Source organism: Pseudochaenichthys georgianus, chromosome 9 (genome assembly GCF_902827115.2).
Source record: "Pseudochaenichthys georgianus chromosome 9, fPseGeo1.2, whole genome shotgun sequence".
In the NCBI taxonomy this organism is placed as follows: domain Eukaryota; kingdom Metazoa; phylum Chordata; class Actinopteri; order Perciformes; family Channichthyidae; genus Pseudochaenichthys; species Pseudochaenichthys georgianus.
Window position 1 is genome coordinate 5,636,234 of NC_047511.1, and position 72,089 is coordinate 5,708,322.

The 72,089-nt window shown below is 43.9% G+C and overlaps 1 protein-coding gene across 1 annotated transcript; it reads right to left on the reverse strand.

Moving 5' to 3' along the window:
- Nucleotides 1-32,352: 32,352 nt before the first annotated feature.
- Nucleotides 32,353-37,769, reverse strand: isl1a (ISL LIM homeobox 1a). Its single transcript, XM_034091971.1, has 6 exons — nt 37,701-37,769; nt 37,139-37,328; nt 35,945-36,204; nt 34,884-35,170; nt 34,100-34,267; nt 32,353-32,505 (listed from the first exon to the last, which is right to left on the reverse strand). The coding sequence occupies exons 1-6, from the start codon at nt 37,726-37,728 to the stop codon at nt 32,389-32,391; spliced, it is 1,050 nt and encodes a 349-aa protein (XP_033947862.1). The 5' UTR covers nt 37,729-37,769; the 3' UTR covers nt 32,353-32,388.
- Between the last annotated feature and the right edge of the window lie 34,320 nt (nt 37,770-72,089).

The following is a 72,089-nucleotide window of genomic DNA, read 5'->3' on the forward strand; positions in this document are numbered from 1 at the left end:
TCGTATCTACATATATATAACACAAAATCCCTGAGATCTACTTGAGCATTCCCCACAAATATATTCCAAGTAGTGAAAAATAAATGCAATATGCCATCGTTGTGTGACTCTGAATTTACCTGTCATTCTTTTAACCTGAAATAGTTGTGGCACCGAACGGATTGTATATTCCTATCTCAAAAAGTCAAATTGCTGGCAATAGGCAAATTAAATAAGGACCTGAACAGGCATGACAGTTATTAACCCAAGAATGAACATAACAGTGAATATGTGACAAAGAAAAAACAATTTCCATAATGAAAAAGGTCATTTTGATGTGTGGATGAAGCCTGTCTGCATAAATCGTGAAAAAAATAAACGTGGGAAGAGATTTGAAATATAAAAAAGGAACTCTGATACGTTCCCCCAGAGAGCGTCACGGGATGTGCTCATTAGCTCGCAGCATTGTGTGTCCTCGCCCAGGTAGACGCTGACAGGCAGGGAACACAGCAGGCTCTGCCACTATCTATCATATCTTATTGTATTCTAACAACACATTGTTAATCAATTCAATACTTGAATAAACCCGAGTTCCTACAGAGAAAAGGTTTTGTGGGGAAAGTATTAAATATCACAAGATTTTATTGCTCTCCTTTCATGCTGATTCACAAGGTTGCCGGGTTGATGTGGCATTTAAGCCTCGACACCGTATTCACAGCCGCGCTCCATTGTGTGTCCTGCAAAGAAAAGAAGCTATGGAACACAATATGTTAACTAGCGTGTAATGTAGACATCACAATCACGCAGTGAAGATGCAAAGGGCTCCAACACCCCGCATTAAAGGGAGGAAGTCCTGGAGAAAGACTTCCCTCAGTTCTTGGCCTTGTTGTTGTGTTTGTCTTCTGATCACCATGTCACCTTCCAAATACATTGATGTACAGTACATTGATGTATATAAGATAAGATAAGATAGTACTTTATTGATCCCAATGTGGGAAATGTTTGTGTTGCAGCAGCATAAAAAGACATGGCATTGTACAATACAAATTAAAAGACAAAAAAAAGACTACTTTGTTTATGTACTACTTTTCTTAATTAGTTTGGCCTGGACAAACCCCTGTATCCTTTGACACTTGATGTCCAAAGCTTAGGCTTTTCCGCATTCAACAATATTAGGGTTAGGGTTCGGACAAGTCTTGCTGAAAGGGGCGTCAGATTGTCTTTACAAACTATGTATTTTGTGCCAGGTTACTTATCCTGCCAAAGTTCACACAAGTCAGCTCCCAAAGCTCCCATGATAAAATAAGCAGAGCAAGAACATTTCCAGTCTTTGAGTGCTCTTGGCTAAATATAGACGTTGTATTGGAACATTACTTGCTCCACTAATAAGTGTAATTGGTCTGCATTAGTACAGACAAGAAAGCAAACTGAGAAATGCCTCTAGAATTATGTTTGAAATTCCACTCATATTGACCTCTGGGGCAGCCAATAATGCTTGAGTAGCTACTCTGGTAAAAAAAAACTAAACTAAAAGTAACGTCTGTGTCTGAAAAAAGTGCTCTGCCAAACAATCAGTGGGCTCAGAGGAGGTCATGTTATCTTTAAAAAGAACAATGAAGAAGACAGACCAACAATAACTCTGTCATGCCTTCTACACCGTGTCTGGTGCGTTGCATTTATCTTTTTCTTCATACTTTTTATCTCTGATGTTAACATAAGCGAAGGCCATGTTTCATTGGTGCACAGACACATAATGCTTTTGTGACTATAACTTGTGTTTTTTTCCAAACGCTGCCATACAATGACTTTTCCCTCCTTTTCACATGGAGATGATTAGTTTAAACTCCCGGTTTAGGCATGGCACCAGCTCCCACAGTCCCTTTTTAAAATTGTTATCAATAACCAGACAGTGCTGAAAGACGCTGCCATTGTGTCTTCTTGTCCAATGATATTTGCATCCCTGCTCGAGTGTCCCATACAGAGGTGGGTATGCTAAGGCAAAAAACGAGATGCAGTTGTCATTCGAGATGTCATCACGGCATTCGCTGTATTTTGTTTAAATGTATGCAAAGGCCTGCAATCTGTTTGCTTTTACAGGGCCTCTGCACAATTAATGCAATGTTCTCGATCTGCAAATAGAGGAGAGCTGTCATCTCTCGCATACATGTCAGCACTGTTTAGCTGCTGAATGGGAGATAGGCCCCTATGATTGCTATGAAAGCTGAGCTCAGCCTTCCTCTTGAAAAGACAAATGCAGAGAAGAAGAGAGGATTTACCCCTGGAGAACAAAGAAAAATACAAAATCACTTCTGTTTTTTAGGGGCTCCGTTTGACGAGCACACCCAGGCCAGATCCTTAAAATAGAAAGTGAACAGCTCATGTCACTCAGCTGCTGACAAGTTGAGGATAAGAGGCCTTGCCATAATCTCTGTGTGTTGTTTCTGAATCCCTAAACAGGCTCCTGAACAGGGACAGCACAAACTACAGTGGCAGGGCATTTATGGAAGAAGGGGGTCCTAGAAGCTACTAAGTGGTTCCTATCTGGTTTGGAGAGCGGGCTCTCAGTGCACTCTGACTCATGCTGACACATGCACTTCAGTGACAAAGCCCAGGAATCTGACTTCAGTTGTTCAAATGAATAAGGTGCAGATTGGGGAGCTGTGATCCCGATCAGCTGTTTAATATGTGCATGTTCACCTGTTTGTGATGGGAACTGTTTGGGTGGTGTGTTAAATTAATCTCTCTCTCAAACGTTGTTTCTAGGTAAATACACATCTGAGTTGACAAATATGATATGTGGGGTACCTCAAGGCTCCATCTTGGGGCCTCTTCTCTTTAACGTCTACATGCTACCACTGGCTCAGATAATGAAAAACAACTAAATAAGTTACCATAGCTATGCGGATGACACACAAATGTACATAACCATTTCACCAGGAGACTTTGCTCCAATTCTAACACTGAGTAAGTGCATTGAACAAATCAATGACTGGATGTGTCAGAACTTTCTCCAATTAAACAAAGATAAAACTGAGGTAATGTTTTTTGGAGCCAAAGCAGAACGTATAAAAGTTAGCGCTGAGCTTCTGTCTGCAATGTTCAAAACAACAGATAAAGCCAGAAATCTAGGTGTAGTCATGGACTCTGACCTGAGTTTCAACAGTCACATTAAAGCAGTTACTAAATCAGCCTACTATCACCTAAAGAACTTATCTAGGATTAAAAGACTAATGTCACAGCAGGATTTGGAAAAACTTGTCCATGCTTTTATCTTCAGTAGACTCGACTACTGCAATGGTGTCTTCACAGGTCTCACTAAAACATCTATTAGAAAGCTGCAGCTGATTCAGAACGCCGCTGCTCGAGTCCTCACTGACACTAAGAAAGTGGATCACATCACTCCTGTTCTGAAGTCTTTACACTGGCTTCCTGTGTGTCAAAGAATAGATTTCAAAATACTGCTGCTGGTTTATAAAGCACTGAATGGTTTAGGCCCAAAATACATTTCTGATCTACTGCTAAATTGTGAACCATCCAGATCTCTCAGGTCTTCAGGGACTGGTCAGCTTTCTGTCCCCAGAGTCAGAACTAAACATGGAGAAGCAGCGTTCAGTTATTATGCTCCAAATATCTGGAACAAACTCCCAGAAACCTGCAGGTCCGCTGCAACTCTGACTACTTTTAAATCCAGACTAAAGACTTTTCTTTTTGCCGCTGCTTTTAATTGAACTATTCACATCTTAGACTGCACTGTAACTTTTATCCATGTATTTTTTCTTTTAATGTTTATTTTATTATCTTTGCTTTTTAATGACTGTTTTTAAATGCCATTTTCTTAATGTCTTTCATTATTGTAAAACATTATGAAGGAATTGCCTTGTGTTGAAAGGTGCTATAAATAAACTTGCCTTGCCTCTCATTTGGCTTGTTTTGTAAAGTACCTCAACATGTTCACACTTTTTGGAGCAGATACAAAAGCAGATGGTTAACAGGGAAAGCTGGGAAAATATGCATTCCTATGTTCTCAAAACAATGGCAAAACAATGCAGAATTACTGTGCTTTAGAGACTGAGAGTTCTGTTTTTGTGTCGGAGCCTCGAAGCCATTAAGGGTTTGGTATGTTGGTGCACAGCCATAGAGAACCGCAGTGACGCGTCCTAAAACCCGGATGTAAACTCCTTCCGGTTCCTTCGTCAAAAACGCAATGCAATTTCTCCATAGGATGTTGGAAAATAGCTCGGAATAAGGTCTGTGGTTGACACACATTTAAGAGACAGATCACGTTTTGTTCAGCCGGATAATCTCCACATGTCTATCCTACTTTTATCATTTTCGAAGCATAAATCTAGTCGCAAGAAGCAAAATGCTAACGTTATGCTATAAAGGAACTACAGCAGGGTCGCTGCTTCAACGTCACGCCAACTTAAGATCCATATTCAAACATACAGATTGTAAATGGTACAAGTTAAGTGTTTGTTTGAACACTTTGCAGGAGGCAGGGACTTGCTTTCAAGCAGAACAGGGCGAACAAACTTAGCGGGAGTGTTTTACGTGTTCGGTGTAATGACGTAAAACGGCCTCGACAATTTCTGTAGTCCTATTCAGCCACTTGGTAAAAACCATCATTTTTCAGACACGTCAACTCTTCAGAGATCACCAGCGGGGTAACTGCTGATGTATTTCATGTCGTAGAACAAAACGTGATCTGTCTCTTCAATTTGTCTCAAACACAGACCTTATTTGGAGCTATTTTCCAAAATCCTATGGAGAAATTGCATAGCTTTTATCGAAGGAACCGGACGTGGTAAAAATGCTAACTTACTTCTGGGTTTTAGGACGCGTCACTGCGGTTCTCTATTGGAAGTAGGAAGTAGTAAAAGGCAAGAAAAAAACTGCACCTGCACAAAGGCTATATCCAAAGCCCAGTGTACACTTGTTCATTATATTCTCAAAGCCTTTTATTCAGGTTTTGTACGTCTTTCCATTTTCCTTTTACAATACTTAATTAGCCAGCGTGCACAGGCACATGTAGTAAAACACACACGCTACGATTACGGCAATATTGCCTGTTGAATAGGCAAGGCAAGGCAAGTTTATTTATATAGCACCTTTCAACACAAGGCATTCCAAGTGCTTTAAAAAAATGAAATACATTAAGAGCATTAAGAAACATATTATAAAATGATATCTAGAAACACTCATTTAAAGATAAAAAGCAAAGATAATAAAAGATAATACAGTGCAGTTTAAGATATGAATATATCAATTAAATCAGTCTGGATTTAAAAGTAGTCAGAGTTGCAGCGGACCTGTTCTGCAGTTACTGCTACAGTTTGTGCATCGGAGGACAGCATTTCAGCTGGGATTTTGTGACAGCGGACATTTCTTTCCCCTCCTCGGAGCGGTTTTTTGTGTGCTCATGGACTCTTAGTGGACGTTAAGAATAGGCGTTTGGTTGATGCCTTAACGTTTTCTTCCCTCGTGTGCACACTTGGCAGCGCAGCGTATGACGGGCTATCGGGCTCGCTGTCGGGGGCAGACACGTTTCTCAGACTGTTGGCCGAGTTTCCAGACCTGTCGCTGCCCACCTTCTCTGCGCTTACCACTAAGCATGGCGTGGAGCACCACGTCACTACCGAGGGGCCTCCTGTCTACGCCAGGGTCCGGCGGTTGAACCCTTCTAAGCTTGCTGTAGCGAGGGCGGAGTTCGCAACCATGGAGCGCCTGGGCATTGTCCGCCACTCCGACAGTCCTTGGGCTTCCCCCCTGCACGTCGTCCCCAAACCGAACGGCGGGTTCCGCCCTTGCGGGGATTACCGCCGACTCAACGACGCCACTAAGCCTGACCGCTATCCGGTGCCGCACATTCAGGACTTTTGGGCGCATCTGGCCGGTACGGGGGTGTTTTCCAAGGTGGACCTGGTGCGTGGATACCACCAGGCACCCCCTGGACATTCCCAATGGACAGCAGTGATAACACCTTTTGGACTTTTTGAGTTCCTGCGGATGCCTTTTGGGCTCAAGAATGCCGCTCAGACGTTCCAGCGCCTGATGGATCCGGTGCTGCGGGACCTGCCGTTTGTGTTTGTCTACCTCGACGACATACTCGTCGCCAGCGCTTCAGTGCAGGAGCACCTGTCCCACCTCCGAGCCCTTTTCACACGACTCAACGAACACGGATTAATCATCAATCCTGCAAAGTGCCAGTTCGGGGTGTCTGACATTGATTTCCTGGGGCACCGCGTCACCAAGGGCGGTGCGACACCTCTGCCAGCGAAGGTGGAGGCTGTTGCGGCTTTTCCTCGCCCGCTCACAGCCCGGTCGCTCCGTGAGTTTCTGGGAATGGTGACCTTCTACCACCGTTTCATCGCCCGCGCCGCACACATCATGCGGCCACTGTATGAAGCGTTGAAAGGCAAGACCCCCGTCCAGGCGATCGACTGGACAGCAGAGGCGGACGTCGCTTTTGCTGAGGTCAAGACCGCGTTGGCTCAGGCGGCTTTGCTAGCACACATCATCTACGGCTCCCATCTCCATCACCACGGACGCGTCGGACTACGCGGTCGGTGCAGTGCACGAGCAGTGGATGGAGGGCACTTGGCAGACGCTCGCCTTTTTCAGCTGCCAGCTGACGCCCAGAGAACGCAGGTACAGCGCCTTTGACCGAGAGCTCCTCTGACTTTATCTGGCCGTGCGGCACTTCCGTTTCATGCTGGAAGGCCGTGAATTTACGGCGTTTTTCGACCACAAGCCGCTCACCTTCGCCATGTCAAAAGTGGTGGAGCCTTGGTCGGCACGTCAGCAGCGGCAGCTTTCCTACATAACAGAGTTCACTACGGACATTAAGCACGTGGCTGGCAAGTCGAACCTGGTCGTCATCGGTGCCGTCGAGTTGGGCCTGGACTATACTCGCATGGCGGCGGACCAGGTCACAGATCCCGGCGTCCAGGCTCTGAAGGTGGAGGGCGCGGGGCTGCGCTTGGAGGACGTGGTGTTCGGCGACGCGGGCGTTACCCTCCTGTGTGACGTCTCCACGGGCCTGGCGCGGCCAGTCGTTCCCGCCAGCTGGAGGCGCTCTGTGTTCGAGGCGGTGCACGGACTGTCACACCCAGGCGTTAAGCCTTCGGTGCGCTTGGTTGCCGCGAAGTTCGTCTGGCATGGGCTGAAAAAGGACGTGAGGACTTGGGCTGGTGAGTGCGTGGCTTGTCAGCGCGCTAAGGTGCACCGCCACACGAAGGCCCCGTTGGAGGAGGTTTGACCACGTTAACATTGACCTGATTGGTCCATTGCCCTCCTCTCAGGGGTTTTCCTACCTCCTCACCATGGTGGACAGGACGGCGGTCCCGCTCGTTTCGACGTCGGCCGCAGACGTTGCCCGGGCCTTCATTGCAACGTGGGTGTGTCGTTTTGGCACCCCGTCGGACATTTCCTCAGACAGGGGCTCTCAGTTCACTTCCGAACTCTGGAACGCCGTGGCAGGCGGTTTGGGGGTTAAGCTGCACAGGACTACCGCTTACCACCCTCAGGCTAACGGCCTCTGTGAGCGCTTACATCGCTCCATGAAGGCCGCCCTCAAGGCCGGACTTACGGACAGTAACTGGGTCGACAAGCTGCCCTGGGTGATACTGGGCCTGAGGACCGCACCTAAGGAGGATCTGCAGTGCTCAACAGCGGAGATGGTTTACGGGCAGCCGCTGAGAGTGCCAGGGGATTTCCTCCCGAATGCATCAGCTCCCGGGTCTGCTACGGCCCAGCGGGTTTTCCTGACAACTTCACGGCGTATACTGCCACCCGAAGTCCAGCAGCTTCTACTGAAGCCTTCCGAGTAAATCGCCAGAACGCCGACACCTCCTCATCTCCACCGCTGCCATTTTTTCTTTGTGTTGCCATAAGTTAGTCTCTCTGCGTTTGTGCGCTGGGCTAATGCTAATAATGCTAATGTGAGGATAATACAATGGCGGCTTCACAAAACCTTTTGGGAGTTTTACGGGCCGTGGTTTACAATCCGCCCAGCCAATCAGAAATAGGAACCTTTTTCTCCCACGAAAGTCCCTGCTCTGTATCAGGGACAGAAAAGGGGGTAAAAAAGGTTCTCATGAACACATTTTAGTTCCGGATTTTTGGTGTGAACGCAAATTTCGGAACTATATCGGAACTAAAATGGGAAAATTACTGCGGTGTGAACGCGCCTATTGGTAAATTGCCGACCTGGCTAACAGTGCAAATCTGAGAAGGAACCAGAGGGAAGGGACCACCCTATTGGTCCTGAGTGTTTTCAGCAGTTGTGGTCGTATCAGCGCAATGCAGTGTGTGGCTGTTAGCTGTAAAGCTGAGTATCATCTGCATAATAACAATAATAAGCGGTCTTGTTGTTGCGTTGTTTGGCAGTCTTTCACACAAGGTTGCATGTGCACACACTGGTGACAACAAAGCCATAATGCCAATGGTTGCACATTAAACCATGGATCCACAAGTAGAGCTGCGTTTGTAAATTAATGGACAGAAAAATCCTCTGGAACTTTTTTTTAAATTGATTTACCATCATTTTAATGCAAAATGTCAATATCTGCCTCTTGATAATGGGAGTTTCCTGCTTTCCATGTTTTATATCATATTAAAGTGATTGTCTTTATCAAAACAAGACAATTAAAGAAATCACCTTTTGGTAAAAAAACATTATAGCTCTATCTGCAAGTTTGGTTCCAACAAAGTCTCTAATCTAAATGCATTCCTCACATATTTTGGTCTCAGTGAGCAACACTTCAACATCAACATTACTTGTGTCCTTTGCAAGAAACTAAACAAACTCTTTGAATTGTACCTTGGTGGATTTGTATCTGTCCCACTTCTATTCTGTTTAACATATATGGGTTAGACACCCAAAACTAAAACTTGCCACCAATCACCTCAAACAAAAAGCACGCAGTGGCAGTGAGAACTCCAGTGAAGCAGCCATGTGCCACTTCATTACTGCACATGATTGAAGTATATTATAATCGTGTAAATATTGTTAGCATATAATAAAACGACATGCTACGTATATTACATTTGTCTACAGGACATCACACTATGTACACCTGCGTAATATAGATCTTAAAACATGTGAGACAGAACAGATGCTGAAACTGCTGCATGGATTGCTCTAATGCAGTCACAAGAGTGGACTTCCAGTTCATCACAAAGATGTTGGATCTGTCCGGGCTCTCTGCAGGACAGTCTAAGGTTGCGGTCGAATAGTCCGTTTAGCTTAGGAACCTTCCTAACGGAGTGAAATGACCCGGAAGTCCCTCAGTGGCAGCCATGATAAGAGCCGTTCCAATTCTCCAAATGAAAGGAAAGGAGGTTTCAAACTTCCTTTATAACCTCCTTTATCTTAGGAACCACTGGACCTCCCTCACCGAAAGGAGAGGAGAAAATGCTGCCCCACAATGCCTTGCAGCCGCAGCATTTGCCGTCACACAACAGTCGGCCGTTCACGGAAACAACCGATTATGACCGAGAAATGATATCATGAAAGTTACGGTGCTTATTAAGCTTTTTAAAACATAGGTGGTAAGTTGCCAAAGTGCTTTGTTTTGAACGTTCATCAGTATAATAATCAAAAAGAGAAATATGAACGTTAGTTTTCACTGAAATTATCAAATAAAGTCAACATTTCAGTCTTCACTGAGCTGTGTGGGGTTTGTTCAACTTTTAAAAGATGTTTGAATGGTGATATACACAGTGATAGATGTTAAGGACTAACGTTTATAATAAATACATTTGTTTTGATTTTAAGATCTTTAGTTCATACAATCATACGTATTGGGATAATTTGTATTAATGTGGACCGGAGGGAGAGGGTGACGAGCATAAGTTTCACTTTCCTTTTTTATTTCAATTCCAACTTTGGTCCTGAAGAATATGTTTCTCTGTTGTCCACGTTCATAAAGCAAAGCAGCAGCATCAGAGCACGGTGCAGAGTCTCTAGATGAGTTTACAGCAGTCCCTCGTTCTTATTAAACATCCATGTTGTAGTCCGCTGTATAGAAAACTGTAGTTTCCATGGTTTCCCCACAGCAGCAGACGCACATTCAGGACGTCCCCTGGCGCATCATAAACCCGTCGGAAAGTGAAAGTGCATTCAGATTCTCTAAAGTACTGCAGTTTCTTCTCCTAAGTCCTTTTGAATTCTCCTATCCACTATCCCTTAACCCCGTGACGTTTCACTCAGAGGTCAAGGAATAGACGATAGGGTTAGAACTTAGGAGCTGATTTTTGGACTATACGACCGCAACCAAGGTCTTTATACTAAAATATAAAAATATAACATTTCTTTACGGAGATGTCTTTTTGCACAGGGGCACACATGGATCCAACTTTTGAAAGCACACTTTTATTCTCCTAGTAATTGTGCGCTGTAGCATAAAGTTTCCCTTATCAAAGAGTAAAAGTATAGTCAATTCAGGTACACATTTATTTTTTAATTACATTTAATTTGACTCCTTGCTGGTCCACATAGAATGACACAAATGGTGGTTGGTAAGCTCCTCTATTGAGGGCTGCCTTTTATCCTCATTCTATTGTGTTCAGGTATTATATCATTGTTCTTGCATCATATTGTGTCATATGTCTCGACCTTCCTTTAGATCTGTCTGGAAATATTCTGTCAATCTGATTGGAGCTTTATCACTGACTGACGTGTGGGGAAGTCTCCAAACCCTCTCGCCAGAAAGATTGATAAGCATATTTATCTGAACGGGTCTATGATACAAAGTCTATCTGGAAACTCAGAGAACCATCTGATGAAAACTACAATTACATGACCACTCCATGGCATTAACAAGGCACACATCATTGACCCGGTTGTTTACAGGGCAGCGTTCACTGTCACGATCAACAATGTACAAGTGCACAGGCGGCCGGTCTGAATGGACTGGATGGGCTCTAGTGAGGCTCTGTTAGCAGTAATCCTTCAGCTCGGATAATGACGTTGTTCACTTTGGTTTTAAAGTAAATCTGATGATTTAAAAAAACCAAACACATCTTAATTTAAAAGCACTCTGATAGTAATTATCAGCACATGTGACGACAACAACTGCTTGCCAAGGTGCATGATGGGTAGTAGCTATTCACTTCTGATCAGTGGTGGACACTAACTATTTAATGAAGTCATGTATTTAAGTTTAATTTATGCTACCCTATACTTTTATCTTATACCAACTCTCATTCATTTTGTAGATGACGTATTTTTAAATGTTGTACTTTTAACTCCACTACATGTATTTTACAGTTTAAGTGACTAGCTATTTTGCAGATTTAGATTATTTAATACATTTAATCCTGTATTATTATAGGTATCCCAAGTGCAGCATCAAAGTGATCCATGAATGCCTCAATATCTACAATCCATTCATTACTGTAGCCAATGGCACACCTACTTTTGCTACCTTCATTATATTTTGATGCAAATTATTTTGTACTTTTACTTACAATTTTGAATGCAGAACTAGTATGTTTACACTGTAGTATCACTACTTTTAGTACTTGTTTCCACCTCTGCGTCTGTATCTAATGCAAACATCAGCTGACTGTGTGGGTTTCTGTTCGAGCTGCTTCACCATGCTTGACTTTATGTTCTGCCTTAGTACAAAATCTAAGCAACAGATTAACCTGAATTATACCACTTTATAAACTCCTTAGACCAAACCCTCCATTTTTCATACAACATATCTCATAACCCGATGAACCTGATGAAATACACATAGTCCGAAAGGTTTCAATATTCAATAGACACCTACGGAACAAAGACAACATTGAACTAGCACTTGTTTGCACTCCGCCCGTTTCCCTTAGATACCTCCTTATGCACAGACTGTTACTGTAATTAAATTAACATTGGAACTCTCATAGGTTGAAGCTATAGCGATTAACAGACTCATATTTTCTCTCCAAGGATCTCTGGTTATGTGCAGTGATCAGTCAAGACAATGACTCTGTATGGTAACGCCAAATGTCAGATGTAATAAGTCTCAGTGTGACTGCAGTACGTGGGCTGTCGGTTTTTAGACCTGTTTCCAGGCAACAGACTATCATTTGAGTCTGCGGATGGTACACCTCCATCTGATGTTGCAGCCAAATCTAAAATAAAACAACTGGATGGCTGCTCTGTATCGTATGTGGTTAGCATGTGGTACCACCAGTGTGGGCTTGTCCTCCTGAAAGCAAACTGGTTAGGTGGCTTCACATATTACGGCTGAATCCCAGGAGCATTCCCTGCACACTTATTTGATTTGTTCTTGCAGCTCAGCCTAGTCCTGGCTAAGTGCTGTTCAGAGGCATATGGCCAGGCTTGTGCGCGCCTAATTACAGGCATTATCTCATTCACTTTTCTAAGGGACTGTTGTGCCATCTTCCATTTATTAAATTAGGCTTTTCACAGAAAGACCCAGTTTGCACTGAACATGTAACATACATAACGTTTGAGAGACGTTGGCGGTGTTGTAGTGTATTAAATATATATTCTGCCTTTTTCTGATGTGGAGCAATTTGTCAAGCAATTAGCCAATGCTAATTAAATGTTGTAGCGCTAATCAAACGAATATGCTAAAACATTCTTTACATTGCCAGTCCACTGTCTGTTCCCATTTAACTTGATGGCTTAAAAGAGCCTCCTACTCCTGGCTTCCACTCCACTTGATCACCTCATTTGCATTTTATATTGGTAAATCAAATTAAGCACCCGTAGCTTTTAACATGATTGACTGCGGCCAGGGCTGCTCAGATGGGACTTTTTCTGCACGGAAAATTAGACCAATTTTAATGTGCAGGGCAGAGAGCCTGGCTCCCCTCACATCCAGCAAATCACATTCACTCAGCTAATTAAAATGATTTCCCCCTTTTTGTCTGTGTTTGCCAAGGGGCTGTGATAAATGTGCTCACCTGCTGTGTTACTGTACATCTCGTTGTCCTGCTCTTTCCCCGGTGGAGGTCTCTGGCTCTCTGAGCTTCCACTATTCCCAGAACGCCGCGCATGATTACTGTAGTGCTATAATGCCACCATCCACATAGCCAATCAATAAGCCTCAGTTTTCCCCATTTAGCGCCCGATAATACTTTTTTTTTTTTAAATGTATTGACAATGTGCCTCATCCTGGTAGTTATGGAGATGAAGACAAATATGTATCACTTGGTTATGGTGTTGTTATGAAACTTATTTTCGATTCACTTCATGGATATTCGGTGGTTAAACAAGGACACACAGCTGAATCAAAGAGTCATCAGGTATTTAACCTGCTGTCGGATGTATTCATCGATGTCTCTCATCTCACTGCATGGAGCGCATACTCTGTCCCTTCAGAGAGACGGGGCAGATCTGCTGTTAAGGGGACTGAGGTTCCAGGATGTTGTTCTTCCTTTTTTTTTACTTAACGAGAAATGCTAAATGTATCAGCGTTGTTGTTGTAAAGCTTTGCCTGATTTGTATTTTTTCCTGAAATTGAGGGAAGGTATTTAAACAGCATTTAGACCTTTATGCTAAAAACTAAAACAACTATTTAAATAAATATGTTCAGAAAACCTAACAAAAGAGAATACCATGTTGTATTGCTTCCCCCATAGATTTAGCAGTGACGCTAACCTAACAGCAGGCAGCGCATTGTAATCCTTACAGAGCTGATAGAAAACATCATTTGGATCTCTGATGATTTTAAATTAAATCCCATTCTAAATCTAAAGTGAATAAAAAAAAACTACTGCATTCACTATCGTCAGAATTCTTTGAAAGATAAATAAAAAGTAATGTGAGCTGTGGAAAAAAGCGAGGAGGAGGGGAAATGCTGTTCTTTAAGGAGTATTCCCACTGGGAATAATAGGTGCAGCACAGCGCCGGCACCAGGCGCTTCCCCGGAACGTAACAGTCAGCATAATTGCGGCTTTTAGGATCATTACTGCTCCCATGTGAATGTCAAAATGGACAAGGCTAGTGGGCTTTTGACAAACAGGCAACCACCACCCACCGCCCTGCAGTGCAGTCACGAGGGCCCGACCATCACAGAGAGAAAAACACAGGCCTGGTTTGTTGCCCTCTCAGAATAGATTTTTTAAAACAAAGCCTTGCTGTCACACGAACATGGACAAAAGACAGTTCTTGGTAAAGCTGAGCTGCTTCGGTGTAATATAAAAGCTGCGTATATACAGTATCTGAATGCACCTCTCCTCTCTCTTTTACACTTCTGACCTATGCAGACTCCAGTTGTCATGGCTGCGAATGGCTCATTACATATCCACTAGTTGAGGAGCCCATTCATCATTCAAGAGCAGAAGCTTGCATCTAACTCAAGAGCTGAAGGGAAGTGGCCCTCCAAGAGCCTTGGCCTCATCCCTACAATCATCCAATGAGCTTCTCCATTCTGCGCCTTTCCTCACACTGTGGAATATAATATAAAGCACTCCTTTTCTAAAAGCTTTGTCAAAAGTCTTCACTTTTCCTAATTCTGTCATTGATGCCTCTCTTCAGTCTCTCCGGCCATGCAGGATCTTCTCTCAGGGTGTTTATAATTCACATGTTGATGAAGCTATACCTTCATTACAATATGTTATCAGTTCTCCTTAGAGATACACTCACTTATTTAGTCAGAGAGAAATTCATTTTGAATTTGTGTGTGTGTGTGTGTGTGTGTGTGTGTGTGTGTGTGTGTGTGTGTGTGTGTGTGTGTGTGTGTGTGTGTGTGTGTGTGTGTGTGTGTGTGTGTGTGTGTGTGTGTTTGCCATTGTTGCCAGGTGTGTTGAAGGTTCTACTTTACTGTTGCAGGGGGTTCCTCCATCCCCATTAACACACACACACACACACACACACACACACACACACAAATTCAAAATGAATTTCTGTCATAATAATAATAATAATGCATTACATTTTTTATTAGAGTGCTTTTTACAGGTGCTCAAAGCGCTTTACAATTACACATATTCGACATGTGCAAGTCATTACTGTGGACATTACCCACAGTAGTGAGTGCACGTGTGGTGTAGTTTGACTTCCTGCTGTGTGAAGGGCACCAAATTGGAACAAATCTGCTGTTAAAAATAGTTGCCTACAAATGCATTATATTTATTCTCTGAATCATTCTTTTTTTAAACGTAAGTGACCAGCTCTTGTGAGCAACTTACTGAGCAATTCATTCTTAAAAACATTATATAATTCGAGGCTGTTTTTCAAAGATGCAGTCGGAACAGTTTTTAATGCATTGTTTCATTCGTGATTTGTTGTTATAGTTGCAAGCATCGTGTAACTGATTACTGATTGGTGCTGTATAACCCAAATTATAATAACAGAAATAACTGAAAGGTTGACTTTAATTAACTGTATTATGTTCAAATGTTTATGTTGACATAATTGTTTTTAGGTTAGTTGAAAGCAATAATATTAAGCTTAACTTGTATTTTTTTATTTAAACTTAATATTATTGCTTTCAACTAACCTGATACAGTTCTGTGAAATGTGTTGATACAATGAATTAAAGTCAACCTGTCACCGTGTTCAGTGCAATCACAGGGTATGGTGTGAACTCTCACGGGTGTTAGTGACAGTTTTTTTCATCGTTTTTTTTACGGCTAAGTTGTGGAACAAAACATTTGTTCTGCTGCCGTTAAACGATAACGGGGAGGTGGGGTCTGGGGGCGCAGAATGCATTTCCTGGTGTGATATGCATACCAGGTAAGAGCCTTTTCAATGATTTTCCAGTCAAGCTTGTTTTGGTTTCCAATGTTGTTGTGCCAATTTCAGCGATGACCCTGAGCACACAAATCCAGCCTATCAAAACAAGGAAGGTCAGAACTCTCAGGTGTTGTGCCCGTCTGAGTGCTTTAAAGCCAAGTGCGTTATCGTTTTCACCCGGAGAGAGGCTATGATAGCAGCAGAGGATGAAGGTTAGCCCACGGCACATCACTTGGAGTGCTTTAAAGCCATACCTAATTTGTTTCGTAGCGCTGCCACTCTGCCTTGTTTTGCACATTCATATGAGGAGAGCGGCGCTGATGCTCCCGCTGAGGCAGATGTAGCTCCGCCATGCTCACGCTCACATGCGACGTTCTCCAGTGGCAGACATGCAAACAGTGCTTTCTGCTGCAGCCTCGTTTCAGAGGGGAGCTGCGAGCCACGCTGACTGTCGGCAGGGAGATACATAATGACATCTGACTGTCAAAATGCTGCTGCAGCACTTTCGCCTGTTTCAACGTGTGGTTTGGATTCAGTTAGCTGAGCACAGGACTGATGTTCATGTCGGATCTGGAGAAGGAAAGTCAAATAGTATTTTGAGAAATCATCTGAATGTTTACTTTTTCAAAATATGTCAGAACATTCTTTACATTTCCCAATCCCTCATCCTCATTCAGTAATTCTGAAGATAAACTCACACATTTGTCTCACTCAAGGAGGTGACAGAACCATTCAGTGAAGTCTGTCTCAGTCCCTGATCAGTACTAGCATTTATTTTCAAATCAGATTTTCTTTGCATGGCCAAATTGAGATCACATTTCCAAACCAGGTTGGACAGGATGTCAGGAGAGCAGTAGAATATGCAACATGCACTGTGTAATATCCAGTAAACAGTGGTTCTGTTCTGACCATGTTTTAGGCTGTGACCTACTCTGATGATACCACGTTTTTTTGAACAAGAATCAACATTTAACTTTATTTATAAATCAATATACTTTTGATTAAAAAAAACATCATACTCAAATAAAAATCGAAATGTTTTTATAATGTGTTAATACCTTTTGTTCATCTGCTCCTTCATGTCTGTGTGAAATCCATTGGCAGACAATTGAAACAAATCCTGTATGCATCCTGACCTATGATCCTGACTGAGTACACGCATTTCCTTTGATTTCAGAAATCCCCATTGTGGACACACTACAGACTCATAGCCTGTTTCGAATGAGTGTGTGTTGTAGAATAGTGACACACACACACACACACACACACACACACACACACACACACACACACACACACACAGCTGCAGTGTGTTCTCTGCCACTGTAGTGTCTGCTGGAGTTTACTTGTGTAGCAGTCCAGTGGTTGGTACATACGTTGTTGTATTCGTCTAGAATCTGATTGGCCAGATAAGGTAAGAGATGAACTGACTCTCTTCTTCTGCCAATAAGAATCACAGATGGTGTGTTTATGTGTAAAGCCCAATAATGCAGTCCATCTGTTCAGCTTTCTTTGTTCATGGTGGTGTGTATTATTAATATTAGTATTAGTATATTAATTACTGCTGAACATGGACACATTGGACAGAGTCTCAGACTTCTAGTATATGCTGATGAGGAGTGAGAAGCGTTAGAAGGCTGGTGGATCCTGATGCTGCGAGCTGGAACTTTAGGAGAGACCTGATCTTCAGACCTGAGCTTCAGACCTGATCTTCAGACCTGAGCTTCAGACCTGATCCGCCTGTGAGAAACTGCCTCCCAAACTGGGTCTTCACTGAGAAAGCAAGTGTGTCATTAAAAATGCGGCATCGCCGGCATTGTATATTAATTTAGTCCTGGGTAAATAGGTGGTAAGGTTAGAAGACTGTCTGTGTTAAAGAAAATCATTAATTGTTTAAAGTTGATGATTGTCTGTTGGGCAGCTTCTGCCATGTGACACTGACTGTCCCTAATCATATCTGGATCTGAAACAGGATCGCACCGAGGATTTCAGTGTGTGTGAGTGTGTGTGTGTGTGTGTGTGTGTGTGTGTGTGTGTGTGTGTGTGTGTGTGTGTGTGTGTGTGTGTGTGTGTGTGTGTGTGTGTGTGTGTGTGTGTGTGTGTGTGTGTGTGTGTGTGTGTGTGTGTGTGTGTGTGTGTGTGTGTGTGTGTGTGTGTTCATTCAAATAGACAAACTGAAGCGTTGACTTTAATTAAGTGTAGTATGCCAACATATCTCACATAACTGTATTAGGTTAGTTAGACTACCGCCCAGTAGCACTCACCTCCATCATAATGAAGTCCTTTGAGCAACGCCATAGCCCTCACCATCCACACTGCCCTCTCACACCTGGACCAGAGGAACACTTATGTGAGAATGCTGTTCATTGATTACAGTTCAGCCTTCAATACCATTGGGCCCTCGAAGCTGGCCATCAAGCTCAGAGACGTCGGGCTCAACAGCGCCCTCTGTGACTGGATCCTGAACTTCCCGACGGGCAGACCCCAGGCAGTGCGGGTGGGAAACATCACATCCTCCACCCTGATCCTCAACACCGGAGCCCCTCAAGGCTGCGTGCTCAGCCCTCTCCTCTACTCCCTGTTCACTCACGACTGCGTGGTCACACACAGCTCCAACACCATCGTGAAGTTTGCTGACAACACGACCGTCATCGGCCAGATAACCGAGACGGCGACGAGACGGCGTACAGAGAGGAGGTTGAAAACCTAATATCTTGGTGCCAGGATAACAACCTCCATCTCAACGTCAGCAAAACCAAGGAGCTGATTGTGGATTACAGGAAGCAGCAGAGAGAGGGACACGCCCCCATCGCATCAATGGGACTACGGTGGAGAGTCAGCAGCTTCAGGTTCCTCTGGGTCCACATCACTGAGAGACCTGACATGGACTCTTCACACAAACATCATCACCAAAACAGCTCGACAGCGGCTCTTCTTCCTCCGCAGGCTGAGGAGGTTCAACATGGACTCCAGGATACTCTGCAACTTCTGCAAGAGGATCCTGACCTTCTACAGGAGCACCATAGAGAGGATCCTGACCTTCTACAGGTGCACCATAGAGAGCATCCTGGCCTTCTACAGGTGCTCCATGGAGAGGATCCTGACTGGCTGCATCACGGCCTGGTACAGCAGCTGCACCTCAATCGTAAGGCTTTACAGAGGGTGGTGAAAACTGCACAGAACATCACCAGGACGGAGCTTCCATCCATGGAGGACCTTTACTCCCAGCGGCTCAGGAAGAAATCCCTCCGGATTATAAAAGACCCCCATCCCCCCAGCCACAAACTGTTCTGTCTGCTGCCGTCTGGCAGGCGGTACCGCAGCATCCGGACAAAAACCACCAGACTCAGGGACAGCTTCATCCCACAGGCAATACAACTGTTAAACTCCTGAACTGCTGAAGCAAAATCTGTTAAACACCTGAACAGATTAAACAACATCCCTAATATTCATCTGGCTGCTACTTAAAAATTATTTTAAAATTATGTATCTATTTCCCAATATATCCTATTTCAATAACTTGCATATAGACTCTTATTGCACTATTTCACTATTTCACTTTTTTAAAACTATTTTTCTTTTGTATTACTATTTACTATTTACTTGCACTATATTTTTCTGTTTATCTGTGTTTTGGGTCAACAAGTCCTCCAACTCATACGACCAAATGGGCCGATTGTTCAGGCCAACACTGAATACGTGACGTGGACCATAAATATATCAGCAATTAAACAACATCTTCCATTTCTTTTCACACAATACGTCTCCTTGCAGTATCAACACTAATTCGGCTGAATTTTATATTTGATCCAATTGGTAGATAGGCTGTATTTACACCATAAAGGTGCACAGCTGATAGAAAGGGACTTTTTTGTAGTTTTTAAAGATATTATTCACTGAATACCTTTCCAACTCCTCATGCAGTTGACTGTTACAGGTCTATACAGGTCAAGCTTCAAATCGAGAGACTGAAACTGTATTTTCCTTTACCGTTCTGTTTTAATTTCACAATAAAGTTAATAGTCATATTATGTTTGATATTATTATGCTTTATTAACTACACCACTGGTTTTTTAACCCGCACCGCCTAGTGGTTAAAGCACGTTATTGAATTTTGTTGTGGGGGGGGGCAAAAGTCTGCCGTGGTTCCATTCCATTTCAAAGAGCTGTTGACGCTCAGCGTAACCTTGTCGAATATGGGATTAGTTTTGTATCATAAAGATAAAGCCACACTTTCTCAGAATAAAGCAAAACTATGAGTTTAAAAGAAAGAAAAGAGTCAAGCAAAATAAAATAAATTTCAAAAATAAAACTATAAGTTGCAAACAAATTATTTGTGTAATCATGTAAACTATAAGTCTTTTTCCTTTGTTTTAACATAGGTTTTTGTTTGAAGTTCTTCTTTCTTCTTTCTCATTGATCAGACTTTTGCTCTCGCTGCAGCTCTTCTCGTTTGCGCTCCCTCATTTTTTGTTTTCGATTTTGACTCAAACGTCCCAGGTGGGCGGGACTTTCAGGGGTGTGTCCCCATTGGCTACTCAGTTTTTGAGTGACAGCCCACTACACCACATATCATACAGTGCAACTCATGCAGCAAACTCCGGAGTCTACTCGGCCACTAGTGTTGGTGTCTCCTGGGGAGTTTCATGAACATATCGGACTTCTCTTATGGATTGCTGTGCATTACACTTGTGATGTGTAGTTCATACTTTATTCCAACTGTAAATATTGTAATACCTGAACACACTGCTGCTGTTTAATAATTTCCCAATTTGGGATTGATAAAGTGTCTATTTATTTATTTTATAGATTAAAAAAACATATCTATTTATTTTCAAGCTAAAGGTGATACACAATATAAACTGTATACTGTTATTTTTTCAAAGACATGTTACATTTCAAAAGCATATATTGCTATGTTTAGGACAAACAATTAAAGACTGCTTTAATTGAACAAATTCTACAATATAAAAGTGGCAGATTTGCTTTGTTAAAGAGAGCATACCTAGGCTGCATACCAACACAATTAGGACCATGCTCACATCTCACTATGTTGGTCTGAAGAGCTGAAGCATTCATACACAATGGATACAAACTGTGTTGTCTCATTATATATCGTGTGAGAAAATGATATACATTTAGCATTAAAAACTCAACACACTATTCCTAGCCTGAGGAAGATCTGAATAATCAACAGATTTGAATGGAATCTCTAACATTTTCAGTCGCACTGCCACTCCAACATCCAATCACAGGGCTTGTAAAGCAAGGCGGATTGTGTAGTCCCAAACGATAGATGGGGATTCTGGGTAGTGTAGTGTCTTTGGAAACTGTACTTAAGTGTCTTCGGAAACTGTACTTAACTCTGAAAAAACTATTTGTTTCTCTGAATCGAAGGTTAAAAACACAAACGCATTGTACACAATGTAAACCAATCAATATTGTGTAATTAACCAGGATAAACTGATGTTTTTTAGTGGATGAGTAATGCAGATATCACTGTGTAATCATTTGATAGTGAAGGGAATACACCCGGTTTTATTATGAAAACTTCGAGACCGGAAAAACTGTTTTCACCCACGCTAACTTTACATGGAAGCTGCATACACGTTATCCTGGCGAGACCTCAAATCATCTTCGTAATATCTATCAAACTATAGATCCTACACATCCACTGGACGTGGATTCTAAGAGTACAATATACACTTCTCGCTAGAAATCTAATCAAAAAGCGTTTTAATGGCCAAACTATTCCACAATTTAGGATTTTCCAGAGAGGGTTATTTGTGAATCAACGTCCCTCCGGAGCGTTTGCAATGAACGGGCCGGGAGCACCCATAGACACTTTAAAACGTGTCTATGGGTCGTAATAAGGGCATGAACAATCGGCCTATATGGTCGTTTGTTGTAGGAGGACAGGCTGTTTTGTGTTGCTCTGTTGGAGAAGCCTTTGACACAATATGTTCATCGCCATAACTACACTGTAGCTATGTTCGTATGACTAAATAAAGAACCTTGAAAGTGATAATATTACGTTGAACCTAATATGCTTCATTTTTTCAGTGCAAATTCACACATCCAGAAAATGCCATGCCGTCGCTGTCCAGAGCTGCTTGTTGGTGTGCTCACTCAGTAGTTAGACCTTTGAAAACAGATTTCACTTGTTTACCTCCATTGGAATATCATTAAAGGACTGCTGTTACCCTAATAACAACAACATGTTTGTCAGTAGACTTCCCTGCCTCTGTAGCTCTGTGTAATACAACTTGTGTTTCATATTTAAAACGCTCTTAGTGACTTCACTATACATATCACTATATATGACAGAATAACACTAATAACACACGTTTTTTAATCAAACTCAAGCTGGAGGAAAAAGTGAATTTTTGGGGGGCTAATGTTAGCAGAGCAGCTCTACCATTTCGTGCAACGTTATTATATATCTATAAAACATGGGTCCGATGCTAAATATCTGTATATGCACATCTTTGTTTTACAAACGTCAATCATTGTGAAATGGTGTGTACAAGACGGAGCCTGATTTCCATGTGTGGGACATTTGTTGTGTATATGCAACACTTTTCATTAATCAGAGTGTGGAATAAAGTGAGTGTAACTGAGTACAGTGTGTGTGTTCATGATAATAAATAATTATGGCTTATTGATGTGTTTTTAACAACAATGGAGTTCTGTTACACAAAGGAAGAAGATAGATTACGCTTCAATGCACACACACTTTTATTAGTATTCATACTTTGCACATGCAGATGGAATTTGATAACAATAAAGAAAATATAGTATATAAGCAGACTATCCTTTAACCATACCTGTTTTGAATTCATCGTAATGGTCAAAAGGGACATTTGGCAATGGTTTCCTCTTTCCACCTTTTCCACTTTAAATCACTTATAATGCACGTTGGATACAATGTCTTGAATAACACAGTTTAACCACTTTCAGAAATATAATTTAAAATTGCTTGTTGGAATTCATTTTACCCCAAATAAGAAACGGAGTCTCTGCTCAGATGGGTATAGGTCTATTATAAAAGAAAAATACATACCCCTAATTTCAACACTGGTTCTTAACTTATTCACAAACAAATGTTCCCTAATTTGTCAATTAAACTATACCTTGTTATCCTTACTCACCCTTATTTCCATCACATACCCAGACTCTGCCTCTGTCAGAACCCACTTCCTGTTCTCTGGGTATGTCTGTGGATCCGTCTGATGGTTTTTGGTGCTCTGCAGTCTCAGCAGGCCGCTTTGGATTTGTGTTGCCTTGGTTTCGGAGATGCTATCTGCAGTACACTGCACATAAACTCCCTCACACAGCATTGGGTTACTGCTGGTAAATATGACTGATTCGCAGTATTATTAGCAGCCTAAGCATGTGGCCCCAGAGAACAAAAACTGAGTTAGTCTCATCCAGGATCAGTTATAATATCCGTCATACTCTACACACTATCTACTATATGTGTTTGTTTGTAATACAGTTTGTTGCATCACAGTTTGTGTTCAATTGTAGCCTCCAAGTGACGAGCTCATTGTAATGTTTCTGATACTACCCCACTGATTGTAGGTCAGTGTGTGATTCAGTCCGTCAAACATTCTAAATATAACTGTTTATACTGGATTGGTTGAGGGTCGGCATGACATGCAGTTGGTACCTGCAATCCATGTTGCCAATTATTCTCCCATCGACACACACAAAAAAACACGCACAAACACACACAAACACACACACACACACACAAACACACAAATCAGAACTTTCGTTTTGTGTCATACGCCAACATTGATTGTAGCCAATATGTTGTTGTTTTTTTACTTTAAAATATATTTGTGTTCTTCTTTTATGCTATTATGAATGTTTGACGGTAAGGGTTACACGTAATGTTATTATATTTGTATAGATAATATATTTTCATTATTAGTGTAGTTTATTTTGTTTATATCAGAAACCACGTAGAAAATACATTTTACAGTACAGTTTATCAAATAAATGATTTTTTTCTCAACACACCATATGTCCTCAGTCATTGTGTATTCTTCGTTTGCCATCACGCTGGTAAAAATAAGTGTTGAAATTACGTAGGAAGTTGGGGTCGAACTTGGTTTGATTCATTTGTGTTAAAAATATTCACTCATTTGAGTTTCCAAGGTATATGAATTACTTTCATTCAGTTACAATGTGTTGCAAAAGCAAGGGTCACAACCAATCCAGAGCATTGGCGCCAACACTGTCTCGGACTTCTTCTAATGTGGAAGGTCAGCCATGTTTTTCATGTTTGTTTTTTTCGAGAAGTTGGCCGTGTTCCCTTTGGAAGTACCAGTTGTGCACTGAAAGCTGAAGTTAGGGCTTCTAGCAGCAGCCGGACTCCTAAGGGTCTTCCTCCATATGCGCTGTTTCCAATTTCCAGAGTTTCATCATCGTCCGTTCCCACTGCATCAAGAACATTAAGGCGAAGAAGGACCAGGGCCCATCTGACTGTTTTATAACATTTCTGACGACTGAGTTGAAGATCAACGTCAAATAAGAAAAGTCTCAGTTATGTGTTTTTATTCTTTATTCTAAGCCAAGTCCTTCAATATTATGCTTTCCCTTAGTGTTTTCGTATGTCTTGTATCAAGCCCTTGAATTCTGACAAGAGGACCTATTTTTCTTATTTTCAGATGTATATCAGTACTTAGTGTCTCTACTGGGACATCTCTCCATGCTGTAATGTTCAAAAGGCTCTTTCTTTTTCTCATACTGCCTGTGCTGCAGCACCTCTTTTCACCCTCTGTCTGAAACCAGAGCCCAGTCTGCTCTGATTGGTTAGCTGGTCGGCTCTGTTGTGATTGGTCAACTGCTGAGAGATGTGTCAGAAATGTCCCACCCGTTAGCCATGACGTACACTGTATTTTGAACACTAGCCAAAAGAAACGCGAGTGTTCCATAGTGATGTCACTATGTTCTGGAAGTATACAAAGGAGTCCAACGGAGGCGTTTCAGGCAGGAGGGAACTTTGGGATTTTACCCTCTGTAGACCATTGACATGCACACAAGCCTACTACACACCAGAGTCCTGCACGGGTCTGATTTTCAAGACCCGCTCCCGCCCCACACCCGCGACGTGCAATACCGAACCCGCCCCGCTACCCGCACATATTGCCAATTAGTTCCGCAACCCGACCCGACCCGTCGGCACAAGATCCGCGACCCGACCCGAACCTGCATAGCCTATATATGAGCAGTGAAAACGTGCAATTATTAACACACGCAGTTGCATATTTGTCTCAAAAAGCGTGGGATGTTGGTTATTTTCTCCATCTAGGAACCAAAAGCCTCCCAGACGCTGGGTTTCGCTCTTGAGGAAGTGTTATTGAAAATGCTGTATTCTCCGCTAGAGAGCTTCAGCTCAGCCATTTCGAATGTGGCGCGCACAGCAGCAGATTGATGCGCTGCAGAGGTTATAATTATGCACGGTCCCGCGGGGGAGAGGTCTGAGGATTTTAAACATTAAACTAAATTATCATTATTTCAATATATTTATTATGCAACACCCGCGACCCGACCCGCATCATCTTTGTTTTACCCAGAACCGAACCCGGAAAAAAGCGTTTGGAAAAATACCACCCGCGAATCACCTTTTTTGCGGGTCACCCGTCGGGTACCCGCGGGTACCCGACCCGATGCAGGACTCTGCTACACACTACTGGAAAGGGGAAACCCCCAAAAAGCATTTTTGATCATTCTTTGATCTGCCGGAACTCGCTGGAAGTGTCCCTGTTGCCTGTGCAGCTAAAGTGAAATGCTGCAGGTGCTATAGATGCCACATAAACAAGGTTCATGTTCTTCCTTGCAGTTACATAACATGTGAGTTGGCTGATCCAATTCCTTTGAAACTGTTCAGTTACTGAAAATGTTAACACTTATTGCTCCTTTAATACAATTATATCAGGTTCACATTTTTCTTCACAATCGGAACATAAGACCTCCATTGAGTGTATTGGCGGTGGCACAAGTTGGTTAATAGAACTGACACTTGCATTCAGTTCTTTACAAAGTCAGACTGGACAGTGTCTCTAACGTGGTGGGCTTCTGGGAGTCAGGCGCCAGATTTCTGGGAGGGTTAGTTCCCTTGCTGGTTTCCCATCCCAATTCAATGAGATCTCATCCAAAGGCCCGCAATTGTTTCCTCCAGCCTGCCCAAGGTACAGTGCTGCTTTTGTTCCATCCCTCCATCGGCTCTGAATACAGTCCCAGAGCCAGACAGACCAGTAGGGTGTGTTATCAGGACTCTTTGTCCTGGTTCCCCTGCACAGCTCCCCATCCACAGAGGCTCCAGGCTCTGTCTCTGAGGCCTCAGCAGCATCTCTTCCACTTCACATGTTATGTTTCAATGTTGCTTAACTCTACAGGATATTCATACACACCAATTCAGACTGTGACCTTGATTGGAGTCATTCTTCTCAAATAAACTTGATGAAATCCTTATCCTGCCCTAAGAGGACCAAATAACTGTGTTCAGCTTTTTCCAGTGTTGCCAAATATTTGTCAATGTAAGTAGCTCGCACTATAGCTCCAAAGAACTTCAAGCTGCCAGAAGACATCATGTTCTCATTTGCATATCGGTGACATCATGATGCATTCATTTGCATAAAACCAAAGAACAACCCCATGCTGTCAGCAGAATCACCGTGAACTTGGATTACTCTGAGCAGGGAATGAACTACAATATAGCATATTCAAATACTATCACAATATTCTTGCTTTTTCGCTCCTGGCCTAAATAAGTGACACTTTGATATGCTGTGTTGCTTAAAAGCTAACGGAGGATGTGTCTGTCTCCCAGCCGCTGCACGCTCTGCTACGGGGAAGCAAGTTGTTGTTGTTTTCTTGTTTGTGCCACTTTGGATTTAATCCAAACAAACTATCACATTTGTTATATAGAGTGGTGCACACTGAAAAAAAAAAAAAAATACAGTAACGTTGACTTTAATTAAATGCATATGTCAGCTAATTTCTTATGTATTAGGGTTAGTAAAAAATAATAATAATAAGTTGTAAGACTTATTTTATATTGTAACTTAATATTATTGCTCTCAACTAACTACAGTTATGTGTAATCTGTTGACATAATACATTTAATTAAACTCCAGGTTCTCGTTGTGCACTGCAGTGATGAGGTGAGCAGGTGCACGCGGGAGTTAGCATTGTGTTCACTGCAGTGATGAGGTTAGCAGGTGCACGCGGGAGTTAGCATTGTGTTCACTGCAGTGATGAGGTTAGCAGGTGCACGCGGGAGTTAGCATTGTGTTCACTGCAGTGATGAGGTTAGCAGGTGCACGCGGGAGTTAGCATTGTGTGCACTGCAGTGATGAGGTTAGCAGGTGCACGCGGGAGTTAGCATTGTGTGCACTGCAGTGATGAGGTTAGCAGGTGCACGCGGGAGTTAGCATTGTGTGCACTGCAGTGATGAGGTTAGCAGGTGCACGCGGGAGTTAGCATTGTGTGCACTGCGACTGTGGCTGTGAGGGACTGCGGTCGTCTTTCCACCAGAAGGGTGTGGGTTCGATCCCAGCCCATGCGGTCAACATGTCGATGTATCCTTGGGCAAGATACTTAACCCTGAGTTGCTCCCGATGGCATGGCCAACGGTGTGTGAATGTGTATGCGTGTTAGTTCCTAGAGTAATATACACTGCTCTGTATGAATGGGTGAACGACATGTAGTATGTAAAGCGCTTTGAGGGGTCTTAAAAGACTGGATAAAGCACTATATAAGTACAGTCCATTTACCATTTTACTGCAGTGATGAGGTTAGCAGGTGCACGCGGGAGTTAGCATTGTGTTCACTGCAGTGATGAGGTTAGCAGGTGCACGCGGTAGTTAGCATTGTGTTCACTGCAGTGATGACGTTAGCAGGTGCACGCGGGAGTTAGCATTGTGTTCACTGCAGTGATGAGGTTAGCAGGTGCACGCGGGAGTTAGCATTGTGTTCACTGCAGTGATGAGGTTAGTAGGTGCACGCGGGAGTTAGCATTGTGTTCACTGCAGTGATGACGTTAGCAGGTGCACGCGGGAGTTAGCATTGTGTGCACTGCAGTGATGACGTTAGCAGGTGCACGCGGGAGTTAGCATTGTGTGCACTGCAGTGATGAGGTTAGCAGGTGCACGCGGGAGTTAGCATTGTGTTCACTGCAGTGATGAGGTTAGCAGGTGCATGCGGGAGTTAGCATTGTGTGCACTGCAGTGATGAGGTTAGCAGGTGCACGCGGGAGTTAGCATTGTGTTCACTGCAGTGATGAGGTTAGCAGGTGCACGCGGGAGTTAGCATTGTGTGCACTGCAGTGATGAGGTTAGCAGGTGCACGCGGGAGTTAGCATTGTGTGCACTGCAGTGATGAGGTTAGCAGGTGCACGCGGGAGTTAGCATTGTGTGCACTGCAGTGATGAGGTTAGCAGGTGCACGCGGGAGTTAGCATTGTGTTCACTGCAGTGATGAGGTGAGCAGGTGCACGCGGGAGTTAGCATTGTGTGCACTGCAGTGATGAGGTTAGCAGGTGCACGCGGGAGTTAGCATTGTGTGCACTGCAGTGATGAGGTGAGCAGGTGCACGCGGGAGTTAGCATTGTGTGCACTGCAGTGATGAGGTTAGCAGGTGCACGCGGGAGTTAGCATTGTGTGCACTGCAGTGATGAGGTGAGCAGGTGCACGCGGGAGTTAGCATTGCACGGCGTCATCGACAAAAAGAAATGGGACTTTTGCATTCGATTGCAGATGAATGCAGAAAATAAGATCTGTGGCAAACACACCTTAATGACACTAACAGGTATTGTTAAGCAGGATCACCTCCACACATTTACACCACATTTATGATTTCTAAAAAGTAAATGCAAACGCCAAAAGTAAAAGGCTTAGGTGAAAAAGACCTATCATAGTTTCACGACAGCGCAGCACCACCGCAAATTCTTCCATGAGGACAGCAGTGTCATTTAGTCACTTGTTCGCTTCCGCCATTTTACTGACACATCGGACCTCCAGACATTCACCAGTGGGTGTTTACTAAAGTATTTGTGAGGGGGGAAAAAAGTGAACAATTCTTAAGCTTGTGTTAATCACAGACCTTATGTCAGGCTTCTAACCCAAACACGTGTTGATCTGTCGATAATGTTCAACAATGATTTAATTGCACATTTAACTCAAGTCTATTTAAATCAAATAGTAAATGGGAAGATAGCTGCCTCAAAGGAGGGACTTACCCTGCATGGCACTTGCAAACCAGAACAAGGAACTTATTTTCAGCCACACCACGATATCTCCCAACCCTGATCAAGTCTTTTTCATGTATAACCCGGACCCATTTGGACGACCTTTAAAAGCCTTTCTCAGTCATCAATACAACTGAATGACTGCAGTGTGGAAGCTGTTGATGATGGCAGCTGCTGCTGATAATCAAACATGCACACACACACACACACACACACACACACACACACACACACACACACACACACACACACACACACACACACACACACACACACACACACACACACACACACACACACACACACACACACACACACTCTGCTTATGGAAATGATTGCTTCAGGTGGAGTAAAGATCCCTCGGAGGTAGATGCTGGTTGGAAAGCGTAGTGAAAGTGGAGCAGACGTGCAAAGCATGTGGCTCAGGTGCACGGTGCAGTGCTGTTGAGCAGAAGACAGAAGGTGCAAAATACAGTGAATCTTGACACCTAAATGACAGTGCTTTGGTTGATCGCTATGACACTCCCCCCACTGCATCTCTTCAAATGGCGAGACGTACAAAAGCCCGGCCGACAGGCGCAGTGAGATGCATCTTCCTGGCTGTAGGGAGAATGCCAGAGGCAGCACGCTCGTACAGAGATAAAGCCCTCTGGCCTCACTCTTCTCAACTCGCTGGAGGCTATCAGTTCAGCATGCTCTCACATCTTATGTTGAAAATGGATTGTACAAATGTTCAGGTCATTCATTGATGATGTTATGCGAAGATTCAGATTCATTGCATTGCTGCCCTAAAGGTGGTTATTTTAAAATCTGCAAAACAGTTGTACAGAGATGCTTAACAGTGGTGATTGAATCTGGCAGGATGCTCATCACATTCTACTCATCGCAGACGAGAGGTGGATGGTGCACACCAGTCTCTGGGTGAGGGACTAAACCATGGAGTGGCCTTATTCAGATGTGTTCGTAACGTAGAGGGAAAATACTGAAGACTGACTCAGAGGGAACTTCCCCCGACGAACAGGACATCTTAATGAATAATACTGCCGTGACTTCGCTAACTTCAGTAGCTCGTGAACTACGAAGTGCATCCTTTCAGGTCACACATTTCAACGTGACACTTCATGATTAACAGTTGGAAACCAATCTTCCGCATAATGCTTTTCTAAGCAGAACTACTCATAATATCCCTCTCGTCAAAACTCTCCCTGTTCCAAATAATGACATCTGTTCTGTGCTATTAAGCCCTTTTACAGATACATTACATCTCCTGCTAACAATGACATGTGCTGTCTTTGATTATTTTGCAAACCGCAATGCATGTATCAGTTATTCCTTCTAAATGTGTGTTTTCAGAGAGACGGTTCCCTTCCTGTGATGCACCACAGTCACGTTCACGGTGATAAAGCAACATGTGTTCAAAGAACGGGCTACTTGACATTACATTAACATGATTGAAATGACTCCTATGGTAGCTGCCCTACAATCGGCTTCTGTTGGGATAACATGACACAAACAGCTGATTTTAAAAAGCTTTCAAAGGCCTCCCCTGCAACAATGTCGTATTTTGGCAATTTGTGTTTTTGTGTGTTTATGGAGAATTTAGTTATAATAGAAACAACATTTGTAACTGTTCACAAATAGTATTTGGTGTAATACGCACGCTTTTAGAAGTGCATTTACCACATGTGTGTTTCTGTTCTTTGTTGCTTTGCAATCAAATCAACTATATAATAAATAAGAGAATTATAAGACTGCTGGTTAATTTCCAGGTGGTCTGAAACAGCTGTTTCAGAAGCTGCAGATATCGATGCTACACAGAACGTGCTCCCGGCTCACTGCAGAATGAGATAAGTAAAGGTAGTCAGAGCAGCCGTGACAACGATGCACTGACAAAAGTATAACATCAACTGGTGTCACTCCTTTGCTTCCATATTTCTGTGTCGACACTGAAGAGAGAATTCTACGGGCTGTCAGTGAGCGCACACACACCAACACTTTCAAACCTGATTTCTTTACATATTGAAAATTACCTGATCCCATCCCCTGAATTAAAAATAATTTAGTTTTGCATTTAGACATGAAGAACATAAGCTCCATGCTTGTACACAACAATCACTTTAAAAAACACAGGATATAAAAAACTAAATAGCACTTTTTTCTAAACCACGATGGTTATAATTAATCAAAGGATGAGTGGAGTCTGCTACATTCAGCAATATCAGTGACTCCCAATTAAGAGCAACACATTGGAATAGAGAGGTCAGACAATTATTACTTAAACTCAGACTATATAATGCCTCCAATATAATATTTATATTATTTGTAATCTGGCTGTCGGACGTCGAAAAGCCACGGGCCAGGAATATCTGAAGTCCTTTCTATTCAGATTGTTCCTAAAACTACAGTTGCTATTGAGCTGTAATATTCTAAAACAATATCTCTGTCCTGTGAGCATGAGGACAGAAGATGGCTGTAAAATCAAGATGTCATATGGCTCTGAACATTTCACTTTACATTGAATTTTGATTTTATAAAAATAAGAGTTTAAGAGTCTTAAGCTTTTTTCAGTTTGCGGTGGAGTTAGTTCTAAAGCAGCCAGGCAGCCAACAGGTAAACTGAGACAGCACGTGCACCAACATGACACCCAATTAACCACGGCATATCCATCAAGCCATCTAATAGAGCTGATGTTCCGCCTCATGTGCGGATGTTCACAAAGAGAAGAAACCCTTTAAAGAGCCCACCTCTCTAATTGTCGTATAAAGATAAACTGCGATAGAAAACCCACAGACCAAACGCCGATCGTTTTTGTTTCTTTTTACTTCAGTTAAGAAAGTTACACAAAAGGTGGCAAATGTCTCGACAATAAATAATAAATAAATGTTGTTGCACGGGAACAAACGAAACATTTTCTTCCAGAACTAACGGTATTTTTGACTTAAATATACACATCTTTGGGAAAGAAAAAAGAATTCTCGGACGGACACTGATTCACACAAATGTCCCACGAAGCTTGTGGCAAAAGAGAGGTATACCTTGTTGCAAATGCTTTCGGGTCATGAAGGAAACCGTGTAATTAAATGAAGAAAAGCAGTGCTGTTCCCCTCCTCGTGGTCTATTACAGGATGAAGTGCGTGGACCGAATATTTAAAAAAGTCACCAGTCAATGTTTCTATTCAAAGTAGCGCACAGCATTTCGCAAGATCTAGATGTCTCTCCTCAGAGGTCCCATTTATGGATGGTTCATGTCTTCTCGTTTTGGCAACTATAACCAGGCGTGTGCGCGTGCAGCACCGGCCATGACGCATCCGCCCGCCTCTTCGGGATGGACATCATATAATGAGGCTGTGGTAAAATCCCATGATTGTCTTCACAGTGTCAAAATACAACCAGGGGGGTTGTTGGTGCAGTCGGGAGGGATGGGATGAGCAGGTGGGTGCTCCCGTCAGTCCTCAGGCCTCGATGGGGCTGGACACCATGCTGTTCGGCGTGTCCGGAAGCTGGGACGACATGGACGCTACCTCGCTGCCCGTCGAGTTGGAGCCCGGCCCACCCTCCGAGAAGCTGACCTGCGGGACAAGAGCAGCGGTCAGACACATGGACACACCGTGAGGGACGGTTGGAGGTGCGCAAAGCAAAAGCGGCTATGGATACATGTTCTGGTGCATTTACATCCGACTGTCGTTTACATTATTATCCAGTTTTCCCACAGCTTCCTCAGTTGTTAATTTCTCATCATGTGTAATAAGTTATAACTACTATATTTAATATATAGCCTATTGTTTACTGGCTGACGCTGTCATTTCAATGCCGACTGTAAGCCCACTGTGGAGAGATAACTCTGTTCTATTCACTTTTTACACATGTAATGCTTCCTACCCCCTTTGTGTATATTCACTTCATGTATAATGATAGGCTACATGCTTACTTTAGTTTTTAAATGGATTTGTACTTATTGGATTTTCTTTTATTAACGTGTGCTTGCCTCTTTATTAATTACCTCAACTATATGCCTGTTTTCTGCACTGTCCCTTTGCACACGTCACTGTGGGACGAATAAATGATTTCTCTGGTCTCATCTACATATGAAAATGAACTTGCAAAACATTTTAAAAAGCACGCTGGAGGCTCGCTATGATGAACTCTTTCTTAGCGTCAATTGGAGCATATTAAGAAACGGGGAAACCAGCGGCTGCGTGGAAAACCCACTCAGACCAAGTAGGCCTAGGTTCAAAGGGATATGTTTCTTTATATTAAAGTAAAAACATACAGTATAGTTTCTGAAGTCAGTTGAGCTTAAATGAAATCATTCTACTCGGGTTAAAGAAGCAATCTGTATGTATATATTTCTGAATGAAATAATTCAAACATGTTAACTGTTTCTTGTCTTCACACAGCTCAGCTTCCAGGGGGCTGTATACCGCATGTGGTGTGTGTGTGTGTGTGTGTGTGTGTGTGTGTGTGTGTGTGTGTGTGTGTGTGTGTGTGTGTGTGTGTGTGTGTGTGTGTGTGTGTGTGTGTGTGTGTGTGTGTGTGTGTGTGTGTGTGTGTGTGTGTGTGTGTGTGTGTGTGTGTGTGTGTGTGTGTGTGTGTGCGTGTGTGTGTGTTCCCGGGATGAATAAAGGTTTGATTGATTGACCTCACCGTGTCTTTGCTGGAAGTTATTTTAAGAGTTTTGGGGGGTTTGCGTCATGCTGCGTCACTCCAAAACAAATACACCGATAGGGATCAAATAAAATCCATCACTGGTGCTGTGTTTGTGTTTGTCATGAAGCCGAATCATATACAGCAATTGTTTCATCTAAGGATATAGATCACTGTATGGAGGGTCTTTAAACAGGTGGAATGATGAGCATCCATACATTTAAATAACTAAACAAATCTCAATGAAGGAGGACCAGCTAAAATAATGTAGTCAATGGCTTTCAGAACCCTATGTCAGTAGTGTTCCATATAGCCTTTGCACGCAGGGATAGAGCAGGCCTACTATAATGTGTGTGGTCAAATTGTAACCGAAAATAAAGTTTCCAAACAGAGAAGAATGGATTGTTCTTCACACAAGAACAACTGCATGTCAAATATAAAATATAAATTAATGACAGAATAGTGTCACTAATTAAATACATATGAAGCAGTAATGGATAATGAATAAAAGCGACGAACCAGTTGTTGGAAGGCCGGCTGGTCGATGTCGCTCTGCAGGGCGAAGTCGCTGAGCACCTTCCAGGGCGGCTGGTAGCTCTGCACCTCCACCGGGTTGGCCAGCAGGCCGCCGTCATGCCGCTCCGGACTGGCCGCCACCATCGGGGTGCCCGTCATCCCCTGGATGTTCTGCAAGAAGGGGGGGGGGGTCAGTACCCAGATACACATCTCTCACTGTGCGCGCGCGTCTGTGTGTGTTCATGCGCGTGTCTGTATGTGCGCGTGAGTGTGTAGAGGAGGAAATGGTGAGGGGGGCATCTGAAATTAATCCACCAGTCAATCAGCAGAACAATCAATAAGCAAGCAAACAAATAAACAGAGAGACGGATTAATACAATGTGTGTGTGTGTGTGTGTGTGTGTGTGTGTGTGTGTGTGTGTGTGTGTGTGTGTGTGTGTGTGTGTGTGTGTGTGTGTGTGTGTGTGTGTGTGTGTGTGTGTGTGTGTGTGTGTGTGTGTGTGTGTGTGTGTGTGTGTGTGTGTGTGTGTGTGTGTGTGTGTGTGTGTGTGTGTGTGTGTGTGTGTGTGTGTGTGTGTGTGGGGGGGGGGGGTGTTACATCGCCTTGTCCTCCACTCTGAGACACGCGACACGTGTGATAAGGAGTTGTGTGAATAGAAGTGACTGCCCTTGGCTTAAATGATGGCTGTTTTAAATGGAAGAAACCCCCGCGTTAATGTCTTAAATGTTCTTTGTGAATGGTCTCTGCGCCAAGACATAATCCGTTCAAATGTAGTCCAGCTCTCACCGTCTTGTCGTTGGGCTGCTGCAGCTGCAACTGCTTTATCAGGATGCTCCTTTTCTTGTCCTTGCAGCGCTTGTTCTGGAACCAGACCCGGATGACCCGCGGGCTGAGGCTGGTCATCTCCACCAGCTGCTCCTTCATGAGGGCGTCCGGCCTCGGGTTGGCGTTGTAGCAGGTCCGCAGCGTGTGCAGCTGCTTCTCGTTTAGCACCGTCCGGATTCGGGTGGTCTTCTCCGGCTGTTTGTGGACGTGAGGCCGCAGCGCGGGCTGCCGGGCCGAGATTGGTTCTGCTGTTGGGAAGGAGGGAGAAGAACCCAGGGAAGGCAACATCAGTTCATCTGTCTGTACAACACACAATGCCATTTTCTTTTGAATGGACAGGGCTTTTGAGTTTTGCAACGACTGAACAACTTTGCAGCTACACTATCCCTGCAGATAGAAACCGATCTTAACACACATTACAAACTGCAGTTGTAAAGCTGCAGTATTTGGCATAACAATGCAACAACATAGAACCATATTCCAGGCTCGTCTGATCCTAGATTTTAAATAATAGGCGAGCCAAACCCTCTCCAGACTGCAGAGCCCGCACAGCGCTGATAACCTGGGGTATTTCTGACAGCAGCGCCCTGTATCTAATCTGAGAGCCTGGCCTGGCCGGCAGAGGTATGCAGGAACAGCATGTAAAACACAAAACATCGCCTCTATGGGAGGAGAAGACTGAACCAGCGCGACCTCTCCGAGTCAACTAGCAGATGCATGTTGTGTCCCTGCATGAGACTGCATGAGACTGCATGCACACACAGATCAGACCTGCCACTAAATCCCTCTGCACTGCGCGCAGCTAACTCTCAGTGGCGATGTGAAACACAAGAAGTGCAGATCAGAACATGAGACATCACACTCTTCCGTTTTATGGAGAGCCAATTCAGATAATCCATTTTTAAGTATCGAGATCCAGACACGAGACACGGAAATAGGCTTTGGAACTTGGTGAAAAGAAAAGAGTCGCAGCCAGCGCACATGTGTTCCAGCTGTGAGAGTCCTTCTGCCCGGGACATTACCTGCCATCTGCATCGGTCTGGCGGGGTGCAGCGGGCTGAGCGGGTCTCCGGAGCCCCGACTGGCCCGCTCCACCACGTCGTGGTCGGCCCGGCAGAAGAGCCCGTCCTCCCGCAGAGCGAACTCGTCCCCCGGGATGAGCTGCCGGCTGCAAGCCACGCAGCGGAAACACTCGATGTGGTACACCTTGGAGCGGGCCCGCATCACGAAGTCGTTCTTGCTGAAGCCGATGTTGCATTTAGCGCATTTAATCCCGTACAACCTGCGGGAAACACACACACACACACACACTCAGTCAGTCTGTCTGCCGGGCACTGGCGCTCAAATAATAATCAGATAAACAGTATAGGAAATAAACAAGACGATCAATAAGAATAATACAAATAATAATAATAATAATAATAATAATAATAATAGGTCGTGATTATAATAAATACTTTTTAGATGCGCATTATTTATTTTGTAACAAATGCAAAATAATATTATTTGTATTATTATTATTATTATTATTATCATCATTATAATAATAATAATAATTATTATTATTATTATTACACACATAATAATAATTATTATTATTATTATTTAGCCTACTATCTACTATTTACTATTACTATTATTGATAGTGGTGGTGGTATGACTGTTTATGATGTTCCTGATGATGAAGTGATTCTGGTTCTTGTTTGTTTGGGTGTCATTATTATCTATAATGTGAATTATTTGAACACGACCTCAATAGTAATTTTGTCACCAGAAAAAACGGAAGGCCTGCCCAAGTTCTTATCGAACATTATTATCAACGCCAAATCAGTGAGTCACTTCCAGGCTGTATTAAAACATTAAGAGAGGACATGTGTGTCTCTGATGTTCCTTTATGTCCATCACAAATGCTACTGTCTGATAGAACATTGATTAATAAATAAAGGACTAATGTAATATATTATAAATGCATCTGATGTGACATTCAAATATATTTCTAACTGAGCTGCACGGTCTAAGTAGTAATATGATAATGATCATAATGTTAAAGAATAAATAAATTAACCCTCTAAAATGTAGGGCTTCATGTCACTTAACCCAGTAATTTAATCTGAATCTAAAACTGTAAAATAACAAAACAATTTGTAATAATTCCAACGGCCGTGCAGCTCGCTCTGGTCTATCTGCAGAGGGTGGTCCCGTCCCGGCCGTCCTACCTGATGTAGTCCCGTTTACAGTACGTCTTCCCGTCGCGGACGAAGCAGGTGCAGGACTCGTCCAGGTACTGGCTGCACTCCGCGCACTTCAGACAGGCGGCGTGCCACTCCAGGTCCGGGGATACCCGCAGGATGTACTGGTCGTGGATCTGGTTCCCGCATCCCACGCACAGAGACATGAGCCGCTTCTCTGGAGGAGCAGAGGAGCGGGACACATCAGACAGGGGACAACTGTCCGCGGGACAACGCATCATGGAGAGATGGCCTTAGCGTTCAAATCGATACCGTTATTATTATTAGTAGTAGTAGTAGTAGGCTATTACGTTTTTTGTTCTTTTTGTGGTTAATATTAATAATAGTATAGCATATTCGATATGGTCCAATTGTTCGTTTAAAAGTCTGTATCCGCTGACGTTAAGCTTCACTGACACCTTTCAATTCAGTAGCTTATTTTAGATACTTTTAAAGGCCATTTCACACCACACACACAAAAAAAGAGAACTCTGAAGTTGTGAAGAATTTAGTTCCAGAATCGCATCCCAACTCCGAACAAGTGTCTTACTTTTCGGCGGATCCCCCATGTCTCCCATGTCCACAAAGTAAGGCGACGTTAGGTCCACTGTCACAGCGGGCTGCGGCGCCTGGAAGCCTGGATGTGTCCTCCGCTGCCGGGCTGCCGGGCCAGGGGCTGTGTGTCCGGCTCTCAGAGGGAGTGTGAGTGAGTGTGTGTGTGTGTGTGTGTGTGTGTGTGTGTGTGTGTGTGTGTGTGTGTGTGTGTGTGTGTGTGTGTGTGTGTGTGTGTGTGTGTGTGTGTGTGTGTGTGTGTGTGTGTGTGTGTGTGTGTGTGTGTGTGTGTGTGTGTGTGTGTGTGTGTGTGTGTGTGTGTGTGTGTGTGTGTGTGTGTGTGTGTTGCCGGTGTGTGTGGAGCTCTGATCCTGACGAGCCGTGAGGCTGACGTAGGACAGCAGCACGTCATCTGCATGAGCAGCTGATTGGCTGTGCAGACCCTGGACACACGCACACGCGCACGCACACACACACACGCGCGCACACACACACACACACACACACACACACTCACCCACACACAAACACACTGGCACACTTATTGCTGCATATCACTTGTTTTCCAGCTTTGCTTTGCCCTTTTCTCTTCTGTTAATCTTCTCTCTTGTTTTTGTAGTGCGCTGCTGCTGAGTGGACTATTGTTTACATGCTCAGCTGTGTGTGTGTTCCAGAGGAGAACACACACTTCACCTCTTTTTTAACTTTCAATATAAACTGGACATACATTAGACTATAGAGAAACATTCCTGGACACACCATCTAAGGTCGTACAGGACATGGATTTATGAATCCATAAAGTCTTGAGACATGACGTAAACAAATTGCAACAAGCTTATAGCGCCTATATTTTAATCGCAATCATAGGCTGTCTGTTATATATATATATATATATATATATAAAATGCCTCTGGCTGCTGTCATATAAAAAAAATAACCTTATTTCCACTCTTGAATAAACTCTGCATTGTGAGCCTAAGATAACACATTTTTAAAAATTGGTTAAAATTAGGAAAATATCCCTCCATGTGCAGAGAGCAGGGGGGGGGGGGGGGGGGGGGCCTGAATCAGAGCTGACAGGCCGGGGCGCACAGCCGGACACACACACACACACACACACACACACACACACACACACACGCACACACACACATACACACGCACACACACACATACACACACACACACACACACTCACTCACTCACACACACACACACACACACACACACACACACACACACACACACACACACACATACTCACTCACGCACGCACACACACCCACACACACACACACACACACACACACACACACACACACACACACACACACACTCACTCACTCACGCACGCACGCACACACACACCACACACACACACACACACACACACCAAACACACATACTCACTCACTCACACACACACACACACACACACACACACACACACACACACTCACTCTCACACACACACACACACACACACACACACACACACACACACACACACACACACACACACTCACTCACTCACTCACACACACTCACACACACGCCCTCTTGTGTTAGTAAACTCACACCACGTCACACTGCAGTCTCTTATGAACATATTGTTAAAGGAAGCCTGGAATAAAGGACAGCTTCCTTTAGTGATGAGGAAACGTTGGTTAGCACTTCAAGCTGAGTTAGGCTACCAATATAATCATATGAATATGAATATGAATAAAATAGATAGATAGATATAATCATGTAAAAATACATTGTAATTGTTTGAACATTTTTAACATGAACTGGCGTGAAAAAATACACTCTTTCATAAGACATTGTTAAAAAAAAGGAATTTGAAATGTGAAAATAATGTAATACTTTGTGCTAACTAGTGTTGTGTTTGGATCAGATTACATTGCAATGAGTGAGACATGCTATTCAAACCAAACGGGGATGTTGTTGTGTCCCAGCAGCATGATGATGGATTTTACACATGAGTTCAAAATATAATACAATACAACAAAGAATAAGAAATACAATGTGCTGTATAATAGATACTATAATGCTAATAGGTTGTTGTGTAAATGTATATAGATACATCATAAACCTTTAAAAAAGCACTTTTGAATGTCATTTTTTGGACTGTCAAATGAACACAATTGTCACCACATGTTCTCGGTACAAAATGAAGGGTACAAATATTTCCTTTATTTTGTAAAGTGTAGATGGATAGACTTTAACCATGAATGAAACGCATGTATTGACTATACATTGATTAGTTGGTCGGATAATGCAGCTCAGTATTAATGACTTGATGTTCTGCAGAATGAAATACATTCCAGTCTTCCGTGTCAGAGTAGGAAATAGTTTGATCTTCGTGTCGTGCCGGAGAAGGGACTGATAACATAGGGCTTGTTACATTTTGAATATCATCATGTCCAGGTAGCTTAGCCTTCTGTGGTGTGACGGAGATCTCCTCAGTGACTCAATGCATGTGTTTTACCTTTAGATTACAATATTCCTTTTGATGCTAATGTTGTACCTATTTTCCATTATCCTTTAACAGGACCAATGCAAAAGTATCATTTATAAATGGTGTAATCAAATCTGATTGTTGTCTTTTCCCACAGGTGAGTCAGGTCTAATACCGCCTGACTTTCATGCTGAAACCTCTGAGAGCTCTGACTAACACTCTGCGATTAAAGAACAGAAATCAATATCTCCAGTTTCAGATATGTCACGATTGCAAAGTAAGTGCCTGTCCAATGTGAACGTATCTGCTGTGAAAGACATAGGCACGTGTGGTTCCCATTACTTTATTTGTAAAACTCAAATTTAAACTGCAATTATTAAAGGCAACATATTACAGAACATAGTCACAGAATTATCAACATTTTCTTTTGGATGGTTTCTGCGTCCAGTATTTTATTACACAGCATGTGCGTCACATTATTTCCATCTCTAAATGTATTAGTCGTAGAATTGCAGAATAATATCCACTTGACTTCTGCATTATAAATCCAGAGTGGACATTCTGCCATTTATCATTCTCCTTCTTTCGTTGTTTGCCAGTATTTCAATCAGTTTGACCTCGATTGTCTGCTTAACTTTCCAGCTCAGCATCCGGTCCGGCCCGCTCACGTTGGGGCCACGAAGCCGCCTTCGTCCCCAACAACAAATCTGTTATAGACAGGAAGTTGAGATGGATTCAAATGCATACCAACTATTTGCAATGGATGGAAGGTTGGATTGACAGTGTTTCCATACCATTGGCCATGTGGATTGACAGGCTGTGTGTTAAAGCTCAATATAAATGAATCTATATATTAGTACTGTTATTATCTTATTGACTCACATGCAAAGTGTCAGATTCACTATAATGCTGTTATATACAGCCCATTGGAAATGTCCTCTGTAGTGGACATTTTGTTAACATGCATCTCCTTTGACTCTTTTGAGCTACTCTATCAATCCCTGACGCTCTGCACAGAGGACATCCTGGTCTTTCCAGTGATTGGTTAAAATTGCATGCTGGGAAGTTCCTCTTTCTTTTCATTCAAAATGGCTGGCAAACAAAATGTTATAGAAGCAGGAGGAGAAGTCAAATGTTGCTGAGTAATTGTAAGTGACATCCCTACATTCCTTTATGTTCTCCCTCTGCTATATCGCTCCATCTGTTGTGCGGGTTGGATGTAGTGACAGACTGAAGCTGTGGAAGTGGAGCTGGAGAGTAGAAGCACAGAATCACAGCTGATGACTCTGTCAAGACTGGATTTAGAATAATTGTGTCAAATGTGTGACATTTATTATAAAATATGTTTATGTTTAGTCAATTTATTGAACATGTCAGAAACAAAACAAATATAACAATAATATATATATATATTCTCTTTTTTTCACTCAGATTAATAATTATAACAAAGTACCACAACAAAAAATAATAACAAACCAAAAAAAAAAAAAAATAATAATAATAATAATTTTCAGATAGTCTCTGTTCATGTTCAACAGGGGCAAGAAGAAGCTTAAAAAAACGTTTCTGGTCCTACCCCCTCTAACATATATTTTTCTTATAAAACATTAGGTCATCGTCATCAGCGACATGTTTGTCTTGTTAATCTTTTTTTTTTTTTTTTTTTTACAAAACAATCAGAAATAAATTACTTTTTACAATTACAAGAAATAACAACAAATGGGATTTTACAGGTCCTGTTCATAACCATTAATGATTTGACTCCTAAATAATACTTTCATTTTAGACTTGTACAATATTTCAGTGCATCGTTACAGCTATTCCACAGACTAACACCTCTTGATGAGATGCAATGAAGTTTGGCATTTGTTCGTACGGGTGGTTTTTTGAAAATGCAGTTTCCTCTCAACATGTGTATGTGCAACACTTGGTCAACAGTATCTCCATATTGTGTGAGAGGCCTGCACTCGGTCCACAACACATCTGTACACAGAGCCTTGGTTCATGTATTAAGTGTAACTCATCACTTATTAACACGTAATAAACGTTCAATTTAGAATGTAAATGGCCAAATAAGAGCATAAAGAATTGAAGTGCTGGATTTCTAAAAATAGTTTGATCAAATAAATATTATTATGTTGTGGCTTATGATAGAAAGGCCTGCAGCCAAATGAACACACAACAGATCATGTGTGATGAACAAAAAGATGTGCTTGGCATTTCCAGCTGACTGGCTTTTACTACGACACAAATAATTGATCAGTGCTATGAGTCACATGTTTTTGTTTATCTGCTGGGTGGAAATGCAAGGTGATAGGAGCTATCGATGCATACTTTCTCCCGTTGATTTCTGGACTGTTCCGTACTCAGGATCCTCTGTATGAAACGTGGTATGTGATCACTCTGTGCACAACGTTGGATTTGAGCTGCCTTCGTGGCCATACCGCAATTGTAATGTCCGAAATGGTTTTATTGGGTTTAATAGGTTTGAATAAAAAGAAGATACTGCAGTGTGTCATGCAGTCATGCAGTCAGTGTGGTTGTAATGGTTTTAGAGAACCATGCAGCTCTATGAAACAGGAAGGTACCCACACAGGCCTTTTAACGGGGTTGCTTTCACAGTTCAACTAAATCCAAGCACTTGTCTGGGTGTAATCGGTAAGTCCAATTGAACACAGGGAAATATAGCTTTACATATATATGATAAATATATGCATCTTCTTCTAACACATGCTAACATCTTGGTTATTAACCAGGAGGGATTCCCTCTGTCTCCTCTTCTACGGATCTGTGGGAGAGAAGCTCCTCTGGAGGCAACACGGGGATGGTAGCCTTTGCAGACCACAATCCTACACTACAGGACAGGAACAATGTCAACAAGCATAATATGGCTTGTTTCAATGACACACATGTGTTCTAATGATGAAGGTTATTATACCTATACTGTATATTATTGTATCATCCAATCTAACTAATACAAGAGTATCATTAATGGTGATTATTAAAATAATATAACAACTCTTGTAATAACTGTGGGAACAGGCGATTGAAGTCTCACACACTGTCTGCTTTCCATGCTCAACACGGAGAGCTCTGACTCGTGTCATATGGAATACAATGGAATTGAACAGTAACTTTACCAGCGGAACACAAGCGGAGTAGAATACAACACACACTTCACATGGTGTCGAATGTAGAAGAAGGAGAAGAGTGCAGTGGACAGCAAATGTTGAGTAAATAATGTAGTGTATTACAGCAGAGAGATTTCTGAACTACTGTCAGTCAATGAAGGAAGTGCAGTATCGTCCAGACCAGGGCTGGACGACCAACCGTGCGGCACCTGCCACAGGCCCCGGCTCACTATGTAGCTAGGGGGGTAATACGATTGGGAATGTGCACTCCCGACTGACATCACATGGGCCCGTGTCAAAATCTACTTTAGCTCAACATGCAGATAATCCGGAGGTCGATCTGATTTGAGCATCTACTGCATGAGTTCATAGGACTTAAAGCGCAGCTGCAAGTTTGAATGAGAATGATGACGAGACACATCGTAGTTATCAGAGGACGGTCTGGAATGGACTCAAACCTTCTCTTTGGTTTTACTCGTCAAGGCTCTGCTCACATCGCTGAGTGAACCTCACTGTCACCTTACGAACTGAAACCGATGTCTATAAGAGATTTGAAGATTATGAAAAGGGCTAGAATCCCAAAGGGACATCTTTACATGAATTGTTTGTCAGCCAAAAGCCCACATCTAAAAGATATTCATTTCACAATGACATAAAGAGAGAACATCTTATACCCAATAATATCCATCTGTACATTCAGGCTGGCAGTAACCGTCTTCTTCATTCAGCACAGGCACTGTTTTTAAGTTGATATGGATTTGTAGAATACCTTGAATGTGCTACTGCATTTTCATAATTCTGGATGCCTCTAAACTAACAGCATGAGAAGAAGCTACCGTTGACCTGTGTGACCTCTGACTTTGTGCTCCTCCCTCACAGTGGTCCTCTCAGGAACTCAGAGTGACTTCTGTCAAGTCCTTCACCGTCACTTCAGCCACAGCCACAGTCACAGGCTGCTGTCTGTCCTGTCCAGTGGCAGGGGAGGGGAGCTGCCTCCCCTGGGTGCCCCTGTGCCCCACACAGACCATATGGCCCGGCCTGGCCCCCTCTAGATGGGTGAGCTGGTCCATGGACCACCTGAGGCAGCAGGAGCTCTCATAATCACTGGCGACAAGGGCCACTTGACACCAGGCTGACAGATGGTGCTGCAGCACTGCTGCCCTGGACTGCTGCTGCTGTGTGTGGGGTGTGTGTGTGTGTGTGTGTGTGTGTGTGTGTGTGTGTGTGTGTGTGTGTGTGTGTGTGTGTGTGTGTGTGTGTGTGTGTGTGTGTGTGTGTGTGTGTGTGTGTGTGTGTGTGTGTGTGTGTGTGTGTGTGTGTGTGTGTGTGTGTGTGTGTGTGTGTGTGTGTGTGTGTGTGTGTGTGTGTGTTCAGATTGAGAGGCACAATAAGGGCGATGATGTGTCAGGGGTGGTTAAACATGATGGTGGCAGCCCTCTTCCTTTGTCTCTAGGGCAGCCGTAGCCCCGGGCCTCGACTGCAGGCAAATTTCATCACATAAACAACAGATACGCACAACATTGTGTCCCACCTCAGAATAATGTCATATTTTACTTTACAGACTTCTATGTTGCCAGTTTTGAAGGATTAATTTAGATCTAAATTCTAAACTCAGATAAAAAACAATTTTCTAAATTCTTATTTAAGTCACATTTTAGACCCTCAAGCCGTATTGAAGACACTCCGTCAAGTTCAACCAATGTCGTGATATAAGGAAATGACTTTGGTGTTGATGAAAGTTTGGTGATGCAGCTCGACCAAGTAACTTCAGAATAGCAAGGCCCGCCCCGCAGCAATATGTCATTTCTTAATGAAGATAATGAATGAGGAACGATGAATAGATGTTTGGGGGTATGGCGATACATAGACATAACGGGGAAATAGAAGCAACACCATCTATATTTCAATAACAAAGCCACAGCTAATTGTTCAGTTCATATTATATTTAGAGGTGCTATAGAGGCATTAGTCGACACGGTCTGAAAACATCGTTTGCGATTACTACTGAAATAGCAAAAGAATGTTCTGTCATCAGGTCAGATATTGTTATAATAACTGATGCTATCTGGATGCAGAAACGACCCAGTTGGCGTTGGAGCCCCTAAACAGATGCTCTCTGCTGTGCGGACACAGTGCTAACCCCTGAGCCATTGTGCTGAACAGGACCTGTTGGTAACTATAACATATTTAAACATTTTATCTACAAAATGGTCGCTGCAAAAGGAGGGTTCTTGGCCGAGAATAGTTTTAAAGACCTTCAGTACCACTCTGAATGCATGAAGCCAGAAGGCCTGACTCTTTGGAACACGGGGATCTGGTGCACATTTTAGTTTTCCATAAGCCTGCCTCCAAGACGCTTTCGAGTCCGATCCCGGCTCAATTAATGTTGGAGCAAAACTGTAGCCTGCTTAACTGTGCTGGCACGTCCTCTGTGGGAATGGGCTTCGTTCAAATAAACCAGAGAGCTGCATTTTACCAAGCAGGGTTCAAGTCAGTCCGGAAACAGCCTTAGTGGCTCCAACGAATGCCTGTTAGTGTTCTACATCAACATGTGTCCCCTCTTCTTCATGTCTCCTCTTCATCAACATGTGTCCCCTCTTCTTCATGTCTCCTCTACATCAACACGTGTCCCCTCTTCTTCATGTCTCTTCTACATCAACACGTGTCCCCTCTTCTTCATGTCTCTTCTACATCAACATGTGTCCCGTCTTCTTCATGTCTCTTCTACATCAACATGTGTCCCCTCTTCTTCATGTCTCTTCTACATCAACATGTGTCCCCTCTTCTTCATGTCTCTTCTACATCAACACGTGTCCCCTCTTCTTCATGTCTCTTCTACATCAACATGTGTCCCCTCTTCTTCATGTCTCCTCTTCATCAACATGTGTCCCCTCTTCTTCATGTCTCCTCTTCATCAACATGTGTCCCCTCTTCTTCATGTCTCCTCTTCATCAACATGTGTCCCCTCTTCTTCATGTCTCTTCTACATCAACACGTGTCCCCTCTTCTTCATGTCTCTTCTACATCAACACGTGTCCCCTCTTCTTCATGTCTCTTCTACATCAACATGTGTCCCCTCTTCTTCATGTCTCTTCTACATCAACATGTGTCCCCTCTTCCCCATGTCTCTTCTACATCAACACGTGTCCCCTCTTCTTCATGTCTCTTCTACATCAACATGTGTCCCCTCTTCCTCATGTCTCTTCTACATCAACATGTGTCCCCTCTTCTTCATGTCTCTTCTACATCAACATGTGTCCCCTCTTCTTCATGTCTCTTCTACATCAACACGTGTCCCCTCTTCTTCATGTCTCTTCTACATCAACACGTGTCCCCTCTTCTTCATGTCTCTTCTACATCAACACGTGTCCCCTCTTCCTCATGTCTCTTCTACATCAACATGTGTCCCCTCTTCTTCATGTCTCTTCTACATCAACATGTGTCCCCTCTTCTTCATGTCTCTTCTACATCAACATGTGTCCCCTCTTCTTCATGTCTCTTCTACATCAACATGTGTCCCCTCTTCTTCATGTCTCTTCTACATCAACATGTGTCCCCTCTTCTTCATGTCTCTTCTACATCAACACGTGTCCCCTCTTCTTCATGTCTCTTCTACATCAAAACGTGTCCCCTCTTCTCCATGTCTCCTCTACATCAACATGTGTCCCCTCTTCTTCATGTCTCTTCTACATCAACATGTGTCCCCTCTTCTCATGTCTCTTCTACATCAACATGTGTCCCCTCTTCTCCATGTCTCTTCCACATCAACATGTGTCCCCTCTTCTTCACGTCTCTTCTACATCAACATGTGTCCTCTCTTCTTCATGTCTCTTCTACATCAACATGTGTCCCCTCTTCTTCATGTCTCTTCTACATCAACACGTGTCCCCTCTTCTTCATGTCTCTTCTACATCAACATGTGTCCCCTCTTCTCCATGTCTCTTCTACATCAACATGTGTCCCCGCTGTGGAAAGAGACTCTGAAAGTTTCAGGAACAAAGATTCTCTCTCTTTTTGATCCATTTCTATAAAAACCTGTCTGAAAATGAGCTGATCAGATTTTGGCCACTTTATGATGTCATAACGATGTGTTGTCGTGTGTAACCATCAGCCAATCAGCAACCAAGGTAACCCCCCCCCACCTTACCACCTGAATCTCCTCCTAGAGCACCTTTGTGTTCTTTGTAACCAAATGTCTCTCAGAGGGGCGTGGGGAGGGGCTCCTTGTTTTCATCTAAAGTAACAGACAGGGAATCAGCACTTTGGAAACAGGGCTGAGACAGAGGGGATTATGGGTAATGCTGCAATGATCTGTTTGGTGTTTCAGACAAACACTTCAGAGACATGTTTGCATATATCTGAGACCAATAATATATTGATGAAAGACAGTATAATAGGGGTCCTTTAACATCATTAAAATTGCATTTTTCGTCCATTGGGTTGCACGCTCCAAAAAACTAAATTATAAACAAATAAAGCAGAACTAGATTAAAATAATAGAAGAGACTCACTTTGAAAATGTACCCTAAAACATTACGGACGCCGAAAAAGCTATCATATGCCTGATTCTTGTAATGATCATTTGTAACAATTTTAGACAGCAGTTAAAAAAAGAATCTGCTTTAGGGGCGTCACGTCAGAAAATGCTAGTAGGTTGTTTTGTATGGCGGGGACAAAATGACCTGGAGTTCTTTTCAAGCACCACACCGGGAGGCCCATTCATTTCTCAAGCCTGGTAATTATAATGCCACAGTCAATCGGGTCACATGCAGCACTGAGATCTCAAAGAAGCAACTTGTTGGAGCTTTTCCTTGATTTTTATTATTTGATATTTTATTTATTTTGTCGCTGTTTTGTACGGAGTAATTCAGCATTCCGCATCATTATTGGGTGTCATTATTTCATTTAAGTAAGAGCCGTTTTATGCTTTTATTATTATGACATATATTTAATTTAATAGTTAAAGGTGGGGTATGTAATTTATTTCAGAAACACTTTTTGTTATATTCCATGTAATGCTGAATATCTTGAATATCTTAAGTGCTTTGACAATAAATACATAAAAAAATGTCATCAGTGGAAGCCGTAGTACTGTAAAAAGCACGACCAATCATCTGAGCCGGCCCGGCTAAAGTAACTGGATGGCCTACTTGCCTGTCAGCCTGCCATCTGGGCACAAACTTATCTCGTGCCCTCATTGGTCATGTGCACGTTCGTGTGCGTTGGAGGAGGGGCTCTGTAAGGAAGTGGCAGATTTTTTCCGGTTGAGTATTTTCACATTCTAGCGCACTCGAGCTGGTTTCTCCAAAATTACATACCCTACCCCAAGTTTAATGAGTTAACGTTTCAGTTTTTTCAACGCAATTCACATATCCAGTGAATAAAATGCACAAATTAGATTATTGTCTGGATTAATCTCTGCCCAACATTCACTTTCTCTTACCTCAGCAGCAGTTTGATTTGTTTTGTTTTTGGTTTAACTGCTACACTGTAGTGATCACTAATTAACTAATTAACATAATTCACTCATGGAACTACAGGTTGGGGGTATTGTTTCTGCACGGACATATATGTAGTTGACTGCAGTGGCGAGCCGTCAGGGCCCTCTAGGCCCTCTGTGAGGGCCTAAGATATTCTAAAAAATAATATTTGAAAACATTAAAAAAAAAAAAAAAATTATATTTTTTTGTTGTTACATTTTTCATTAGTTTTACCAAAATAACTTGATGTAATTGTATTTAAAATAATATTTCCAAAGAAATAAATCCTTCGAATCTGCCTGTTCAGTTTCTGTTGGAATGTGAAGGGTTAAATGCTGTCTCTGCGAGTTACTATGAAGACGGGAGAGCTTGGTCCCTCTCTACATTCACAGAGGGCCAGCGATAGTAACTCAATGAGAGCGTAATATCAAATGACAGTACAATTGACCAATCATATCTTCCCTCTAAATGGGCGGGCTTTATTTTCGCGGACTTTATGACAAGTTCCGCCCGCTGTGAGGTCTATGCAAGTGGTGCAGTGACGCGTCCTAAAACCCGGAAGTAAGCTTCGCTCGGATTCCCTCGACAGAAAGCAGTGGAATTTCTCCAGAGGATTTTGGAAAATAGCTGGAAATAAGGTCTGTGGAAAACGAACCTGTTAGATAAATGCACGTTTTGTTCAGCCGGATAATATCCACATGTCTACCCTACTTTTATTATTTTCGAATCATCGATAGATTTATGATGGATATATTTATGATTAGCATAAGTTCGTTCATGATGGCTCATGTCAGTGATAGTGATGATGACATCGTTGCGAAATTATTAACCGAGTCATTTTCAAGATTGAGTTAGCCTACAATGATAAACTGGAGTGGCAAAGGATCAGCTGAATGACCCGCAAGTGCTTCATCCAAAAGGAAAGGAGGATGGACTTTGTGTTTCAGTGATTTGATCATCAAAGGTAGGCCTAAGTCATTTTCAATGTGGGCCGCTGTGCCGACTTAATTCATTTGTAATTGTTACTTGGCTGTGGGTGCCCTGTCATGATAGGTGTTTATATAAATGGTGTTGTTTTGTGTGGTAGAGCATAGTGGTAGAGGGTCGCTGTCATTGATGCGTTTTACACCCCGGGCCGCTGTTTTGATATTCCGCTGAAGTATACGCTATGACGTAATATCTCTTATTTTCTTTCGAGGGGGGGGGGGGTCAGAGGGCCTATAAAAGTCACGGCTCGCCACTCGTTGACTGTACTTATTGTGTGCTCTCCTTGCTTCTTCCTCTTTGCTTCTCGGGCTTCCCAATATGGTCTAGCTGCGGCCGCGGCCAGTACACGGCAGTACACGATGGTACACGACACGCCCACCTGACACGACACTACGGTGGCTGAGAGGCACCACCGTTAAAAGCGAATTGACGAGATTTACATCATACAGCCCATGTAGTATAAACATTGATTTTAATTTCTTACAGTAGGAGAGGTTTTGGGGTTTAGGTTTAGGAGGGAGGAAGGAAGATTAGGATTAGGTAAAAAGGTAGGGAGTGGTTAGGGTTAGGATGGGGTGAAGGGAAGGGTTAGATTGAAGGGAGGGAAGAGAACTGCTACCCGGGAACGTTCATACTGGGTAGTTTATTTAGTTTAAAAAAAATTATCCAACGAGTTAGAGACCACAACGGAAGTGTAGTACCGCCGTTTGGCCACAAGACTCCGGCGCACTCCTGGGGGCTTGGTTCAACCTCCACTGTCCGCGGCCGCAGCTAGACCCTTCTCAGCCACCGTAGTGTCGTGTCAGGTGTCGTGTACCGCCGTGTACTGGCCGCGGCCGCAGCTAGACCCTTCTCGGGCTTCAAGCCGGCAACAACATAAAACCAACTTTGCACCGCCTCCGACTCCCTTCTCTCGGCACGACAACACTCCTTTATCAACTTCCACCGTTTTTCTTGTTTAAGGTTGCTTACGTAGTACAAAGCAAAAAAATAGGTACTGAAATGTTCCGACATTTTCCGACTCACCAAACATTGCGTACCGGCGCGGAAAGTGCGTACAGCACTTCCTACGCCGGTTTCCCTTTATAAATCACAATCGACTCGAAATGCGGTGCAGCTTTTGCGGGCTTCACGTAACGCCCCCCTTGATGAGAAACTAAGAAATGATCGGGGAATCCCTCCGGAGTGGAGTCATGACGACTGGATCTGAATGATTTTTTTGTATTTGGTGGTTTGTGTTCCAGCTGTCGATCAGCTGTGCGCAGCGTCTCCGCTGCAGCTTGTGCATCTCAACCCCCTCCCCCCCCCCGCTCCCCGCAGCAACTCTATATCCACCAGTTAAAGGAAATACAACTAATGTGTTGTGTTATATTAGCTGCACAATTGGTGTTTCCATACCTCCTGAGTTTTACGAGCGACTTATCAAGTCTTGGCAAACGGCATAAACCACGATTAAACATGATAGTATATAAAACCATGCTCGTACAACCTATAGAAATGCAAAACGGCGTTAGTTTAGACGTAATTCTGTCCTCCTGCTTACCGCATCATTTATGAGAAAACATTTCATAACATTAACACAACATATTCGAGGTGGTTTTAAATAACATATCCGTATTTATTTATTTCTCCAAGTTATGTGTTTGTGTGCACTGAGGAGTCTCAAACAGGCGTTTGTTTAATCATTTTAAGATTGGCTTTATTCAATGTTTGAAAATGAATTCTTCATATATGATAAATGAGAGGTAACATTTTATTTATGGTATTATTTCCACACATTTCTCTCCATTCTTCCTTCTGCCAACGCGGTGTCGCAGTTTCTCGTCTCTCCCGTTTTTGTGCTTAGTGCGTACGCATGGGTTAGAGTTTGCGTGGAGGACCGCACGTTTTCCCGTCAAGTTAGTATTTTATAAATCGGAAACATTGCGTAGAAACTGGCGTACGCCATCTTTTGAACGTATATCCTGTTGTATATATAAGACTATGGACTACGACATTTAGGTTGACCGTTTATTGAACACGTTGTTGCATACGCTTCCATGACAACACCACAACAACACAACTGTATCCGGTTCACACATCCCAAAACTCCCGGTGCCATCTTAAAGGCACAGTCACACCTGATGTGACACATACATAACATTTACCCCTCCCCACAAGGAACCCAATTAACTTTTAGCTATCTACTCTAGATGAACTGGGTAGACTGCCAGTCACCAGCATAGCCATGTGGATTATTCTGCCACGCAACAGACTATGCTCTGAACATTACCCCTGAGAGTCACAAGCTCACAATATAGTCTTCCAAGTATCTTGGTCTGACCCGGACACGGGCCGGATGAGCTTCAAAACGAACCACTGGCTCAACCGGCTCAGGTGGGAACCCGGCTGGATCCTGCAACTGCTCATCAGGAAACACAAAGTCCCCATCCTCCCTGGGCCCTGGGTCCACGATGGGGGGCGGTGCCACCTTCCGAAGCCGGCTTGCATGCCACCGTGATCCGTCGGCCAAACGAAAGGTGGCTGACCCCAGTTGAGCGGTGACCTTCATCGGCGCCATCCAGAAGGATAGCAGCTTGTGGTACCGGTTAGGACGGTGAATCCTGACCCAGTCCCCCACTGTGAAGAGAGGCGCTCTCACCCTCCGTCTCTTGTCGAACCGCTGCTTCATGCGACGCTGAGCCTCTGCAACCCTGGCACTCTGGCAGGGTGTGGCTGTTGGCGTGACGGCCGCCGGGGCCCGTAGCCGATCCAAAGGGAGCTGCAGCTCATGGCCCATCATCAAGAGGGCTGGGGAGCTGCCGGTAGTTGAATGCGGCGTCGCCCGGTAGTGAAGCAAGGTGCGAAGCAGCGCGGCTGAGAACGGAAGACCATCTGCCAGGTGTGCTCTGATCCCGTTCTTTAGGGTTTGGTTGAACCTTTCCACCCCCCCATTTGCTTGCGGGTGGTAGAAAGCTGTACGGATGTGTTTAATCTCCCTCCCTTCCGCAAAGGTGGCAAACTCAGAGGAGACAAATTGTCGGCCGTTATCCGTAGTGATGGCGTTAGGACTGCCCCACCGAGCAAACAGAGAGGAGAGGAAGTCTGTGACCACCCGAGCCGTTAGGGACCCTGTGGCGACCACCTCTGGCCATTTCGAATGGAGGTCGTAGGCCACCAGGACGAAGCGTTGGTCGTCCTTGACCCGATGAAAAGACGCCAGCTCCTCCGGGAACTTCGCAGGCCATCCCTCCCGGATATAAGTGCGGAGCCGGGAGAGCGTGGGGTCCTCCTCCGACGCGAGCCGAAGGTCATCCAGGGAAACCGCAGACTGAAGCGGGGCGTGGAGCATGAGTATGAGCTCTGACTCTGTTGCGTCTGGGCCCTCGCCGGGCTCTGGGGTGGGGGTGGCGCGGGAGAGCAGGTCAGCCACCACATTCTCCCTGCCGGGAGTAAACACTGTGGTGAAGTCATACGGCAGGAGTCTCTCTGACCAGCGGTAGATCCTCAGTGGTTTGTGCCCCGACTCCGATGTAGCAAGCAGGGCTGTAAGAGCTTGATGGTCAGTACGCAACGTAAAATGCCGCCCATACACGTACATGTGCCACCGCTCGCACGCACAGACGCAGGCCAGAGCCTCCCGCTCCCCCACTGAGTATTTCTGTTCGGCCGAGTTGAGGGACCGAGAGGCGAACGCCACCGGGCGTTCTGTGCCCCCCTGGATCTGGGACAGCACCGCCCCTATTGCCGTATTGGACGTGTCACAGGTCACGAACGTGGGGCTCGTCAGGTCAAATAATGCGAGCACCGGCGTTGAGGTGAGCTGCGTCTTGAGCTGGCGAATAGCGGCAGAGCAGGCCGGGGTCCACTCCCAGACCGCGTCCTGTTTCAGGAGTTCACGTAGTGGGGAGGTGGTCGAGGAGTACTGAGGAAGGAAGCGCAGGTAGTAGGCCGTCATCCCCAGAAACGAAGAGATCTGAGCCGGACGGCTCAGGCAGGCGCAGCACCGCCTCTACGTTGGAGTGTAACGGGCTGAGGCCGTCGGCGGTCAGGCGGAACCCCACAAACTTGATGGCTGGAACAGCGAAGGTGCACTTTTCCCCATTGAGTGTGAGGTTGTGACTGGCGAGGACGTCCAGCACCCTCGCCAGGCGTTCGTCATGAACGGCTGGTGTAGCACCATGAACCACTATGTCGTCCAGGAAGACGACCACGCCCGGGATGCCGGCGAAGATGGTGGACATGATTTTTTGAAAACAGCTGGGGGCTGAGCTGAGGCCAAAAGGCATGCGGGTGTAGCGAAACACTCTGACATGAGTCACGAAAGCTGTAAGGCTGCGGCTGTCAGGGTGCAGCGGAACCTGCAGGTAGCCTTGACGAAGGTCTAGTTTCGTGAACATGGAAGAGCCGTAGAATTGTGCGGCTAGCTCCTCCACTGTGGGCAGCGGATACCTGTCGGGTATCACGGCCTTGTTCACCGGCCTGAGGTCGATGCACGGGCGCAGGCCCCCTGACTTCTTCTTCACCACCACCAGGTTTGAAATCCACGGGGAAGCATCAATGCGTTCGATGATGCCCGCGTCCAACTGTTTTTGCAGCTCGGCGGTGACGTCGACGTGCAGGGCGAGAGGCAGGCGGCATATGGGCTGAATCACGGGGTGTACCTCAGGCTTGAGGAGGGGCTGGTGGTCAAAGGCAGTGAGGCAGCCCAAACCACTGAACAGGGCAGGCCAGCGCTGATGCCACGGCGAGCCAACAGACAAGATAGCGACCCCAGAATTGTCCACAAGGGTGAAACCCAACTCACAAAACAAATCAAAACCCATGAGGTTGGCCCCGTGGTGAGACACTTGAAAGGTGAATGCGGGGAGAGCCTTAGTCCCGTAACGCACAGCCAAGGTGATTGTGCCCGCCATTCCAATTTTAGAGTGTCCATACCCGTACAAATCCTCGGCGTCGGCGGTGATTGTTCGGAGCGGAAAGAGACGCCGGACCGTGGAAACATTCAGGAGGGACTTGGAGGCCCCCGTATCCAGCAGCAGCGGGAGGCAGACCCCATCCAGCTCCACCGTGCAGCACTTTAGCCGTCGGGAGATGGCGCCCACGGAGTGGATGGTCGTCGGTGCGTGTGGCACAGGCGTACGTGGAGGTGGGCTGTCGGCTGCAGGAACAGAGCGACAGACCCGTGCAAAATGGTTCTGTCTGCCTCAGCGTTGACACCTCTGTCCCTTGGCAGGGCAGTTCGGAGCTCGACTCTGGTGCGATGATGAACCACAATTACCACAGGGCCGGCGTGCTGCCATACCCTGGCGTGCTGCCGTACCCTGGCGTGCTGCAAAGTTCACATCAAAGTTGTCCTCAGGGAAAACCTCCCCGTGAGGCTCCATGGGTAGCGCCACCGTTTGAGTTAGTAGCATGGGTCTGTGGGGAAAAGAACCGGAGGACGGAGCTAGCTGGGATGCTAAGGCTGCTGCTGACTCAAGCTGGAAAGCTACCTCCACTGCTCTTGTTAAAGTGAGCTTGTCTGTCATCATTAGCAGCTTTTCTCTGAGCGTCGAGCTGTTAGTGTGCTCAGCCAGCTGATCCCGTATTAGTTCATCCTCCAGCGCCCCGAATTTACAGAGGCTGGCTAGTCCCCTCAGATCAGCCACGTAATGGTGGACGGACTCACCCGCCTGTTGCCGGCGTTGCCGAAAAACAATCCGCCGGAGCATAACATTTTGTGGGGCAGCAAAGTGTCCAGTGAGCAGTGTAACACAGTCCGCATATTTCGGAGCGAGTCCGAGAGTCCGAAAAATCCGCTGTCCCTCGCTGCCCAGTGAGTGTACCAGCAGGGCTTTCTTCCTGTCGTCGTTAGCTTCAGCTAGCCCCGCGGCTACTATGAACGTTTCGAAGGACTCAAGCCAGGGAACCCAGGGAACCCACGGAATCGGCGGCAGAATCCATAATCCTCGTCGCCAATGTTGTATATATAAGACTATGGACTACGACATTTAGGTTGACCGTTTATTGAACACGTTGTATCCGGTTCACACATCCCAAAACTCCCGGTGCCATCTTAAAGGCACAGTCACACCTGATGTGACACATACATAACATATCCCTTTATAAATGAGGCCCCAGGTGAGCACTTGACTTCACTGTTGTGGCAATCACACTGAATGTGATTGAGTGAGCGAGGCTGGGAGCCAGGAATAGACTCTGCATGACTCTGACTCTGAGGAGTCCACATCAGTGGAACCCCGGGAACTAACCTCTGTCGAGCTGGAGGGAATGTGGGTTGGTCTGCTGATGTAACAGAAAACCTTTCAGAAGAACATTCTGGGAACCAAAATAAAACGTTCCGCTGAAAACATTCCTAGTCCTTGCCTGTCCTCTCAGACCTCAATAACATCCTGAAAACATCCTCTGAATGTTGCAGCTAAAACGTTATGTCTTAGTTAACCTTAAACCTTATAGGAACATTATTTGAAAAAATAAACATCCTAAAAAGGTTCTTTGAACATCAGATTAAAACGTTTCTTTAAAACCTTATTAGAACCAATAGGTAACGTTAGCCAAAGTTGTGAGAACGTTCCCCGCTGGCTGGGGTGTGTGTGTGTGTAAAGGATGTGATGAGCTGCTGATGATCACAGTATTTATCTGGTGGGCTGGGGGTGCAGATGCTGTCTGCTCACACCAAGCCTACACTAAGAGTGCTGGGATTTAAGGCATGTATAATAGTGTCTAAAACGTGTACATCAGGGTCCTTCATGTGATGCCATGAGGCCCAACACATATTAACTTCCATTAGGAAGCGACTGTAGAGACAAAACTCTCATTGAATTAAGTGGGGTAAGTTTGGTTCTTCATTGTGACTCGTTCCCAATGAGCGGGCCTTATTGAAGTTTGTGTTCCATACAATTTAATAACGCAAATAACAAACAATTACAGCAAGACCTTACGGTACCTCCAAAAGGTATCCGAGCCAAATCCCCCTCTGTGTCTATCACCCAAGCCCACCACAGGTGGATTACATACCTTAAACCAAACTCATGTGACAATATCAGGAAGTGACAACGGTGTGTGGTGTAAACAAATAATGTTACAATTAGAAATAATCAACAATGGCTAAACAAGTATTTTTGCTCTTACAGAGACAATAACAGTCGATCATTCGTTTTTAGGTATATTACCTTCCTATTACAAACTGTTAAATATTCTTGATCATAAAGTTTTAAAATGCTGAGATATTTTCCCTCCTCCAGGGATGTGAATGAGGCTGGGACCAGGCGGAGGAAGGAGAGCCCTTCACTCATAGCATCAGCCCTTCACTCATAGCATCAGTCATAGGAAGGACCGGAGGCCCGTCTCATCCATGGCTTACACACACACACACACACACACACACACACACACACACACACACACACACACACACACACACACACACACACACACACACACACACACACACACACACACACACACACACACACACACACACACACACACACACACACAGTGGCCCATACAAGAAGGGAGGAGCCTCAGCTGTCATACTACGATGAAAATAGCTCGTAAAAAAACAAAATAAATATCACGATTTTTCTGCTGACCTTAGTTACATTATATATAATATGTTTCTGATTAAAACCCAGAAACTGAATGGAGTGCGGGCAATAAGCACCTGCCTGTTGCTATGGCTGTATGTCACCAGTATAATGTGTTATGTAAACCCTTCATATCCTCACCTTCCATAGTCCAGGTGACTCATTTCAAGTAAACGACATATAGGCTCGCCGACGTAACTGCAATCGCTCTCCATCCACGTTAGCTAAGTCTCGCAAAACATTTGGAGACATTTAAAACTAAAATACAATAAAGAGGAAGGCGAATGGGTTTCATTTACAGGTAAAGGTTAGACCATGCAATATATATTTTCATTTGTTTCCAATGAGGAGAAGAACTGCATTCGCCTTTGTAACATGAATCGAATGTTTTTATTTGGGAGATGTGCTTGTTGTAAATGCCATAGTCGCCTAGTCTTTGTGCAAGCTCCCAAATGAATTGTGTAAGCTATGTCAGGGTTCATATGGGTGTAAACGTGGCTCTGATACGAGCCAGTGTAGCCAGAACGTTGGAATGCATGGATCAGAAAATGCAAAAGGCTCTTTCTGTGTTGCAGGGTGTAAAACCAATGAACAGAGGGGATCTCCAGTGCCCCCCCCCCCCTCCCTGGAAAGGAATGGGATCTGAAAAAACATTTTCCGAGTTACTACTGTTGTCTCCAACCAAATCTATGCACGCTCTGACACTCTTACCCAAAAGTATTCAAATACAAATCAGCTGCATTTTTATTAAAGTAAAAAAACACATCTCCTGACATAATCCCGCTTGATTCATAAAAAACGAAATAAAGATGATTGATAGCTTACCATAAAAAATGACTTTTGAAAGTTATGCATTTGTGTTTGTTTACTAATGATTCCAAAAAGCATCTCTCTTTGCAGTGAAAAGGAATTGCATCACAGTGTGAAGAATGACCTCAGTCTGTCAAAAGTCAACGTTATGTTTACATGTCTAGACATCGCCTATATCGGTCAAATCTCTGCAAATCTATATTTTATCACTGAATGACCAAACTGTCATAATCGTGACAGGTGGGAAAAAGACTCACTGCAGCTCGACTGAGGAGTACACTTCTTAGAGTAGGAGAGGACGGACACTGTGTTTAGAGAGATGCTCTCTTCTCAGTCTGATGGGTGGCATTATGACGGAAAATGGACTCCAATCTGTTCTGCTCATCAGATTAGAAGAGATTTACTCAGCCAGTAAATGGGTAGGATGGATGGATATGGAGAGTGTGTTTGAGCAGGTTGGATGCTCTTTGGGGGAGGGGGGTGGGGGTGTGAGGGGGGACGGGGGGCTGGTTCTCTCAAAGCTTTTCCCTGCTCAGATGTCTGAGCCTCCAGCATGGTGGTCAGGCTCACACACTGACGGACCCCCTTGACTCCGTCTGCAACACACACAGGGTGGAGCAGGAACAAGAACTCCATCAATGACCGGATTGAAAGTATAGGGTCGCATTTGTTTGTCAAATCAGTCAAAAGTATGGGTACACTTAAAAAACTGAAATGTTAACCTTACTTAAGTGTATTATGTGAACAGATTTCACACAACTGTATTAGGTTAGTTGAAAGAAATACGTTTAAATAAAAAAAATATGAATTTAAACTCAAAACTATTTCTTGGCAGGTTATATTATATTTTAGATTGAGACATTTGGATTGGAAAGAGATTCACTCGCATCAAGTATTCTGGTTTCAAGAGGACATATTCAGCTCATTTTCAGGTTCATATTTGTATTTTGTGCCTCTGTTTACATGCTGTAATGTAATGTAATGTAATGCTTAGTGATCTGTTATTCTCTCTGTTGAGGAGGAATTGTTTAAATTGAAAACGTTTGTAATGAGTCTTGGATTACAAACTAGTGCTAAAACAGCAGGTAACTCGATCAGTACCTGTGTTGTCGTCACACAGCCTGGACCATCACACACAACGAAGAGCTTCCAACCATGCTTTGGACGTATTATGGACAAAAAAGGAATACCGATAAATCCAAAGGTCAGGGGCTTACCTGGTGTCCCAGCCTTCATGCCGCAGCAGGAGGACAGTTACCCATAATGCATGCCATGTTTGAGAGAGAACATGCAAAGGAAGGACAGAGGTGCGGACAAGCTGTGAGTTAAGGCCGTGACATTGTCGTTGCTTCTCAACACAGTGAGCTTGTTATCAATTCATGTCCAAAATGTTGCCACGTTGAGATAATATTCAACAGGATGCGTTAATACACAATGATTACTTTTAGCAACAGTTCCATCAGAGTAAATGTTTGCACCTGAAACCAAACCCATGTCCTGCAGTTCAATACATAGTGATATGTAAAGAGTTGATCAGAGCTCTGCTGCCCTCACTAAAGTTTGCATTCCCACACCCGACAGTAAGATCTCCTCATGAGTCTCTCGCTAAAAGGTTTTAACACAAGGATAATGTTTATTCCAACTGCCACCTCACTCCAAAAATGATCCAAATATTTACATGCTCATTAATCCGGAATTTCCCCTAATGCATCACTTATAATAACAAGGCAGGCACCTCCCAGGAAGTGCTGTGGTGTAAATGAGAAGTTAAGAGGATGAGTACAGTCGTATTTGGAAAATCGATGTCACAGTTTGGTCTTCCACTCTGATCTGACACACTTGGATCACCTCGATGATTTCACACCTCTGACGTTCACGTTCTGGGGAAAGAAAACAATGAGATGGCAGGGTATAAAAACGTTAAAGCTGGCCTGGAAAATAAATCATAACATTTAAGTACTCCTGTCAATTATGAATAATAGTCTAAACTTAGAGCACATTACAATCAGCCAAGGGAGTTTGATTATGTTTCACATAGTAAACAGATGAACCCTGAAACAATGCTCTATTTTTACAGTTTTTTTATTATTTTAAGTAAACGCCCTATATTCCCCATGATGCGTGGACAGCAGCTTAGTGTCAAACCCTCTACCAGTGGAGCCTGAACATCAGCCAGGCGGCCTGATTCTGTAGAGGTTGCTGGCACGAGTCCAGCCACGCAATGTGACCAGTGGCGGCGCCAGAGATTTTATTTTGGGGGTGCTGTGGGGTAGCTTGACATTTCATAGAGGGTGCTCAAACATTTAGGGTTTCCCATTAAGGTACCGGTCGCTACAGTGGAATTTTCTACTGCAACAATCCCCACGCAAATACACAGTGTACCCGCAACTGTTACAATGAATCAGCTCACGGCATATACATGTAAGCAGGGGTAAAGTGCTATTTTTATAGGTGGTGTGTGGACCTAACATCCTCTAGGAGGGTCCTCACCTCCTCTAGGGGGGTCCGGGGGCATGCTCCCCCGGGAAGATGTTTTTTTAAATATTGAAGTGAAAAGCATCAATCTGGAGCACTTTGAGAGCAACATGAAGAGATCTATGGATACATCTCTCAACACCCAGATGAAACACAACTGTAAACCGATTTTCTATTTCTTTATGGATATTTTACAAATCCCTCCCCTTGTTTTACTGTCATATAGTATTTCATACCTGTTTTTCATTTATGCTCTTATTTTTTTATACCTATAATGATCATATAAACGTGTGCCTCGGAAATACTTATTTACATTAATCGTGACCAAACCGTTTGAGACCCACTGAGATAACTAGACTAAAGTTAACTATCTAAACACTGAGTCCTTTACTTCACCTGAGCTGAGGTTATCTGAGACTCTCCGTCTGACAGGAGAGAGTTCTCCCTCCACCTTGTTGTTGAAAAAGCTCCTTATATCCGTTAGCTTGGCTGGCTAGCACCAGATGCTAACCACAACGATCTCCGGTACCAGTGCGCGCTCTCTCGCTCGCTCGCGCACGCACACAAAATGGCTCGTGCCACACACACAGAGCAGAGCTTGAATGAAACACAGAGACCCAGAAGTAGGCTACTTGTACTGTGCTGTAGCATAATTATCTTCTAAATCAATCCTTTTTCAAATTATGAATTTCACACATAAAAAAAAGACACATACATTTCTTGGGGGTGCTTAGAGGAGAGAGGGGGGATATGGCTTATATCTCCTTTTCTCCATTAATCTGGACCCAGCTTTCCTTCCTCGTTGCCTTGGTATACCTCAGTGTTTTTGGATATCTGTTCTCCCGACCACCATGTCAGCAGCTTTAGCTGGTTAGCTGCTCCGTGGTGTGGATGCACAGCAGCAGCAACTCAACGGTGAAAGAAACCAACACAATCTCTCTCTACAAGAACATTTTAGAGAGGGCACAGCTTCAGAAGTAAGTAATAGAAGTTACAAATAGACAAAAAAGTGAAGAAAAATTAAAAATATTAAAATAGTACACATTTTAAAGGGGACCTATTATGCAAAAATAAAAACGTTATTGTTATTGCACATACAGGTACTGAGACAACGAAATGCAGTTTAGCTTCTAACCAGGTGCAACAAGCAATAAAGTGAAAAGTAATGTACACAATAGACAGAATAAAATATAGAATGAATTGAATGATGAATAAACAGTGAGGGGTATGAATACACTAGATATACACAGCAGCCTGTGAGCAGTATGAACAGTGTGTATGAATATGCTAAGATATATAAAGTATGAAAACGGTGGGCAGTGCAAGTAGCTATAGTATAAAATATATAGATATTAATTTCATGATGATAAACATTGTGGAACAATGATGAAAAATGTGAATGGAAGTGGTGACGTAAAACTGACACAAAACAACAACAAACTTTTGCCGAGCCAATTGGAGAGTTTCATCAGCAGCACGGGGTAAAACCCACCAATGAGCGCTCAGCTCGAGATACCAGCGAGTCGTTTCCCATCAAGCATTTCACTTCTGCAGCCCGTGGAGAGAGAAGGGTCTAGCTGCGGCCGCGGCCAGTACACGGCGGTACACGATGGTACACGACACGCCCACCTGACACGACACTACGGTGGCTGAGAAGGGTCTAGCTGCGGCCGCGGACAGTGGAGGTTGAACCAAGCCCCCAGGAGTGCGCCGGAGTCTTGTGGCCAAACGGCGGTACTACACTTCCTTTGTGGTCTCTAACTTGTTGGATAATTGTTTTAAACTAAATAAACTACCCAGTATGAACGTTCCCGGGTAGCAGTTCTCTTCCCTCCCTTCAATCTAACCCTTCCCTTCCCACCATCCTAACCCTAACCACTCCCTACCTTTTTACCTAATCCTAATCTTCCTTCCTCCCTCCTAAACCTAAACCCCAAAACCTCTCCTACTGTAAGAAATTAAAATCAATGTTTATACTACATGGGTTGTATGATGTAAATCTCGTCAATTCGCTTTTAACGGTGGTGCCTCTCAGCCACCGTATCAATCTAACCCTTCCCTTCCCCCCATCCTAACCCTAACCACTCCCTACCTTTTTACCTAATCCTAATCTTCCTTCCTCCCTCCTAAACCTAAACTTCAAAACCAAATCAATGTTTATACTACATGGGCTGTATGATGTAAATCTCGTCAATTCGCTTTTAACGGTGGTGCCTCTCAGCCACCGTAGTGTCGTGTCAGGTGGGCGTGTCGTGTACCGCCGTGTACTGGCCGCGGCCGCAGCTAGACCATATTGCGTGGAGAGGAACTGCGCCGCGCCTTGCTCTCAAGGCTGCCGGCGTCTTTGTCCCGCGAGATTTCAACATCTCATGTAGGCGAGCCTCCAGAGCAAGTCGGACAAAATGACTAACCATCATGCAACGCACTAGCAAGACGTTGATCGCAATTGCGCAGGTCTGCGTCGGTTTCGCTCGTCTCAAACAAGCCTAATGTATTCAGCAGGATGTCTGCAGGAGGCACTTAAGGCCCTTACACACCAAGCCGATTTCGGCCGTCGATAGATGTCTGACCGTCGATGAGCGTCCTGTCGTCCTGATTATTTTTTATTTAGCTATTACGGCAAAGACTTTACATTTCTAAATTGTTTGACAATGTTAATATGTTTCTGTTTGGCTACAATTCAAATACAAACAGATGAATGCAGGTGACTTTTGTCACATGTGTTTTAATTCCAAACAAGGCATCAGTGAAGCTGTGAGGCCAGAATTAAACTGTCCATGCTCTTCCCTAATAGCAGTATTACATATTTTCACTGACAGCAAAAAGTGATACAGTGAAAACTGTAATCATAATGTCTAATTGGCGTATTTTTTAATAGAATGAAGTAAATTACGGGAGCCTCATGAAATAATTAAAAAAACAAAGCAATTATGGTCTGCAGGCACCATTCAGTCTGATAATTGCAGTTCAGATCGGTCTGACAGCAAACAGAATTAGACGGCGGAGTGCGAGGCTTCATTCCTGTGTTTCTGTCTGACAGACAAAAAAATGAAATAAAGTAACTTCCAAAACACAGGAATGTATGGATATCTTATATGTTGTCCTCATGAAGGATTGTCAAAATATATGTTTTCTCTTGGACTTCATACTGTGATAACAACTCTTCATGATTCCTTTAGCATTGCATGTTGGAGCATCATTTTGTCCATTTTCTAAACTCAAGATCAGCATAATAGAAACCTCGATAAATAAAACCACATGGTGAGATATCCACATAACAGATCTTTAAAGATTAAGTTACAGTATTGGCAGAACTGCCGGGGCACAAAATGTTCACTAATTGTATTTTACATTTGTCAAGAGATAACAGTGATGGGTATCTGTTTCGTAATAAAAGCTGAAATTTCATATTTTATTCAGTTTGTTGTGATAAAAAAACTAAGTGAAAATATAAAAAGTTATTTATTTGATTCTGAGATATCTGTTTATGAGTTTCCTGTCTCTAAGCGAAAAGAGGAGGATGAGCAACCGTTTAGTTTCCCTTTCTTTTTTATTTGAGTTCGAACCTTGGAGTTGAATGGATATATTTTTCACAGTTGTCCATGTTTGAAGCCCTCATGAAACAACATGAAGAATGCATGGGGCAAAAAAGTATGTAATTACTTTGAATAGTCGTGTGTGTGTGTGTGTGTGTGTGTGTGTGTGTGTGTGTGTGTGTGTGTGTGTGTGTGTGTGTGTGTGTGTGTGTGTGTGTGTGTGTGTGTGTGTGTGTGTGTGTGTGCGTGCGTGCGTGCGTGCGTGCGTGCGTGTGTGTGTGTGAAAGAGAGAGAGAGAGAGAGAGAGAGAGTTTGCTGCATTAATTCAGCAAGCACCCGTCTTTATTATTTAGCTGTGGTGGAGAGAAGCACATGGTAAAGTGGTAAATGTGTTTTTCGGCAATCTAGTTAAAGTGATATACTGATGACATATAAAAACTGGTTCATGCACTCGTCTTCTCGAGACTAGATTATTGCAATGCACTCATATCCGGTCTCCCAGCCAAATCCATCAACCGCCTGCAACTTGTCCAGAACAGCACAGCCAGAGTTCTCAACGGTGCAAAAAGGTCTGCACACATAACCCCCATACTTGCACAACTACACTGGCTCCCAGTCCACTACAGGATCCAGTTTAAGGTCCTGCTCCTCACTTACAAAGCCCTGAATGGACAAAGCCCAAAATACCTCTGTGACATCATCCGTGACTTCCCCCGCACACGTCTCAGAACAATGGGAGGCCGAGCCTTCTGCTCATTCGCCCCGCGCCTCTAGAACTCCCTCCCAGATCAGCTGAGATCTGCCCCTTCCACAAGGTCTTCAAAACCGGCCTTAAGACCCTCTTCTTTCGGCAGGCCTTCCAATAAACTTTGAGCATGGTACACCTAGAGTACTGCCATTTGTATCGCTATCTCCGACTTTTATTTTATTTATTTATTTTAATTTTATATATTTTAAATTATTTTTACTATTATTTGTTTAATCTCTCAAATTGTATCGGTGTCCTTTGTTGTGAAGCGCTTCGAGATTTGTCTTGGCAGATGAGAATAAACGTTGTTTTCATTTAAATCTTGTTTTTCCTTGCGCACGACTTAAGTTAAAGTGGAGTTCTTACCCAACTCTCCCCTACATTATTACATTTATTGTTATATGTCATACCAAATGTTCTTCAATTATATATTCATATCATACTATTACTACAGTATGTCATCATATATAAATGTTACATTAAACCTTACATACATGTTTCATTCTCCTTTGTATAAGCAGGATATTTTCCAGGTGGATCCATGGTTGCAGAAGCTGTCCTCTGAAGATCTCTGGAGGTTCCACAGGTCTGCTGAGAGCTGTGTAAGGCATGTGGGTGGAGGAGACCTTCATGTAGGTCACATGTGTCTGGGCACCTCTTCTCACTTTGTCCACCTACTGGGACCCTCAGTGAGAAAGCCTCTGCTTGTTTTTCTATCCCAAATCCTGCAGTGCCCTTTCAGGCTAGTGACAACAACTGTGCCTAATTGTTTGGAAGTGAGCTGTGTCGAGGTCATCCTGATGTGGGGGACGACAACACCTCGTTGTCTGAGCAATTACAGTGCCATGCATTGTCTTTCATTTCCTTTATGTATTAAATGTTTTAGCCGCTGCACCGCACCCTCCTTTACCACGGTTGTAACCATGGAGAAGTCGGGGCTGCGGCTGACATAACACACTCTGCAGAAGTATTATTTTAAGCAACACATTAAGTTTGACGAAATACTCAAGTCAAATGTAATTAAAGTCAGATCCACTCGTGTTTTTGACGGGGCAGTGATATCATAATTGTTAATGTACGCATGCAGACACTTTTTCTTTCACCAGTTGTATTCACCTTGCAGGTGCAGCTATGTGGCTTGTATCCTAGATTATATGTTTAAGTCATGGTTGTTTAAAGTTCATATTTGTCTAATATTAGTTTACTTTTCATTAATGAAGCATGACACTGCGCTAGGCTACACTTATCCCTGTTTGTGATTGGTCAAATGTTGCTAACCCCGCCCCTTTCACATGAACACGCTGTCAGCTGGAGAGAAAAACCCTGGCTTGATTTACCGAGTTGATAACAAGCGTCGTAGGACCGCTTAGCGAGAGCGCGTTTGTTAGTTAGTTAAGATATCATACCTCAAACGTATCCAGGATATGTTGGACTGGCTTCGTAGTACAGGGCACAGGTGGCTGCATAGCAGCGCTAATGTCAAAGACACACACATTATACATTATATTTTTCTTTTACCATGCAGTGACAAAAATATTTGGGAAGGCTTAGCCTTCCCTAGCCTAAAGTACCCGCCGCCCCTGCCTGCTACGGTCATCCCGGATCAACAAGCAACTTGGGTGCACCGATAGAGCGGTAAACTCGGACACTCTTTTGGCTGACGTCAAGGCAAGTAGAAATGCTGTCTTCCACGACAGTGCTTTCAGGGAGGAGAGCTCCAGAGGTTCAAATGGTTCTGTGACCAGAGCCTCGAGCACCAGCGGCCAAATCCCTCATGGCAGGACGAGATGGCTGCTGCATACACTTTCACTGTGGAATGAGCACCCAGCTAGCGGGGAACGTTCTCACAACTTTGGCTAACGTTACCTATTGGTTCTAATAAGGTTTTAAAGAAACGTTTTAATCTGATGTTCAAAGAACCTTTTTAGGATGTTTATTTTTTCAAATAATGTTCCTATAAGGTTTAAGGTTAACTAAGACATAACGTTTTAACTGCAACATTCAGAGGATGTTATTGAGGCCTGAGATGACAGAACGTTTTTTTATAAAACGTTCCTTTAATGTGATATGTTAACAAAGGTGGAACGTTTTGCCTGCAACATTCTAAGGATGTGTTTTGGAAGTTGTTGGGTAACACATTAAAGATGTTCTTTATAAAACGTTCCCTCAATGTTACATGATAACAAATGAAGAACATTTTGAAAGCAACATTTGGATAATGTTTTCAGGAGGTTATTATTTTTTATAAAATGTTCCTGTGATGCGAAATGTTAACAGGGTCATGGTCAATGTCAGATTTATTTGTTGTGCGCTTTAAAAAACAAACTTGCTGCATTTGTTTGAAAAGGATGTTTAAAAGAAATCTGATGTCACCACATTTTTGTTTTTAGAAAAAAACAAGCACGTAATTCATGATATTGCACGTTTGCGTAGGCATGTCTGAGTTCCCAGCTAGACATAGTTGGTTCTAAAAACATTATGAGAATGTTACCATTCATGGTTCTAGGAATGGTTTCATTGAGAAGTTTTATTTTGGTTCCTAGAATGTACTTCTGAAAGGTAGGATAACGTTCTCTAAAAACATTCTTAAAATCTTTGGTGATAACATTGTTCGAACATTATACCCCAAGTGTTTTTGTTGTTTATGCACATATCTCTATATCTCTATGGTCATATGGATCGAATAACACTTAGGCTGTGGCCACACGAGGACGAAAACGGCTAAACGCATAGGATTAACGCAAACGCAATCGCAAAAAAGCTTCCGTCCACACGCAATAGTTATCCGGATAGTGTCTGTCCACACGAGACCGCTCCGTTTAGCTCCAACCGCTGGAGAAGCTGCAGTACATATGCAGGAGCCTGTAGGTGGCGCTGTAACTTCCTCCACAAAAGCAGCAAAGAAGCATGGTTGTCATGGTTGCTCTTCTGTTTATTCTCCGCGGTGGGGGTCGAGGGAACCGGGCAGAGTTTTTCGCCAGTCAACGTGTATTAAAGTTTAAATCTTCCGGACAAAATTATAAAAGTGTCGGTCAAAGGTCTTCTTTGTTATTTATTGAGCTTTAAAACAAATGAATAACGAATCTATATAATATAATAATAAAATACACGGAGCCTCTCTTTTTCCTCCCTCTCTTCGGACAGCGCCAGTGTCTGTCTCATGCGGCAGCTCATCCAGTAATCAGTGACCCGGCCGACAGTAAAAATAAACATATTTATAACTAGTTTAGGGAGTTTGAGAGGTAATTAAAATAGCTAAGGGTGATGATCTGACTTGAAGTGTGTGTTTTGCTGCAGAGGGAGGAGCTGCAGGTGAGCAGAGCTGCGTGTCTCCGTCCTGTCAGATTAGACTTCACTCGCGTTTAGGTCCATATCGAGAGAAAGATAAATAATCTGAATTCAGTGTGCAGTTTACTTTGACGCGGGGGTGAGCAGCAGAGGTGGGGAGAGGCGGGGCTATTGCCTCATCATTATCAGAAAATGATCGTATAGGGCGTACACAAGGAGCCGTTTGACCCCCCCAGAGCGTTGCGTATGCCGTTCTATCCCCCTTGGGACCCGTTATCGTTTCCTCAGTCGTTTAGTGCCGTATTCGGTCGTCCTCGTGTGGCCGAACGGTCTATATGACACTAAACAGTAATGCAAACGACCGTTTTCGTCCTCGTGTGGCCGCAGCCTTAGAAAACCAAAGACAGACATATAGAAGAATGGACCGACTATCACTACCCGTCCCTGAAACCCCTGTTAGTGGGTTAGTGCCCCCCCCCCCCCCCACCTGCCTGCTGGTCTGCTCTACACGGCTGGGAGCAATCTCCAATCAACCACACCTGCAACCTGCTCATCAGCCACACTATGAAAGCCTGCAGCCTGCACTCATTCCCTGCCGGATTGTTGCCGTGAACGGATTGTTGCCGTGAACGGTTTGTTGCGTGCCGCTCTAGCTTTTTGACAGCATATTCTTTGATAGCTTTGCCTGATTTTGCCTCACTCTCATTGTTGTGTCTCTCCCAGGAGGAATCCAAGGCCTTCCACACTCCCAAGACCAGCCAGGCCTCTCTACTAGTGATGGCGAGATGAAGCCTTATGAAGCTTTGAAGCTTTCCAGCCAATTGGTTCGCAAAAGGGTTCATCTCATGAGGCTTCATCATGGGCTTCATTTGAACACAAACCCCCTGCTGGTCAAAGTGTGTAAAACAGGCAGATTGGACACCTCAACAGTGTGCTCTCATACCGAGTTCCCAATGAGTAAAGCCTTAGAATAACTCTAAACAACGAACATTAAATCATATTTTCATGTTAACAATATTGTTTTTATTCCAGTTGAATGATTGTGATTGAAAAGCCTAAGGAGGCTGGTACACATTGCAAAGAGGGATTTGTATTCCTTAATAATATTCGTAAACTTAACCATGTTGTAGCCTGAGAAAGGCTAAACCATATCAAAGAATACATTTATTAACTACATTATCTCATTTAGCTGTAGCTTTTATAAACAACAAAAAATACGTATTGTTCAGTCATTGAACCAGGGACCCTGCCGTCGTGAGTCAACTACTTTCCAGCTGAGCCACAGCACACACATTACATCTTCCATGAAAACACTGACACATATGTATTCCTGTATTTATTCATTTATTTGTTTATGTTTTTATTCCTACATTTATTTATGCTTGCATCCATTTATAGGCTACTTATTGACATGTTCCAACCTCTATATAAGTGAGGGTCTCTCTTGATTCCATCGTGTCACCGGGCCCGGGTACAGGAGGGGTAATATGGTTCTTGTTATACATCCATGGGTATTATGAGCGTTGTGGTTCAACGGTTCAACCGATCTGAATGGCTTCCTGAAGCAGTCATGTGGTATCGACAGGCAGCGAGGCTTCGTTTGTCATCGATGACGTCACTGGCCCAAAACGATACAAGCCTCGATACATGCTTCACAAAAAGCTTCGGGGATTACTCGACACACGCTCCGAAGCCTCGGCGCAATACGTAACATCACTACTCTCTACCCACCCTGGAACAACTGTTTCCCACTGCCGCCATAACCAACCTCCACTCCCAGCTCCCCTTTTCTAATAAACAAATGTTACTTTCACAGCTGATTCCGAGTCATCCTTTTACATGTGTTAATAGAAAATTCCAATAGTTAAGTAAACTATCAAAATCATCCTAATGACCACGTGGTCAGTCCACTTACCCAGGAATTTTGAGTTGAACAATTACAGGAATATTATGTTCTAAAAATGTAAACATATTTTAGTAAATTGTTACCACAGAACATTTGCATGTTTTAAACATAAAGCATGTTATCCTTCTCTAAAATAATAACATTCTGGCAACATAAACAAATCTAACTTGCAGCTGAAAACATTTTAAGAACAGTAGGGCTTAATGTTCTAACAATGTTAGCAAAAACATTTTAAGAATGTTTTTAGAGAACGTTATCCTACCTTTCAGAAGAACATTCTGGAAACCAAACTAAAACTTCCCGCTGAAAACCTTCCTAGAACAATGACTGTAACATTCTCAGAATGTTTTTAGAACCAAACATCTCTAGCTGGGCAAGCCCCCTGTCCACCAGTAACTGTAAGTACGACAGAATAGAGCCCAGCTCACAAGATAGGGGCTCTATTCTCCGCTCCTCACACCATCGCTGGAATCCCAGTCACTTGGTCCTGTAACAGGCTGTGGTGGATCCCGCTCTAGCTGCCTGGATAGACTGAATAACACTATCAGACCTGGAGAGACCTGGAGAGACCTGGAGAGGACGGCCCGATTGCACCTGCCTCTTGAGACATTGCCCCCCCAGAACTGGGGAAGCGCCCAGGGCTGGCCCACCTTCATCTGTGCCATCTCTGAGTACCACGGCGCCCCGACGCGACCCGGAGCCACTAGGATGACTGACAGACGTTCTCGCCTCACTCTCCCCAGGAGCGGGAGAATGAGACGCAGCGGTGGAAAGGCGTAGAGCAGCTTCCTTGGCCATGGCTCGTGTGCTCTCTTCAGGCAGGTCCCTCCCCATCCTGTTCTGGACGCGTCCGTGAACACTGTGATGTAGGAGGTCACCCGTCCCAGTGGAGACCCCCTCCGGAGGTGATCCGGGGACCCCAGAACCGGAGGTTGCCCTCCACTGAGGGGGGGGTGGTCACCAGATGCCGTTTGTGCCTCTTGGGATCCAAACGCAGGCTGGAGAACCACCTCTGCAGGCGGCGCATATGCAGTAACCCCAGCGGGACCACAACATGAGGAGCCGCCATGAGACCCAGAGTCTGCATGATAGTCAAAGCTGTCACTGGTGCCCCCTGTCGCAGAACCCGAAGCAGGGACGCGCGTCTGCTCTCTGACAGGGTGGCGCGTAGCACTCCTGCATCGAGCACCACTCCCAAATACAACGCCTGTTGGCTCACCAACCTCAGTATGGGGGTGCTCTTTTTCCAATTGATCACAAAACCCAACATGGTTAGGTGTAGGATCAATTGGGCTGTGTGAAACACTGCCTCTTACCTGGACCTGGCCATGACTATGAGGTGGTCCAGATAAAAGAAAACTCTCATGCCACGGGCGCACAGCGGCTGGAGCGCTGTGGCCACACTTTTGCTGAACGTGCGTGGGGATAGGGAGTAGCAGAACGCCAGTCTGTTGTACTCGTAGGCTATTCCCTGGAAGGCAAAACGCAAATACTTTCTGTGCTTTGGAGCAATTTCGACATGAAAGTAAGCGTCTTTCAGGTCGATGGTTGTGAACCAATCACCTGGCTGCACCAGTCCCAGTAACTGTTTTACAACTGAATTACAACTGGGGCAGCGAGTGGGGAATCTGTACCGTTAACATTATGTGGAAGTGTGGATTTGTGGAGAGAAAAGACACTCAGACTGGAATACAAGCAATCATTTTTATTTATTAAAGACGATTGTGTCACAAAAGTGGGATCGTATAGGGAGGAGGCGGGATTCGCCCCCTCGCGTCCTGGGTGGAGAAAGTAACTCTCTCCGTTAGGACGCTTACTCCCACCGCCAGTCAGCTTCTGGAGGATGGTGCACCCCACCCAGAAGGTCTTTGCCGAGGCGGAGCCGGAGCGGGAGCACGTCGGGTTCAGCCAGCCTGTCCCCGCGAGTGCCGGTATTGAGCGGCCCTACACCCTGAGGATTCCAGCCCATGTTACCACTGGAGCCTTCATTTTAA

What these genes read in the sequence shown, in the direction of transcription:
- isl1a (XM_034091971.1), bottom strand. Translation starts at nt 37,728, where the DNA reads ATGGGAGACATGGGGGATCCGCCGAAAA. An exon ending in AGCAGCCCAACGACAAGACG is followed by an intron (nt 34,268 to 34,883) that starts GTGAGAGCTGGA and finishes CCCTTCTTGCAG; the next exon opens with AACATCCAGGGGATGACGGG. An exon ending in AGCCGGCCTTCCAACAACTG is followed by an intron (nt 32,506 to 34,099) that starts GTTCGTCGCTTT and finishes CTTGTCCCGCAG; the next exon opens with GTCAGCTTCTCGGAGGGTGG.